The following is a 72089-nucleotide window of genomic DNA, read 5'->3' as shown; positions in this document are numbered from 1 at the left end:
TTAAGTCCACACTAGATCTGATGCAAATAAACCCTATTGGAAAGAATGATTCCTTAATTAGTTACCCAAATCTTTTGGTCAAAGACTCCAACTTAGAATCAAAGAGATGTATAACGGTGTCATACCTTATGATTCTCTAACTTATGGCCAACTAGGAAACTTCATAAATCAAGAAGCATTAAACCTTTGTTCATTGATCAAGGTTAATGCTACCATAAAAAAGGATCTTAAAACTTCAAAAAGAGAGTTAGGATCATTCTATGCCCAATATGGGTATGAAAATCCTCTTCCTCCCTCAGCCAAACAAGAAAGATACTATAGGTCTAAGAAGAAAAGGTTAAACAAAAAATATTCAAATTTCAAAGAAGAATCCTATTACAGAAGACCAAAACAGAAGAAACATTCAAACAAAAAATATCAAAATTCTTCTTCAAAGAAAATTGATAAGCAAGATATAAAATGTTTCAAATATGGTAAAAGGGGGCATATCACTCCAAATTGCAAAGTCAAAGAAATAATTGCAGATTTAGATGTAGGAAAATGTCTAAAACATCAAATGATTAACCTAATCAAAACAGAGTCACAGTCGGAGTCATCCAACCAAACCTTTGTAGAAACTTCAGATGAAGATCAATATTGTTATTTGAAAGTTTAAGTGTCTTATTCCCTACTTCTGCGGGTTTGAAAATTGAACGGTTTTTATCGAGATTTCTATTTAGAAATTGAGGTGTAACTATTTGACGAGTGATTTGATGGGTTTCTATCCTATCTTCAATCCTATCAAGCTGAGATGAGAGAGTTCATAGAATTTGATTTGTGAAATTATTTTGTTGTTAGAGGTTTTTATAGTCTTTTAAGGTTGTTGTGCGTCCTTCAATATCTTGGGGATTTATTGTTTTAAACGGAGAAGCTACTATTTCAATGTTTTGAACAGTTATAGTTATTTCTTCTAAAGAGGGATGATTTGAAACTATGGTTCTGTTTGATGTTGTTTTCCACGCTTAACCTTTTTGAAACATATTGACTTTTAGGAAAGGATAGTCAATATCATTATTTGAAGCATACATTTCCAAGTATGTGAACATACGAATGTCTATCCTATTTCTTTCCATACATTTGTACCATTCTTCTTTGAAGGCTGCTCTAGTTTGAGTGGTGAGTTTGGTAGAGAAAAACCATTATCTTTTTTTATCATGTTTTGAAAGATGTATTTATTTCCTAAGATAATCATTATCTATTTGGAAATGTTTAGTATTGTCTATAACCATTAGTTGTTTAGGTTCTTCCAGCATCATCTAAGAAAGTGTTGGAGAGGTTGGAAGTGACTCTTAGGTAACATACCTAAATTGAGGGATGTTAAAAGTAAAATCCACATTGTCAAGTTTGACAGAAGACCTCCGAGAGCTTACCTCAAAAGATGGTCTAGGAGGAGAAAAAGTTCTACTTCCTTAAGTAGAAATTCTACTACTCGAGCCTTCTCTTTTTGGAAATTGTAAGGTAACATTTCTTTTATCATCTTGCATGATAAAGAGAGGTTTTCTAATCTCAAATTTTGAGGTATTTTCTTCTATCATTTTCAGATCTGTTTCCATCTTACTCATATTACTTTTAGAAATATTTCCAAATAAATTTGACATTTTTATTTATGAATTCTCTATTCTTAATCCTCACAATTAGTGGGACCAGACGGCTAGCAGAGTCACTTGTATCGTCTTTTTCGATGACAACTTGCCACCAGAGGGTTCAGACCACACGCGCCCCCTTTTCATATCTGTGGGTTGTTCAGGTTGTCAAGTTCCATCTGTCCTCCTGGACAATGGTTCGGCCCTGAACGTATGTCCTTTGGCCACCGCCATCGCCCTTGGATACGCACCCTCTGATTTCGGTCCTTCCACTCAGACCGTTCGCACTTATGAGAGTACTCAGAGGGAGGCCACGGGCACATTGGAGATCGAGTTGCTGATTGGTCCGACCACTTTGGTCGCCGTGTTCCAGGTATTGAGGATTCATACATCCTTTAACCTGCTTTTGGGCCGACCGTGGATTCACCGAGTTGGAGCCATCCCTTCTTCACTTCATCAGAAAGTGAAGTTCATTCACGAGGGTCAGGTTGTCATCGTACAGTCGGCAGGGGACGTGTTCATTTCCGTTGAGCCAGTGCTCCAGATCAGCCATAGCGACGACGATTTACTGTTGACCGGGTTCACTTTTGATGAGGTGCAGACCCTTGAGATGGAGGACTTCTGCCGAGACTTTGTAGCTATGTCATTTGACCAGCATGGCAACACAGTGGTGCTCGACATGATGAGAGGCATGTCCTATCTGCCCGGCATGGGTTTGGGTCGGCGTCAGCACGGGCCTAGCGAGTTCACGACCATTCCCGATCATGATGTACCTTTTGGACTTGGGTTCATCCCCACCGAGGCTGACTATAGATATATAGCGTAACTGCGCAAGGATAGGGCGAGGACTCGACTGACTCATACGTTTTTCTATTATCCTATGCGCCCGTACACCAGGAGCCTAGCAGATTACTTTGTGAGGGCATCAAAGCCGCATGCACCATCTGATGGGATCATCGGAGGACTCAGCACCACCCAGGTGGCCGAGCTTCAGCGCCTCGTCCAGCAGTTATAGTTGAGTGACGGAGCCCTTGGCCCTTCGACTTCTACGTTGATCGCTCCTCCCTCCCCCGATCGTGCGAGCTTTATGACGCTTTGCTTCCCGGATGAGATCGATGCGCACAAGACTTTTGCCGAGATCAGAGACATAGTGGACGGAGCCGTGCCACGTGATGAGTACATCGATGAGATGCTCGCGTTGAGACTGAGCCAGGTTGAGGAGACTGTTCAGCCAGGGCTTGCTTCATCATTTGATCTTTTCGGAGTGTCTTTCATCGAGATCGCTGAGGAGATCCAGACCGCTCCTGCTCCAGAGATTGATTTTACAGTTATTGATGGTTTTTTTTATGGCCCTGTTGGCTTAGTCGGGGGAGCGTCCGACCTTGTGGACCCACCTCTTTCCTTTGATGTTTTATCGGGATTTGTCTCCCGTCCTGACTATGTTTCTGACTTCTCATCTATGGATTTGAGCATTTTCAAGTATTTGCCTATCTCTTATGATATTGATTTATCTACCCCATCTTCACCCACATCACAGATTTTTGATATCGATGATGAGATTGCACAACGTGACTCAGATGATGACTCTTCTTCTGTTTCCGATTCGGATCCCGTTGATCAGAGGGTTTCACCTGCTCTAGGGGACACAGGGATTGTTGATTTCGGCATCGCAGATCAGCCTAGGGAGTTGAGGATCAGATCGGATTTGTCTACAGATGAGAGAGGTAGCCTCATCCAGCTGCTCAGATCCTACTTGGACGTTTTCGCATGGTCCTATGAGGACATGCCCGGTCTTGATCCATCTATCGTCCAACACCATTTACCTACCCTACCACATGCCAGACCAGTTAAGCAAAAATTGAGACGGTTGCATCCACGTTGGAGTTTACAGGTGAAAGAGGAAATTCAGAAACAACTTAGTGTCGGATTCATATCAATGGTCGAGTACCCGGAGTGGTTGGCCAATGTCGTCCATATTCCCAAAAAGGACGGCAAGGTGAGAGTCTGTGTTGATTTCTAAGATCTCAACAAGGCCAGTCCTAAGGATGATTTTCCTCTTCCACACATCGACATGCTAGTTGACAGTACGACAGGTCATTCAATGTTGTCCTTTATGGACGGATTTTTCGGGTACAGCCAGATCTTGATGGCTCTAGAGGACATGGAGAAGACGTCTTTCATTACCGAGTGGGGCACTTATTGCTATAGAGTCATGTCATTCGGATTGAAGAACGTAGGAGCCACCTATCAAAGGGCAGTGACCACTCTCTTCCATGACATGATGCATCAGGATGTCAAGGTTTATGTAGACGACATGATAGTGAAATCCCGAGGTAGATCAGATCACTTAGCAGCTCTGGAGAGGTTCTTTGAGAGGATTCGACAGTTCAGGTTGAGACTAAACCCCAAGAATTGCACTTTCGGAGTGACTTCTGGGAAACTCTTGGGGTATATGGTCAGTGAGTGAGGCATAGAGGTAGATCCGGATAAGATCAGAGCCATTCTTGACATGCCTGCACTGAGGACAGAGAGAGAGGTCAGAGGCTTCCTGGGTAGACTTCAGTACATCAGCAGATTCATCGCCAGATTGACAGACATCTGTGAGCCCCTTTTCCGACTCTTAAGGAAGAGTTGACCTACTGTTTGGGATGATCAGTGTCAGCGCGCATTCAAGAGGATCAGGGAGTACTTATTGTCACCCCTAGTCTTGGCACCACCTACACCAGGCCGTCTTCTACTCCTATACTTATCAGTCTCAGACATGGCCTAATGATGTATGTTAGCTCAAATTGATGACTCAGGAAAAGATCGGGCCATTTACTATCTGAGTAAGAGGATGCTAGACTATGAGACGAGGTATGTCATGATTGAGCGCTATTGCTTGCCATTGGTTTGGGCCACTCGCCGATTGAGACATTATATGACCGAGTATTCAGTGCATTTGATATCCCGGCTAGATCATTTGAGATATTTGTTTGATAGACCCGCTCTAGTTGGTCGCCTTATGAGATGGCTGGTACTTCTGACTGAGTTTGACATCCATTATGTCACCCAGAAGTCCATCAGAGGGAGCATTGTCGCAGATCATCTAGCCTCATTACCAGCTTCTGATGCCAGAGCCATTGATGATGACTTCCCAGACGATGATGTCACTACTGTGACTAGTCTATCGGGTTAGCGCATATACTTTGATGGTGCAGCCAACCATTCTGCATATGGGATAGGCATCTTGTTGATATCCCCTCACGGTGATCACATTCCCAGATCTGTTCGTTTGGCATTCTCGGATCGACATCCTGCCACGAACAACATTGTTGAGTATGAGGCTTGTATCTTGGGATTAGAGACAACCCTCGAGCTCGGGATTAGACAGATGAAGGTGTTTGGCGACTCCAATATGGTATTGAGACAGATTCAGGGCGAGTGGAAGACTAGAGATGTGAAGCTTAGGTCTTATCACGCATATTTGGAGCTACTGGTCACGAGATTTGAGGATTTGATATACACACATCTACCTAGAGCGCAAAACCAATTTGCTGATGCCTTAGCTACTCTAGCTTCCATGATCGATATTCCTGCTGATGCCGCTGTTCGTCCTTTATTGATCGAGTCGAGATCTACTGCTGCATACTGTTGTCTGATTGAGGATACGGGGATAGACGATGGACTGCCCTGGTACCATGACATATATCACTTTTTAAGACTCGGCGTCTATCTTGAAGCCGCCACGGCCAAGGATAGGAGAGCATTGAGACAGTTGGCAGCTCGATTCGTGATCTGTGGCGAGACATTGTACAGGCGATCACTTGATGGGATGCTATTATTATGTTTGAACCGTGCCTCTGCCAATCGAGTGATGAGAGAGGTTCATGTGGGAGTCTGCGGACCACATATGGGAGGACATATGTTGGCCCGTAAGATCATGAGGACAGGATACTTCTGGTTGACTATGGAGACAGATTGTTGCCAGTTTGTTCAGAGATGTCCCGAGTGTCAGATACATGGAGATCTCATTCACGTGTCGCCTTCAGAGTTGCATGCATTGATGTCACCATGGTCGTTTTCAGTGTGGGGTATCGATATCATCGGGAAGATTTCGCCGAAATCTTCCAGTGGTCATGAGTTCATCCTGGTCGCCATCGATTACTTCACCAAGTGGGTGGAGGCTGCTTCGTATGCGAGATTGACATCATCTGGAGTTGCTAGCTTCATTAGATCACACATCATCTGTCGCTATGGAGTCCCTCACGAGCTTATTTCAGATAGAGGCGTACATTTCAGAGTAGAGGTCAATGCCTTAGTACAGAGACACGGTGTCCGACATCATAGGTCGTCTGCGTACAGGCCGCAGACAAACGGGGCAATAGAGGCCGCGAATAAGAACATTAAGAGGATTTTACAGAGAATGGTCGAGACTTCTCGGGATTGGTCCGAGAAGCTTCCTTTCGCACTATGGGCTTACCGGACTTCTTTTCGCACCTCTATAGGCGCCACATCCTACTCATTGGTGTACGGAATGGAAGCAGTGCTACCCATTGAGATTGAGATGGGATCATTGAGAGTAGCACTAGAGCAACAGATTCTCGAGGCGGATTGGGCTCAGGCTCGATTTGATCAGCTCAATCTCCTAGATGAGAGGAGATTGAGAGCAGCGGACCACATTCGTGCATATCAGAGGAAGATGGCCCGCGCTTTCAAAAAGCGGGTCAAGCCTAAACCACTGCATGTAGGTGACTTAGTTTTGAGAGTCATCAGGGGATTGATCAGAGATCCTAGAGGGAAGTTCAGACCCAATTGGAGCGGACCTTACTTCATCAGAGAGTTGTCCCCAGAGGGCGTTGCATGGCTGATGGATCTAGATGGAAACCAGTTCTCAAATATGGAAACCAGTTCTCAAAGCCGACCAATGTGGATCAGCTAAAGAGGTACTATGTTTGAGTCCATGGTCGCAGGATGGGTGGCCATCATTTCGGTTAGCTATATCCCTTTATCCCCCTTCTGATATATATAGACTATTGCTAGCCCATTGAGCCTCACACGCGCTTTATAGCCTTTCTTTCTTGATTGCCTTGCTCACACTTTTTCACCGGGTTGGGGGCCCTTTAGTGTATGCATGCATCATTGCTTAGGAGTCTCATGAGCCTTGGACCTAGGATTGCATTCTCCTCATTATATTCTCTATATGTTTGCATCACTGCATTTTCATCCCACCTCATTGGTTGTGTTATTCGTCTTATCCTGTTTATCCTGTCTGCTACTCATCTGCATCATTTTCTTCCACCCTGAGTGGTGATCCTCCTTAGTTCATTACATGGAGGGTAGTCATATCATTTCCACTATCCATCCTACGGACACTGATCCAAGGATCCTCAGTTTGAGAAGGTCACCTCATCAGAGAGAGTTTGTGATGTATTGATATTTGAGGGCATGTTTATTCATTTTTTATCCCGTCTTTGGGTCTTCTGTGTATGCGTCCAGAGCATATACAGTTCATTTATATGTTGTAAAAAAAAAAAATGGGAAAAGAAATAAAAGCATGTGTGTATTGTTATCTATCACTGAGTATGTATGGATATTCGAGGGTCACTTGATCGAGTATGTTTTTTTATGGGAGTTCGTATATGAGCTTCCCGGGATCCCTCAGGCTTTGTATTCATTTTTGCCATATGTTCTGAGAGTGAGATGAGTGACTTTCTCTTAGGAGCTTTGGGTCATCGTCCATTCCATCATTGCATTCGTTATTGACATGACTTCTCTGCATATCTTATTTGAAGGGATCATCACTCATTCTCGTTTTCAGTGCTTCATCATCATCATCCTCGTTTTCACTCCTGATTCATCATTTTCATTCCACATTTAAGCTTTTCTTACAGTGACCCATTTTCGGGTTTGATATTCTCTTCACATCACCATTATACATCTCATTATCAGTTTGATCTGTCTCATTTGTCTCCTCATCGACACTATGTTCACATTAGGCACCATTGGGTCCCTGGCTCATGGGATTTACTATACTTGCTGCATTTCATACAGGAGGGCATGAGTTTTGATCATTGGGTATTTGGGCCTGGTTTCCCTTCATTTCAATCACCTTATCACCCTAGCTTACGTTACGTCCCGTGTCTTAAGACCACCCTGAGGCCATGGGATCAAATATCGTCTTCAGTAGCCTCTGCTTGAACAGGTGTTTGAGATTCGGTTGCCATTTGGATATCGTCATGCTTCTTCTTCTGGGAGACACCTTTCTGATGGTTAGATTCGTTCCAGTTGTGTTGGGATTACCGGGATCATGCATTTGACGGGGGATGATTTGATGACACTTGACCTTTTCTGATTTATCACACATCCGATGCCATACAGGGGCATATTTCCGTTCGGATGAGATTTACAAATCATGAGAGAGTTGCGTGCTTATTCTTATTTGCGAGATGTATGTAGAGATGATGATATATTCACTATCCTCACGATGATTCCTTAGTGGAGGCTATCGAGAGCCATCTAGCCGGGCCCGCGCTTTTAGATGCTTAGATGTCATCATGCTTCCTTCCGAGGGACACCTCTTTGATATGTGGGTTTGATTCGGTTGCAGGCATAGATGATTTGAACTCGTCTGATTTTTTGACATGTTACATTCTCGACGCCACACTGGGGCATATTCCCCCATTTCGGTCGAGATGTGGAGGTCCCCCACTGATTTGCATGATCATCCCTAGTTATGAGATATACGTCAGGTTGATGATTCGACTTCATTTTGTGCTGATACTCCGAGGAGCCTCTCTTGAGTCGTTCAACCAGATTCTTACTCTATAATATAGTCATGGTTCTCGGACGAAGTTATGTCGAGTGCCTGGATTCCCATGTCATCATTTCAGTGGGGTACATATCAGGTCTTTTACGCATCCCCACGGTGTTATTCTCAGGTTACCAGGACAGATCGGGTACATCTGATGCCATACTAGGGCATATTTCCCTCATTTAGCCATGGAGGCGATTGTTCTCTCACATATCTGTTACAGTTTCCAGCACTCGGCCGAGATATATTGTATTCGCCTCGCTGACCATTATTCCTGAGTTCTTCATCGAGATGAGCTCTCAGTGGAGCATCGTTCGAACTCGTAGAGTCCCTTTCAGCCATTTCCAGCGGTTTGAGATTTGCAGCGGCATGCCACACTGGGGCATACCCCTGTCATTCAGTTTATCAGATCTTTTGCGGATTTTCTCACTACTCAGTCCATTTCTTGATCTTTGCGAGTCGTCATACTGGGGCATACCCTCTTTAGCGTTTTTCTACTGGGGCATACCCCCTCTCTTTGGGTTTACCGTGTCTCGTGTTAATTTCATGGTTGTCGGACCCATTTGTCGATCTTTATGAGTTTTTGTTTAGGGTATCCCCCTACTGTCATTCTGTTTAGAGCATCCCCCTACTGTCATTTCGTTTAAGGCATCCCCCTGCTGTCATTTCGTTTAGGGCATCCTCCTACTGTCTTTTCATTTAGGGCATCCCCCTGCTGTCTTTTTGTTTAGGGCATCCCCCTACTGTCATTTCGTTTAGGGCATCCCCCTACTGTCATTTCGTTTAGGGCATCCCCTTGCTGTCATTTCGTTTAGGGCATCCCCCTCCTGTCATTTTGTTTAGGGCATCCCCCTGCTGTCATTTCGTTTAAGGCATCCCCCTACTGTCATTTCGTTTAGGGCATCCCCCTACTGTCATTTTGTTTAGGGCATCCCCCTATTGTCATTTCGTTTAGGGTATCCCCCTACTGTCATTTTGTTTAGGGCATCCCCCTACTGTTATTTTGTTTAGGGCATCCCCCTATTGTCATCTTATTTAGGGCATCCCCCTTCTTTCAGTTATTTCACCACCATAGATCAGACATCTATGGGTTTTTTTATTGTATCGCCACCGTAGGTCTTCACCTATGGGCCTTTTCTTAGTTTAGTGTTTAGAGTTAGCTTTTTGGTTTAGCTTCCAGAGCTATTATTTTCTCAGTTTAGCATTTAGAGTTAGTTTTTTGGTTTGGCTTCCAGAGCTATTACTTTTCTTAGTTTAGTGTTTAGAGTCAGTCTTGTCATCCAGAGTCACAGCTCCTCGCATTCATGTTCGCTGGCATTGCATATCTCACCTTCATGGTTTTGCATTTGTCCTCGGTTTTCCTCGCTTCGTTACTCGGTGCTTATCGCATATTCGTCTCGTAGTCCACATAGGGCAGTCTCCTTTAGACGCGTTCTTGTTCGTACTCCAGGGTGGTTCGACTGTTACCCATCTTTGACATCGATTTTCGAGTCACTTTTGGAGATATCTTAGAGGGAGCCTGGATCCTTAATATGGCTTCAGAGGCATTTTGAGACACATTTTCTTTCTCTTTTAGGATTAGAGTCTTTGTGTTCATCTGCTAGCCTGAGTGAGTTGGTGTTTCATTGTCTCTATGGGGGTCTCCTTGGTTCTTCGGTAGAGTTCACTTCATTCCACTCACTACTCACACTTACTTTTCATTCCAATGTTCATATTCCTTACACTCGTGAGCTCTACCGAAGAGGGGCATATTTATAGACCCCCATTTAGGCATGGGTCACCTTTTCTCTATTTGTTTTTGCAGATTACATTTTTAGCCAGGCGTCACTATCCTAGCGGGCCACATGTCACATCCTTAGTGGTCATAAGGAATCAACCTCGCTTTTTGAAGCTACAGTAGGACTTTGACACATGGAGGAACTTTCTGGAGGGGGGTCCCGCAAGCCGTCAAGGGGCGCAGATGAGAGAGAAAAAGGTGGCTACAGCAGAGATCGTGGAGAGAACAAAGAAAAGGGAGAACAGATATTTTCCTAATGGAGATATTTTTCTGAAAAAGGAAAAAAAAAAAAAAGAGATTCTAAGGGGTGGAGGGTTGTTATAGTGATAGCTGGAAAGAAGGAGGAAAAGAAAAGGAGGGGTTTTCTTTGGGTTGTAAGAGAGCAGCTTTTCCATTGCCAAGGAGGAGCCAAAAAGAAAAAATGCGAGATATTCCTGAGGAGGTTGCGGGCGAGAAAAAAAAAATAGCTGGAGAAATATTTTGGGGAAGGAGTTTTTTTACAGAGGAGGGAGAAACTCATTGAGGGGGCTGAGACTTGATTTCTTTTTGCTGGAGAAACCAGGTATGTACGCAGTTTTCTCCTCGTCCCTCATTATTCATTGATTTTCCATAACATAATGTTGTTTTGGGTGGATGTTGAAGGCCACTGATCTGTTTGTTGATATGTATGCCTGCATGTGTGTAGATTTGTCCATCTTTTAATTTGATATGCTCCTGTTGTGGTTATGAAATGCTTGAGAATCATGAGGGTGGTTGCATCTGATATGGTTTACCCACCTTCTCAGTGGATTCATGGATGATTCATGAAGTGGATTTCCTGAGATTTTCCTTTATTTATTCATCTTCTTTCGCGCTCTATTTCTCTACTTCCCCTGTTTCTTGATATCCATCCATGGTACGCATCCATTTTTTCATCCCTGCCCGAAAGAGATCCTAGAAAATCTGGAGTAGTTTGCATGGTAGCAAAGCTCACCTCATCAGCATCCATATACCCATTGTTCATCTATCCACCTCTCTCTCTAGGTCATAATACCATTTCCTCACTCAAGCTTGCACGAATCAAGCATCTTCCACCACACCCATCTTCCTCTCATTCATTCTCCATCTGACTCCCTCGCTTACACGGAGTCTCACGGGTGCATGCCATTCTTCACTCCTTCACATACCTATTGAAACCACTCACCCAAGCCCCCATATCCATACAGCCCTTACCTATCCTTCATGCTACTCATAACCACGTTCATTCCATCCGGACATATCGCATCCGGGATTCCTGCGTCGCCATTCCATCAGGACATATCGCATCCGGAATTCCTCCTGCGCCGCCATTTCCAATCGGGTGTCTCACACCCGGAATCCTCCTGCGCCGCCATTTCCATCCAGGTGTCTCACACCCGGGATTCCTCCTGCGCCGCCTTTTCCAACCGGATGTCTCACACCCGGAATCCTCCTGCGCCACCATTTCCATCCAGACATATCGCATCTGGAATTCTCTCGCTTCCATTCCATCCGGACATATCGCATCCGGAATTCCTCTTGCCGCCATTCCATCCGGACGTCCCCTGCATCCGGAATTCTTCTCCGCCAACGTTCCACCTTCCCCGGATATCTCACATCCGAAATCCCATTTTGTAAATTCTTTTAAATCTTGATATTCAAATAGTCTCAATTGCCTCATACTTCATCCTTAGAGTTTCTTTAAGTTCCAAAATCACATTTTTAATAAAGCTTTGCTGCCACTTTCATTTCTGGCAAGCAATTTTCATACTTCTTCTGTTTTTAAAATGTTTTGAAATAAGCAAGGAATCAAGTTCCGTAATTCCGAACAATGGAGTTATCGGAATTGATTCAGGCAAGATAAAATGGGCTCTGGTAGGGGCCCTACATATGTGAATTCATGACCAATTGATTGATTGATTTATTTGCCGTGCGTGATTGTTTTGCCATGTTCCATGATATGTATATAATCAACTTGTGTTTGTTCACTAACCCCATTCCATGATAGCGCTTTGTCGTTTGCTGCTAAGGTACGCATTCTCTCTTACTTTGTCCATTCCTTATGCATGCTTTGATTCTCATATGTGCATGATATTTCCGGGTATTCATTGATCTCCTAATTAATTGCCATGATTGCTTCATTTTATTAGTAGAGACTCATTTTAGGGACTTAGAGGGCTGCTACGGTCTTTATCGTACCTTCCCGATAAGTAACCTGACCCTCGAACCCGATCTGATTTTTCGTAGACCGACCTTTTCCAAAATAAGGAGTCACACTTAGGGTTTTTCTTTCTTATTTTGTTTACCCTTTAAAAATAAAACAAAAATAAGTGACGACTCCAAGTCATTTTTCTTAATCAATAAGAAAAATCATAATTTTTCGAAATTAAAATCGAGCTCGCCATTCGAGTGGGAAACGCATCGAGTGAGTCAAAATGCGGGGTCCACAATAATATATTACAAATTATTATCTATTAACATAATAATATGTTATAGATAATATAAATGAATATATAATTTTTAACTAAATTATTCATATATTATGTTATTTTATATATTATTTTAATTATTTTAAAATTGTTTATAAATTATTTAAATGAAATAACGTATCAGTAAATTACTCTTTTTGGAGTAAACTCCTAGTTTAATTTAAATTATCCCATGTGAAAAAGAATTCATAAAAAATTTTAAAATTAAAAATAGCAAAAATCTTCATAATTATTAATTAATTTTTAGAAGTGTTATCTCGTCCCATGACCTTAAAAATTCATATTTTCATATTAAAAACATCATTCGTTGGGAATGATAGGAATACGAAAAGATATAATATGATACACATTATTTATTAAAAATCAATTTTACAATATGAAGGGACTATTTATTAAAAGTTAATAATTAAAATGAATTTTTAAAAGTTAAATTATTGATATTTTACCTCTCTAGAATTATCATAATAATTAACCTATAATATAGGTATAAAAGCTAAGGTGGTGTCTTTTTTTTTTACTTAATTCTAAATAAAACTTTAAAGCTTAATAACATTAAGTATTAATTTGTTTTTTTTTTAAATATTTTATTTCTATTAAACATTAAAAAGTAAAGAAAAATCAACATATTAGTTTTTTCATTTAAAAATATTCAAATATTTTGACTTTTTTTATTCAACAAAAAATTTATAATAAATCATTAAAAAAATAGAAAAATAAATAATGTAATGTCTGAATGCAAATTGCTTTCACCAAAAAGTTAAAAAAACAAACACCTTATAAGTTAATTGCTTAATTATAAAAAAATATAAATACTTTAAAGAGACATAAAAGATAATCTTATATTATTATAATATATCTAATATATAGTCTATTAATATAATATATTTGATTTATCTATTTATAAATATTATTTATTAATTAATATCAATATTTTAAATTTAAAGCAGATAATTTATCACTATTTTTCAATTAATAAATTTAATTCAAATTATTTCATTGGTAAAAAACAAATCACTTGTTAATCGTCTTTGAAAACCTTATGTCTTTCCAATATGACATTTAAATTTAATTTCTTAAATAATTATTGGTAATAAATAAAATGAAAATTCAAAATTCTTATTAAAAAAAAGTTATTTCATTCAGATGATTAAAAGATATGATATCAATCATTATTAATTATTAGAAATTATTTTTAAAAAATTCAATTATTAATATTTAAAAATTTGATTCTTAGAATTATCTTATAAATTTGCAAGCATAAAAATAGAAATAATTACTATCTAATTTATTGTAGAAATTTAAACATAAAAACACAAATATTTGAGTATGAAAATAACTTTTATTGAAAATATACTTTGATTACAGAGAGTTGTTGAATACAGGCTTGTTGACAGCAGATGAATGACTAAAAGAGATTGATACAAAGGACTAGAATTTTTGAAAGAAGAGATTACAAAAGCAAAATAGAGAATTTTTTAGAACACTATATGCTTGCACTCTTGAGCTCTACTTGATGAAGAGGGTTGTAGCTCTAATTATAGATGAAAAATTAGACTTGAGTCGAATTTGAGTATTCATTCTTGAGAAAATTTTTAAATTCGCCACCACGTGTTGAGCCAGCTGGAGTTTCTGTAAATGAGGTCTGCTGAAGAAAGTAAGATTTCATTTCTAATGTTAGAAGAGAATTTATTCTCTTCCTTTCCTTTTTCTTCCCATAGCTTTTGAAAGTCATAGTAGTAAACAAAAAACACTATTCATTACTTTTTTTTATATATATATACATTCTTCACAATTCCTTCTTTACATACTTTTCACATTTTTTTTATTGGATAAATACAAGGAGACAAATGTACAAAGATACAGATGTACAAAAGATTCTTGATATCTTTTAATTGAGCATTTCTAAGAAATATTTTTCAAAACTTTGTTAAGCTTCTTTTTCAATGACATACTCCATTTTGTACTTATCAACAAGATAAGTAAATTGAGTTTGGAACAAAAGAGGGACTTTTGGAAAATCAGTTGCAGAGATGATCTTTTCGATATTGTCTTCAGCAATGAGATTATAGTTAGAAGAACTATAAATCTCACAATCAAGGTTTCTTGCAATCATTCTTGACCTCCAATGTCTGATTTGTTTTTTAAGACTGAATTTAGTACAAGGTCAAGGGATCTCTGTACCAAACAGTTGATGTTTTCTATGATTGGCTTTGAGAAAGATCAAGTGTTGAGCAGGATAAACTCCTCCATCATTCGACCATTCAGGAGGCTTACTTTTAATAATGAGTTCAACTTATTTGAAATCTCTGATGAAGACATTTAAAACACAAACTTCTAATTTTCTTCCAAATTCATTAGTTTGATTAGGAAGAGAGAAAATTAGTTTATAAAACACTCCATAATCCATGAGGAGAGTAGGAGTTAGCTTTATTGACTCATTTTTGAATTTTTATGACTATCAGTCTGTAACTATCTAAGTCAATGTTGGCTTTGCAAATACTAAAAGTAAGAGCACACTTACAGTCATGCCATTCTAGTGGAATTACCCTACACAAGGGATCAATCTTTGGACAATCATTATAGATATAGTCATAATGAGTAATCCAAGTGAAACCCATCCCTTGAATAGTAATTTCAAAAGTGCTACAGTGAGCAAGAAATTGCATTATATGCTTTTGTTTGGCTTCTCTTGTAGCTTTAGCCTTTTGACTCATTATCTGTCTAAGGTCTTGAGGAAGATTCAAAATCTTTTGCTTGAAAAATGAAAATCTTGAATTTTGAAATTCTAGGCTTTCATCAGAAAGTGTTGGAAATTAGTTTTGAAATTCATTTTGAAAAGATTTTGAAACAGTAGCTTTAGATTCTTCTGCACTTTTCCTGCAATTGAAACTTTCAAGATTTGTATCCATTAGGATGCAATGCATATCACAACTTGAAGGGTTAGGAAAACTATCTAAATAATCATTTATCTGTTTAAAATGAAAAGATAAAGCATTTAAAGCTTCCAACTTTTGAATATCCCTTTTTGCATTCCAGAGGTTGTCTGAAATGCATTTTTGTGATCTGTCTAAACCTTTTATATCTTTATGAATCCAAAACGATAGATTACTTTTAGGAAACACTAGAAGAGTGAATTTCCCAAACTTAATCCGTTCTTGCTCCATCTGTATAGAAAATTCAAAATTTAGTACATCTTTTGAAACATCAATAAGACATCTAATGAGTTTATCTTTAATATACCAAAATTGAAAATATATTGAATTGATAAGGGGCACATAATTATTAATAAGAATATTTAAAGGAGTTTTTGGATTTTTTGAAATCAAATTTATTGATTTATATGAACATGCACAAATATCATCACAATCTCTTTTATCATCTGATTCTTCTTCATCTTGACTAGACTCTTCACTTGATATTTCTTGTGTTATTAATATTTGATTATCTTCTTCTGATTCATAATTTTCACTAGAATCTTCATTTTCTTTATCAATCATTAATCCTATCATTAAATTTTTGAGTTTATCATTTATTTCTAATGAATTAATCTTATTTTCTAATTGACAATCTTTTGAGTAATGACCTACTTTTCCACATTTGTAACATGTGGGTGTTTTCTTTTTTTAAAGTTGATTTATTTGAAGATTTTGATTTACTAGGATTAAATTTTACAAATTTCTTTTGGAATTTTGACTTTGCTGAGTGTTTTTTGCCTTTATATTACTTTGTTTATTTTTTCTTTTTGAAGGGGCTATTATTGTATCATAACTATAATATGAACAAAATTTTCCTAATTCATTCTTACTATCTTGTTTTTCTTTTTTCATTTGACTCTTTAATTTGAGATCTGTACAAAGAACTAAACCTTCATTGTTGATGAAAGTAATTAATTCTTCATATGTTAATGACTCATAAGGAATTTTTCCATTATGAATATTTCTTATTCTTTGTCTAACTTTTTCTGCAAATAAAGTTGGTAAACCATATATAAATTTTTCTTTCCAATAATGACTTCCGCAATCATGTTTTGACATAACTTTAACTAAAAACATATCCTTATACCACTTAAAATCTTGAAGTTTTGGACATCTAAGACTATTAAAGATTTCAGAAGTTTTTTCTTGAAAATAGATAAGATCTCTTATAAAATGTTTTGTTATTGCAAATATTAACGTATTGACAGCGTCTTTTTCATAAGATTGGACTGATGTTCCTTCTTCTTTGATTATTATCTTTTTTGCATTTAATATGTATTCTTTATCATTTTGACTCAAATAATGATCCCACCAACCTTTAAGTAAACCAATGAATCCTATGACTAAGGCACTAGCAGCATGAAAGTCAGAATTACTAGTCTTGATCTATAAGCATTAGTAGTCATCATCATTTCATGAAGTAAATTAATTATTTGATGTTCACTTATTCCATCTATATTTCATTCATAAAAACTACTACCATCATAACTAACATCTAATTGATAATTTCTTTCTTCTAATTGAACATCAGGAAAAGATGTTTTGAATAATAATTTTTTCTACTTACAAAATTATTAGAAATTACATTGACTATTATAGGGGGTTTAACTATTGAATCCGGAGACATTTTGAATTGGTATTCTATTTTATTGATTTTTTATTTTCCTTTTGTTATAGTTTGAATTTGATTCTTATTTTGATTAATACCATTAATACTGAGTTTATCTAATCTAAGTTGTATTTCTTTTAATATTATTTTTGTTGGCGTAGCTAGTTGTATATTTGATTTTGTAGAATTTATAGGAATAATAAAAGGTTGATCTAGAGGCTTAGCAGAATATGATGATGATGATGATGATAAAGTTGGAGAAAAATTTGAAGAAAAATTTGATTTTGATGTTTCTCCTATCTTTCCTCCCGAAGTAGAAGAAAACAAAAATTGAGAAATTTTTGTTGTTTGTTGAAGAGAATGATTTGTATAATTTAATTGTTGTTGAACTCGTCTAATATCTTTGTAAATTATGAGACTTTGTTCATATGTGGTTCTTGGAATTTTGAAGGGTGAGGCAAAAATTGAATTATTATCAAAATTAAATTGATGATTATTTAAGGGTGGTTGGGAACCTAATTCTGAGGTTATTGTTAAAAAAAAAAAATTGAACATTTTCTGAGTGTTTTATTGCTAATTGATGTCCTTATTCATTTCTTAAAGATATAATTTGTTTTCTTTGTTTTCTAAGTAAGAAAAACCAATAGAAAACAGGAATTGTCATTTTCTTTTGATTCATATATTTTTCATATTGTTTTCTTAATGCATTTCCAGCTTGAGGAGGAAGTGTATGAAAATAAGCTCTTTTAGTATTATTTTGAGGGGCAAAATAATATGATTTTATCCATTCTACATTATGAGTAAAATGAGTCTTTTTATAATTTTTCTTATGAATAATGTTAACTTGATTAGGATACATATCAAAATGAGTAGGTGACACAGGAGGAGATTCTTGTTGCTGATATACAGGAATAGGAATTTTTGGAGTAAAATCAACACCATTTAAATTTGCATTTGAAGTGGAAGATTTTGCAGACATAAAATCTTGAGTAAATGAATATCTAGAAGTTGGGCTAAATTCTATTTGAATAATACCATCTGTATGTTGTATAATTTTTGAAGGAGTTGTTAAAGGTCTAATTGGTTTTGGATGGGTTAAATATTTTAATTCCCATTGACCTCCTTGAGTAATTTCATTCCATTTTAGTTTTTTAGGAACAAAAACTTGAGTATTGTTAGGGTTATATTGTAATAATAATATTTCATCTTTGACAGATTGACACACAACTCTAGGATTTAATTGAGTTGTCATGAATTTATAATATATCCTATTAATTATTGTTATGATTTGGGCTTCTTCTACAAAATTCATATTTTTGGTTTTAATGTTTAAAGTTAAACTTGAAAGAATACTTGGGTCATTTATGTTCATGGAAAAGTTTGGAAAACAATTAAAATAAACGGGACCATTTGCAAGGTTTGAATCAATCATGCTAAGGACGAAATTAGTAAATTTTGTTGACATAGTGTCTCTTAAATAAACAAACACAGGAATATCTAAACCTAAACGAAACAAAGGTTTTATTGCAACTTGAACTAATCCTATATGAATATAATTAAATTTCTTTCTATGATGATTAATAGTGTGTTGATTTAATAATTGAAGACTTTCTAAATTTTGATTAAGAGAAATAGTTTTTTCTTCAGTTTTAATTGAATAATTTTGATTAAATTTGAAATTTCCTTGTTGATATATTGTATTAATTTTCATGTGTGGAATTGACCAATTATGTAATTGATTTTCTATTTGTGCTATATTTATTTCTTAACTATTAACAATATTTTGAGTAAGTGATGTGTGTGCAGAATTGTTTGATGAAACTGTAGAACTATCATGAGACCTAAGAGATCTGGAAGAACTAGCTCTACTTAATTTCCTTATAATATTACTCATTGTCACAGAAAATAATCACAATTTTGTCCTTAATCAATTCAAATAATTTCCTAAACATGAACCACCACAAGCGGATCAACACGGGACTTACGCTCCTTTTGCCCCAAACACCGCTATCTAGGCTGACCAAGTCGTTCACAGGAAATTCAATCTGAACTAAGTTAGGACTAAATTAGTGATTAAATACTGTTCCAACTCGTAACACTACTTGGTTCTCAAGCAGAACGTGGCTCTGATACCATTCACACCCAGGACATATAACAGTTCATGCATACAACAAATTAATTATGTCTAATGAACTCCAAACATAAAAACAGAAATAATTACTGTCTAATTCTGTCTAATTTATTACAGAAATTTAAACATAAAAACACAAATATTTGAATCTAAAAATAACTTTTATTGAAAATATACATTGATTATAGAGAATTGTTGAATACAGGCTTGTTGACAACAAAGAGATGACTAAAAGAGATGAATACAAAGGACTATAATTTTTTAAAGAGGAGATTACAAAAACAAGAGAGAGAATTTTTTAGAACACTCTATGCTTGCACTCTTGAGCTCTGCCTGATGAAAAGGACTTGAGTCGAATTTGAGTCTTCATTCTTGAGAAAATTTTGAAATCTGTCATCACGTGTTGAGCCAGTTGGAGTTTTGGTAAATGAGGTCTGCTGAAGAAGATAAGATTTTATTTCTAATGTCAGAAGAGAATTTATTCTCTTCTTCTCCTTTTTCTTCCCATAACTTTTGAAAGTCATAGTAGTAGACAAAAAAATACTATTCATTACTTTTTTATTTTTTTTAATAATTAAAATTGTTTATAAATTATTTAAATGAAATAACGTATCATTAAATTACTCTTTTTGTAGTAAACTCATAGTTTAATTAAAATTATCCCATGTAAAATAGAATTCATAAAAGTATTTAAAATTAAAAATAACAAAAATCTTCATAATTATTAATTATTTTTTTAAAGTGTTATCTCGTCCCACGACCTTAAAAATTCATATTATTCATATTAAAAACATCATTCATTGGGAATGATAAGAATACGAAAAGATATAATGTGATACACATTATTTATTAAAAATTAATTTTATAATATGAAGGGACTATTTATTAAAAATTAATAATTAAAATTAATTTTTAAAAGTTAAATTATTAATATTTTACCTCTCTAGAATTATCATAATAATTAACCTATAATATAGGTATAAAAACTAAGGTGGTGTCCTTTTTATTTACTTAATTCTAAATAAAACTTTAAAGCTTAATAATATTAAGTATTAATTTGTTTATTTTTTTAAATATTTTATTTCCATTAAACATTAAAAAGTAAAGAAAAATCAATATGTTATTTTTTTCATTTAAAAATATTCAAATATTTTGACTTTTTTATTCAATAAAAATTTATAATAAGTCATAAAAAAAGTAAACAATGTAAACAATGTAAAGTTTGAATGCAAATTGCTTTCACCAAAAAGTTAAAAAAACAAACACCTTATAAATTAGTTACTTAATTATAAAAAATATAAATACTTTAAAGAGATATAAAAGATAATCTTATATTATTATAATATATCTAATATATAGTCTATTAATATAATATATTTGATTTATCTATTTATAAATATTATTTATTAATTAATATCAATATTTTAAATTTAATCAAATAATTTATCACTATTTTTCAATTCATAAATTTAATTTAAATTATTTCATTGGCAAAAAACAAATCACTCGTTAATCATCTTTCAAAACCCTATGTCTTTCCAATATGACTTTTAAATTTAATTTCTTAAATAATTATTAGTAATAAATAAAATGAAAATTCAAAATTCTTATTAAAAAAGTCATTTTATTCAAGTGGTTAAAAGATATGATATCAATCATTATTAATTATGAGTACTACACATGTTGAATTACTAGTTATAAAAAATATAAGATGATAAATCATTGATAATCGTTAATTGAATATGAATTTATTATTACTTTATTTATTATAAAAATATATGAACATTAATTTATTAATTTTCAAAAACACATAAATATTAATTTATTAATCTTCATTGTATCAAACCAAGTATTACTAATAGGTAAAATAAATTTAATATGATAACATTACTCGGTGAAAAATAAAATAAAAAATGCTATAAAAAATTGTCATAAAATTATAGGAAATTTCAAAACTGTCACTATATATGCATTATTTTGGAATTTTCAACCCGGCATGTCGAAGGGTCATCTCAGAAGGGCATTTTGGTCAAATCTTACGTTCCACGCCTACCACAGAAATCAATAGAAAATATAAATGCCCGATGTTCTTAGGTTTTCGATCTTTGGGAGATCTTGCTACAGTGACTGCACATAGCAAACGACGTCGTTTCATCATCGCCTGAATTCATCGATCTCCATATCCTTCCCATTAATTTATCGTTGTCTCTCCTTGGATCCAAAAATTTTTACACAAATTTAATTTCGCCATCAAATTCTGCACAGAATGCCGGAGAACTTTGGGGCATGAGATTTTCTCGAGAAAATTATGAGGAGTTCTTTCTGGGTGGACGATGGGAGTGTGAATGTGACGTCGACCTCGAGTTCGCAGACTCGTATTCCTCAGGCTGTTCCAAGCCACCACCCCAATTCCAGACACAGGTGCAAATCAGCAGCGGTTTTGCATTTTCCGATTTGGGGTTTTTTGAATTTTCGCTGGATTTTGGGTTTCCTTTCTTTTTCCCATTTTTGGGTTTTGGAATTTGATTGTTTTAGGTGAAGATCTGAGGTTTTTATTTTTTATTTTTGAGGCAGGTTTTGGAGATTTTGTTGGATTTGTGATGTCTTCATGTGCAATTCAACCTAGAATTATTGTTTGATCCTTGGTTGCAGATAGGGTTGTTGCGTGTGAACTTATGTTATGCTTATAATTATAGTTTGATTTTGTAATTATCGCAATATCCTAGGTATTGCAGTTTTATGTAGTGTTTTCTCCCTTTGTTTGGGTTATTTACTTATTTATTTTAATTTTAGAAACATTTGTTTGATTTTCAATAAGCTAGGGTATTGTGCCTATGCGACTCTTTTAGATGTTATTTCTACATTTTCATTTTCAACATGGTGTTCATTTCAAATGATCAGAGGTGCAGCTAAAAAGCAAAATTGAGTTTATATATATAAATATATACATATTAGGTAGTTTTCTTACTTGAACCGTGCACTTATGGTTTCATCTTGATTTATCTGGGGCCGAATATGGAAACTGATATTTGGGAATTTTGAGGTAATTATGGGTTTCTAGTTTGACGGTGGTGCTAATTATATGTGTAGAAACCAAGTAGTAACTTTTGATAATTTTTGGTAGAGAAAGTGCACCAAGTTGTAGCATGAAGGCATTTTGCAAAACAGTTTAGTTGAAGAAAGACCAGAGGGAGTGAAATAGTAGAAAAAATAAAGTTTGAAATGTTTCTCATAGTTTTTGTTTGAAAGGTTGCTGCTTTGAAATGGAAAATGCAACTTGCCCAGAAAATATTAAAAGGAAAAGGATACTGTTGATGTAGGAGATTTCATTGAGCTATTTGCCTGAGGTAAATTTTCCTTTTTGCACATGCTTCTTTTCCTGCCGATTTAGTTTGGTTTTGTGATTTTGGCAGTGGAAGCAATGTCTATCGACTGCTAGCACGGAGAGAGGTTGCTCCGCGAACAAAGCATTCATTAAAAAGGTTATGGGGAGACGCTTCTAAATGGCATCACAATTCCATTGGTCCAAGGTGTGAAGCAGCGAGAAATGCAAGATGTGGTCTTATCTCATGGTAATGCCTGTGTGGCAAGTTGCTTTTTTGTGATCTTCGTGCTTTTTTGGTTGCACCTTCATTTGGAGTCTTTATTGGATAGTTCTTTATCCTTAGAAAAATTCGTTTGAATGCCACACAGTGATGGACACACTCTGTCTGTTATGAAACCTATGAACTGGAATTCTGGCTGGTTCTCTTGAATTTTTGTCTTTGTTTCAGGGTGGAGGCAGAATCATTGCGGCATTTATCTGCAAAATACTGCCCACTGTTACCTCCTCCAAGGTCCACTATCGCAGCTGCCTTTAGTCCTGATGGAAAAACACTTGCTTCTACACAGTAAGCTGCTGTTGTTTGACTTTCTTGTTGACGTAGTGGGTTGGGGTTCAGGGATAATTAAGTTGAGTTAAATTACTAGTATACCAGAATGGCTTTCATTTTCCTAAACTGCATTTTGGTTCTGTGCCTGCAGTGGAGATCATACAGTGAAGATTATTGATTGCCAAAATGGCAGCTGCTTGAAGGTGTTGAGTGGTCACCGGAGGACACCTTGGGTGGTAAGCATGTGTTATGAATTTTGCACATTTCTGTTATTAGATCTTTGGCCCATTATTTCAGCCTTATTCAATTTTTCTAAATTATTCCTGTTTTAAGTGAAACCTGCTAGAGATCGAGTGTTTGTACCTTAGGGCTTTATTTCATTTTTATTTTTGAATGGATAAGGGCCAATATTTTAAAAACAAAATTGGATATAACTCGAGTATGTAGGGAGTATGCAAACATTTATTTGACTTTGCAAACAAGAAAGGAACCTGTGAGATAATAAAGAAACAAGTAAAAGAAGAAATCCACTTTTTTTCACAAACCCCAATTAGCATCATTCTAACAATGAAATCAAGAAAAGAAACTCTCTTACTCAAGGTAGCTTCTTCTTTCCATCTGACGTGCTGGTGGAACTTTTATAGGTTAGATTTCATCCACTCTATCCTGAAATACTTGCAAGTGGAAGTTTGGATCATGAAGTTCGATTGTGGGATGCAAGTACTGCAGAGTGCATAGGGTCACGTGACTTTTGTAATGATTTCTATGGACCTCTTTTTCTAACATTTCAAAGACAATATTACGCTCAGATGTATACTTTTGTGTATTTGATTGATTGATAATTTCCTTTTCCTCCATGCAGACCGTCCCATTGCTTCAATTGCTTTCCATGCCCAAGGGGAGCTTCTTGCTGTAGCTTCAGGACACAAGGTGAGAATTTATTGTCTGGAACTTTGTATGGAGTTCTATTTTGGATTGTTTTGTAAATGGTTTTGACCTTTTAAATTTTGTACTAGCTATACATATGGCACTATAATAGGAGAGGAGAGACATCCTCACCAACCATTGTATTGAAGACACGACGTTCCCTTCGGGCTGTGCATTTTCATCCACATGCTGCTCCATTTCTTTTAACTGCTGAGGTGACATACTTGTGGTTTCCACTTAGTTAGCCATTACATTTTGGCTCTTTTGTTGATCCTATTAATATGCTGATTTGCAGGTCAATGACCTTGACTCTTCAGATTCCTCAATGACCCTTGCAACTTCTCCTGGTTACTTGCGCTATCCTCCTCCTACTGTATATTTGGCTGATGCTCATTCTAGTGATCGTTCTAGTTTGGCCGACGAACTACCACTTATGTCTTTACCATTTTTTATCTGGCCTTCATTTGCTAGAGATGATGGGAGAATCTCTCTGCAGCATACTGATGGAGTTGCTGGTCCAAGTATTGCACAACAGAGAGTGGATCATTCTACTTCAGTGCGCCTTTTGACATATTCAACACCATCAGGGCAGTATGAACTGCTGTTGTCTCCTATGGAACCTAGTAGCTCCTCCCCTATGCCAGAGGAGACAGGAACCAATTCCTTCTTGAGGGAAATGGAAAATTCGGTTCCTCAACCTGCAATGGATGCTATGGATACAACAGAAGTGCAGCCTGAAGAGAGAAGTAATCAGTTTTTCCCTTTTGGTGACCCTTCATATTGGGAGCTCCCTTTCTTGCAAGGGTGGTTAATTGGCCAGAGCCAAGCTGGCCAACGTACGATCCGTCCACTTAGTGGCTCTGGTCATGAAAATCCATCTTCATTTGGTGAAACTGAAACTCCTGCTCCCATGGTTTCCTCAGTAATGTCAACTAGTATTAGCCAATCTAGGGTTACAGGAAGATCAAGTTCGCGACATAGATCTTCTCGTTCCCGGGCAGCAACTGGGTCTGCAGAAGGTGCTTTTTTAAACATTGGACAGGATGAAAGTGGTTTGCAGCCTGTTGTTAGCAGAATCCAATCTGAACTTGCCACCTCCCTGGCTGCAGCAGCAGCTGCAGAATTACCTTGTACTGTGAAGCTGAGAATATGGCCACATGATATCAAAGATCCATGTGCCTCTCTTGATGCAGAGCGATGTCGCTTAACTATACCTCATGCCGTTCTTTGTAGGTATATCCTTTATATTGTGTCAAATTCATGACATTCTCTCCCTATGCTAACCTTTTAAATTAATGTTTGCTTATTCATTAGTTTTGTAATTTTGTAAACAATCAAAATCATATAAGGGATGCATCATTGGTTGGCACTTACACTACTTTGACCATAGCTCTTCATGCCATCATTATTACATCTTGATCCTATTGATGTTGAAGTCAATAAGCTTCCCCATCTGGTATTTCATTTTTATATTATGGTCCAGACTGTGTAGTATTATAGGCTACATGTTTTTGAATATTTGCAGTGAAATGGGAGCCCATTTTTCGCCCTGTGGGAGATTTTTGGCAGCCTGTGTTGCATGCATGCTCCCTCATTTGGAAGCTGATCCTGGATCACAGGGCCAGATGCACCATGGTGTCACAGGGGCTGCAACATCCCCAACACGCCATCCTATTTCAGCCCACCAAGTTATGTACGAGCTTCGGATCTATTCTTTGGAGGAGGCAACGTAAAGCTTAAACCTTTTATACATCTCTGATTGTAGTCATATTTTTTCCAGATTTCAGATCCCTTTCCATTTTTCATTATAAACCTGATTCACTTTTTGTTCATCTAGATTCGGTTTAGTGCTTGCGTCACGAGCAATACGAGCTGCTCATTGTTTAACTTCAATCCAGGTCAGCTGCTTTCTGGAGATTTGTGAGCCATAGTGCTTTATGTTTTATGCTGTTATGAAAAATGTTCAAGCAGTATAGTTGTATTATGATTCTCAAGAAAAGGAGATGATAATGTGTGCAAATTATATTTGCTAGTGTTTTGTTGCCTATTTTCCTTTTCTTGTTTCAATGTGAAATTTGAACTATTACTATATTTTATTGACTGAATAGGATAAGATAGGATAGGATAAGAAACGCGTATCCTAAGATATTATTTTCAAGTGAGATATTCATATCCTAGGATTTCATTTGTAGTGGGATATGATATCCTTGGATGTTATTCAATAGATATGTTATACCATGCTCATGTTTGGTTTGTATACTAAATAAAAAATGGAATGGAAAACATATTGTATTTCAATGTTCTATATTTATTTAAAATAAAAATTATATCGCATCCCAATATTTGTTATTTAAAAAAGTATGAAATCTCTCATATTTAGTTTTATTTGGAAATGGTTCTACAATTTGTTATTTAGTAAGTAATTTTTTACAGTTTTGTTAAAAATATTCATCATTCAAAATTTTAAAATTAATAAATAAAAAATATTATAGTATTTAGATGACATCATTTGAGATCAAACCTTAGTGGTAAGAAAAGAAATCTACACCATTGGGCGCAAAAAGCGGTAAATGACTAGGAAGTTGCCATTCTTACTAATCTCCAACCTAATCTGTTGGAACAATCTTCTCTCTTAGCCATTGGTTTGATGCACTAAATAAAAGCTTGCACCATCTGGTCCATCCCAAAGTCCCTTTGAAGTTTCTCTAACATGGTTTTATAGAATTAAATGGAAAAACATATCACAATACATTTTTGAAGGAGTATCTGTACTAGGGTTAAGAGAATCTAAAGATCCTAGCAATTGATACTTCTAAAACTCTTAAACTTATGATCTTATCTCTTTGCTACTTGAACTCATGAAAATTCAGAAATATTAGTAACTTATTAATAGTTGATAAATATGAAATAAAAAATGAAATTCAATAAAAACTAAAGGAAAGGAAATTCTGGCAAAGATCAAAGAAAAGCATAAGTTTCAAGCTGGGATGGTGGTCCAAAACTCCAAGCTAAGTTAAATTAGCTAGTAGACTACTTAGCTTGTGCACTATTGATGTGCTCTTCCATTAGACTAATAGACGGGCTTGATTGTTTGAGAGAAAGTTGGTCTCGTGAAAAATGGGTCATGTGATAGTTGGACTATGATAAGAAGCATCTTCTCACTTTTGTATTCTATTTGTTATTAGTTATAACTTTCTGTCCTGGTTGAAGTAACAATAAGGATGAATAAATTATGCAGATGTATATTTGCTTGTTAAGGAGAGGATTTAAAAAAGAAGTGAAGCATTAAGTTCCATATGTGATTGCAATAAAGTAAGATCAAACGGGGTATGTTTAAAAGGTTGAAGGTTTGTTTTGGTTCCCTATTTTTGAGGAGAGCGCTAGTAATTTAAAGTGATCCTTTCTTTAATCAGAAACAAAATATATATTTAAATATGAATAAAAGTACATGAGAAGGATGAGGGATCCTCCCCAAAAATACAAAAACTGATCAAAATGTACGTCATTGAACTCCTCCACTATATTAAGGAGATCCATACATTAGTATTGTACCACATAAGAGTATACAAATAAAGTATCTCATCACTCCCTAAGGGTCAACATCCTGAAGAAACCTAATGCTCCTCTCCTTGTTAACCAAACCCTTTTGTTCTACACACCTAGTGTCAATCAAGCTGAATAACATTGAAAGGAATGCCTTTGAAAACAGTGGTGTAGGAGGTCCCAAAAGAGGAATAGAAATGAATTAGATCCCAAAGAGTTTATGAACTCATCAATTTGTCCTAAGAAATCCTACAATTTCACCCCCTAACACAATCCAATCAAAGTGAGGTAAGCTTTTTGCTAAAGGACCTTGCCTCATGATACTCCCAAACCCCTATATGAGATGGTTAACATGTCACATATACTCCTTGGGGGAACCCAATCCAAATTGACTTGTTTGAATAATTTGTACCATAGTCTCAAAGCCAACAAACAATGTAAAAAAAAAAAAATGATCAACCGTCTTTGCCTTGCCCATGTGCAAAATGCAACATTTAGGACTAAGGGTTTGTAAGGTCTTCTCAACTATAGTGTTTCATTGGTGTTTACTTTCTTGTGTGCCACTAGCCAAGCGAAGACCTTGACCTTAGATGAGACTCAGATTTTCATCAAAATTTAGCTAGAGGAAAAGGAATTGGATCTAATAGATTGGACAAAGTTAAAAGGAAAGATTTTATTGTAAGCCTAAAGATGATAATGATGAAGGTCTCATTCATGGGGCAAATGGAGACAAGCATGTACAAGAGAGAGATGGTATGTGTCTTTCAAGGTTCTCAGTCTCAAGTGAATAAGGTTAGGATGGAAATTAAGGTTCCAAGAAAAAGAAAGATACTAAGGCTAGTTGAGATAGGGAGATTTTTAACTATGATGATTTCAAAAATACTTGGATGTTATGAACACAAAGGTTGGTACCCCCACCACAAATCTTCCTAAAAACAAATTCTTGCCTCATCATCCACCACAAAGTGAGTGTTTAGAGAAATCCTAGAAAACTTGTGCAATGATTTTCCAAGGGCTTTGATGTGATCATTTGACTATAATGTTGACAGCTACCTATTAGGATGAGCCCCATAAATACTTAATATGACTTGATGCCAAAGAGTAGAGTTTTCCTTAGGAACCCTCCAAAGCCATTTCTGTAAGAGGCGTTTTGGAGCCTTGTAATTAGTCTCAAGTATGGCGAAGAGGAGGGGGGATGGCGTACTCGGGAAGTAAATGGGAGAAACGGTGTTGGGCTTTGGAAAGCAATCAAGAAGAAGTGGTTGCTTTTAGATGGTAGGTTAGCTTACCATGTGGGTAGTGGGCAAAGAGTGAGATTTTGGATGGACAAGTGGTGTGGAGATGAGCCACTTTGTGAGTCCTTCTCCTCTCTTTTCTCCATCTCCTTGTCTAAGAATGCTTGGGTTTCGGAGGTTTGGAACCCCGCTGGTAATGGGGATGGATGGACTCATTTTTTTGCAAGGGCGTTTAATGATTGAGAGATCGAATTGGTGGAGCTTTTGTTGCAGAAGATCCATGCCTTCCGGGTACAAAGGGAGGAGGAAGATAGAGTGATCTGGACAACTTTAAATGATGGCGCTTTCTCAGTTAAGTCTCTTTATTCTATTTTGGAGCGTGGGGGTTCTTCTATGTTCCCTAGCGAAAGTATTTGGAGGGTAAGAGTGCCTCCAAAGGTAGCTTTCTTTGCTTGAGAGGGTTCTTGGGGTAAAGTCTTAACTTTGGAGCAACTTTAAAGGAGGGGGTTCTCTTTGGCAAACAGGTGCTTTCTTTGTCTATCTGAAGCAAAAACGGTGGATCACCTCTTACTTCATTGTGTTAAGACGTGGGTCTTGTGGAATCTTCTTTTCTCCCTTTTTGGTGTGTCTTGGACTCTTTCGTGTACAGTGAAGGAAACCCTTCTTGGATGGAATGGAGTGTTTGTGGGGAAAAGGCGCAAGAGGGCTTAGCAAATGACTCCTTTATGTATATTTTGGTCAGTGTGGAAGGAGAGGAATAGACTAGCTTTTAGGAATGAGGAGCTCTCAATTCAAAGATTGAAATATTTTTTTGTATGTAATCTTTAGTCTTGGGTCAGAGTTTCCTTAGTAGCGAGCCCTTCTTCTCTTGTAAGTTTTTAAGACTGGATAGACTCCTAGTAAGGGAAAACAGTGTGTATACTCCCTGTATACTTCGAGGGCACTAGTTTTTTGTGTTTCCTCTTTTTGATTAATATACTTCCTTTTTACTTATCAAAAAGAAATCTTCCCAAACCCTAATCCCTCATCCTCTTTAGGCTTGCATACTAGGTCTTCACTACTAAGGTGATCTCTCTTACCTTCCTTGACCCTTGACTAAAGAAAATCCTTTTGTAAATTCTTAATCTTGGATGCTACTAAATTAGGAATCTTGAAAAGAGAGGAAATTGCTAGAATGTGGGACAAACATGATTGAATTAGAAGTTATTCTTCCCCTTGGTGATAAAAAAACTTTTTTCAGTCATCCAATCTCTACGAAATTTTGTCTATCACTGGATCCCAAAATGCGTTTCCCTTTAGGTTCCCTCCTTATGGGAGATCCAGGTAGATTAAATGCTAGTTGGAGACAATGCGTTAAAAGCATTAGAGACAACCTTGTGATTTGACTCTTAACTTATGTTGATACTAGCAAGACTTCTTTTTTCTACATTGATTAAGTCCTGATGTGTTCAAAAGCCAACAAGATTAGTTTAAGGTTTTGAAAATCTTCCACATGAGCTTTAGAAAAAAGATGGTGTCATTTGCAAATTGCAAATGAGACACTCTAGTCCTACTCCTTTCCATTAGAAAGTGTTCCAGTAAACCATTCTCTTCTCTCAGCAACATCGTGCTTAAGACATCAATTATACTGGTGAAAAGAAGCGGGGATAGAGGATCTCTTTGTCCTAAATATCTAGTTGCTTTAACGATCATTTGGCACTTCTATTCTAATTTATCTCAACATTAGTATTTTAATTTTTTACCTCATTAGTGTGAAACTCCAATAACACCCTTAGTAAATCCTCTATAACATGCTCTTGAGGCCTAACTCAAGTGGTAAAGGGATGGGGACAATTTGTGGAAGGTGAGGATCTAGTTTTGACTTTTACAAGTTCTATCTCATTTAGTTCATTCTTCAAAGTTCCTTCTAATTTGACTAACTTTGCCCTTTTTACTTTGGCTAACTTTATTTGGATATTTGAACCTTTCATTTGAATTGGTCTATTGATAATATTGAGAATTCAAAACTCTACTATTTCAAGCTGAATTATTTTTTTTACTAAAAAACATATAATTACATTGTTAATAACACATTGAATGATGCATAGGTTCAAGGTTGTTGTTGTTAGTATTGTGATGAATTTCATTTTTTTCCCCCTTCTTGTTCCTACTGGGACTTGAAGCTGGAACGTCCTGCAACCTAACCCCAACACCTTACCAATTGAGCCAAGCCTCAAGGGCATTCCACCATTGTCATTTTTATGCTAAGGAGGAAAAATGCCCATGAAAGTTTAATGGATGGCTTTGTAAATTTTTTTTATATTGCTAGCTGGAAAGTTAAGAGTATCCTTTTGACCAGGTTCCTTGATTAGCCAATCAAGCAGCTAATGCTTTGGTTTTTTCATCCTTTAGGTGTCTCTTGTTGGGAATATTTTTCATCCTTAAGCTGTAGTTAGTAATGCGTTGGTTTGTTTTTGGATTGTTTTTTGTAATTTTATTCAGCTGTGTAGCTTGTATTGCTTCTCTTTTTGAAGCTTTTTTTCCTCGCATTTATTAGATTTAGCATTCTGTGGGAGAATGTCTTGTTCTTCTTCATTTTTATATTTAATATAAATGGATTGGTTTGTCTCCAATCAGAGAAAAAGGGTAAGATCAATGAAGAGAAACTATATACTTATTCTTCGATCTTCTTTATTTTTATATTTAATAGAAATGAAATGATTTGTTCTGATCAGAAAAAAAAAAGTGGTAAGATCAATGCAGCAAAACCTTATATACTTGAGAGAAGCTGAAAGGTTAGCTTTATTAGGAAGGCTATGCTGCTTAACAATAATGTATATTACTCATAGAAAAAAACGGTAATTATAAATTATTGTTGAAAATAAATATTTGTAATATTTATTCAACAAAAATTTCACATGGTGTCTCACTGAAATTCTTTAATCTGGATGGATGATGAGACCATGTAATAATCCTTTTGTGTATGTCACTGATGCATGCTATCTTATCCATAAAATGTGAAGCAAGGCTTCATGCTCATTAAATGTTTGTTGATCTTGTACATTAATGTTGTATCTGCAGTTCTCACCCACATCAGAGCATTTATTACTTGCCTATGGGCGTCGCCATAATTCACTTCTCAAAAGTATTGTCATTGATGGGGAGACAACAGTGCCTATTTACACAATTCTGGAGGTAAGTTTTTCATGCATTTCTCATTGTTGTACTTAACTTTTGCCATGTTGATTCTTTGTATTTTTGAGTTTGATAATTTGATTTCTATATTTTAGAAAGATGTTGATCAGTTTTGAGCTGATAATTTAAGACGTTTTGTCCTTTCAATTTTGTCTTACTAATTTTGGGTTCTAATCGAAGTGCTGCATGATCCCTTCAATAACACACAAATATGTACGAGATATATATATATCTATGTTGATAGGCAAAGACACAAAAAGAAGTATATTAATAGAAACAGGGCGCCCAACGGCTAACCCAAAGCATACGGGAGGTATACAACAGGCGCATAGGCAAAAGACAAAATAAAGAGGGGTACAAAAAACTCACCCCCCCCCTCATTAATAGCCCAACCACTCAAAAAAGTTAATTAAAGAATTAGGTCCTTCATCTATACACAACTTAGACCAAGACCACAAATTACAAACAAAAGAATATTTCATCTTTTGAATTGAAAGATCCTCATTTTCAAAAGTAACCCTATTTCTTTCCCTTCCAAACCGTCCAAAAAAGACACAAGGGGGCTGTTCTCCAAACCTTTACTCGTTTTTTGCCCACAAACGAACCATGCCACCCAAGAAGGATCTCTTTCACTGACGATGGGAGAACCCACGACGCACCAAAAAGGTTAAATAACAACTCCCACACAACCCTAGCCTTGGTGCCATGAATTAGAAGATGATCAATAGATTCTTCAGCAACACAAAAAAGGTAACATTCGTTTAGAAAATACCAGCCCCTCTTCTTTAGTTGGTCTAATGTTAGAGCTTTATTGCAAGAGGCTTCCCAAGCAAAAAAACCAATCTTAGTAGGAATAAAAGTGCTACAAATGATGCTTTTCGGGAACGGGATTGTGCTGCTACCCTCCATAGCACTATAAAAGGAATTAACGGAAATATTACCATCCTTAGCCTCCTTCCACTGTATCCTATCCCCCAAATTAGTAACCGCCCTCTTCCCTTGTAAGGAGAATAGGAATCTCTCCACCATCTCCATCTGCCACTCATTAAATGGCCTAGAAAAGCGTGGATTCCAGCCCCCCTCCTCCCCTGAAGCATCCCAAACTTCTACCACCCACGCCTCTTTAGAAGTCACCAAAGCATACAAAGAAGGGAAAGAAAGGCTTAGAGCCTCGTCTCCACACCACCTATCCTCCCAAAATCTCACTCTTCTTCCATCCCCTATAGAAAAGACGAATTTGCTTTTCATAAAAGGCCATTTCTTCCTAATTTCCTTTCAAAGCCCCACACCATACCCCTCCCTTACTTCTCAGGTACATCACCCCCCTTCTTCTACCCGATACTTCCTACTAATAACTTGATTCCAAAAAGCCCCCATTTCTTCCACAAAGCGCCAACTCCATTTGCCCAAGAGGGCTCTATTGAGTTTAGAAAGACATCTAACACCCAAGCTACCCTTTCTTTTATCTGAACAGTGGCATATACAACATAGACATGAATTATATGGGTATACTTGACAAAGTGTTCCGGATGAGGGTGATCCTCCCTCCTTTAGAAAGAAATTGCCTCTTCCACAGGGTAAGGCTCTTCCACATGGCAAGCCTCTTCCGGAACCTCTCCTCCACCCCATCCCAAATTGCCACCGAATTATGTGCAACCCCCATACCAGATATTAGATTTATGCAACTTAAATAGCAGGAAATTGCCAATCCACTCTAATTCTTTGGGCTCTAATTGAAATGCAGCATGATCACCTCCGCAACACACACCAGATATTTAGATATAAGCAACTTAAATAGTAGAAGACTATTAATCCATTATAATCCTGCTTCTATGTAGTCACTATGTTGCCTCAGTTAGCCAGAGTGCCTACTGCCATTGGGGGCAGTGTCTTTAGCTGTTGGAAACAAAGCAACCAGCTGGTCTAAGGAGTTCTTTAGTTGGTAAAAATGTGGAGCAACTTGGTCCTGGTACCAAGGAAATTATGTGCAATTATTATTGTATTTTGGAACTTATTTTTAGAAGTCTGCAAACACTCTTTAATTGTTTCCTTGAAATAGTTACCAAAAAGGGAAAATAAATTTAAGCTAGATTTAAAAGGCAAATCTATTTGCACATGTACTACAAATCATGGAAGTAAAAAGATCTAGAAAAGAAACCAAATGTCTTGTTGCTAATGCATCTGCTGCATGATAACATGGGTAAGGAACTTGACACCAGGAACATCCCAAATCTGAAGAAATAAATAATTTGGTACAAACACTTGTCAAACTTTCACGGTCTTCCCTTTTTCTTGATCAACATGTTGATTTCTTAGATCTTTTTAACTTCTCACCTTTTGGGATCAAGATTGTATGTTAGAGGAAGCACGGAATTAAGTCAGATTGAAGACATTTGGGGCTTGACCTACTTCAGTAGATTCATGAACCATAGATTATAATTTCTTAGATAGATGCATATTTTCTATGCTTGGAGGTTTTGACATGTTAAGCATTCCATATGCTATTCAGCAGAGTATAATTAATTGGTCCTCATATTGGTTGGCTTGGAAGTTTCTTAACCCCCAAACAACTTAAACCAAGTTTACTTGTAGTCTTTCGTAAATTTTCAAATAATCTAAACACAAAAAGAAAATCCCATAAACCTGACCAAGTTTTGAACTTGACAAAACTCCTAAAATAGGCCCAACAGATTAAAGAAATTAAAACTAACTCCTAAAACTTAAAATAATTCTAAGCTAAAGCTAAAGCTCAAAGAAACTAGCACCAAAGTTTTCCTTTCTGAATCTCAATCAACTGCCTTTTCATCTAAAAATCTCATATTTGATCTTCACTGTAGCACTCTGGTTATTAAATGATTGATAGTGAGAATCTTGTAAAAAAGTGTCCCTAAAATTGAAGTAATTGAGCTTTGGAGGAACGTGCACTGATAATACTTTGATGAATTCCCCCATTTTGGAATTGCACCAAAGCTTGGATGCCTGATATATTGGAGGCTGAATTCCCTACTGGTGATTCATACTTTGGAAGGGTTTCTTTTTTTTTCTCCTTTATGAGTTCCCAATTCCTTCTATTAACTATGAAATTACGTTCACGGACATGCAAAATGTGCTTGTATGGGGTATGGGCCTCCCCTATCGTCCTCACAAGGGAATGAAACATAGAGGAAACTTAGATCTATAGTTTATATGCATAGACACTGTAAGAGAGTAGAATAATTGTTCTTTTTAATTGATCACAGTAAGATAGTTAAGTAAATTTTTATTTTAGTTGATTGTTATTATTATTATTATTATTATTATTAGTATTAGTATTAGTATTAGTTTTAGTTTTAGTATTATTTCTATTATTTATAATTTTTGTTTGTATACTTGACCAAAGAAAATAAAACATGGAAAAGTAACACTCAAGTTTTGTTTATTTCTTAAGATTATCTAAAAAATACTAAAATTAAAAATCTATTTTTTTTCCAGTGACTCTTTTATTTAAAAAAGAGTCGATACTGAGAAATAAATAATTTTTTTTTCTCTATAATATCTTGTTAAATTAGCCAAATATGAACATGTCTTTGTTCTTTATCCTAAAATTTGATTTTCTTTCAATTGGAAATCATAGATTTGCAAAACCTGCACGTGTCATTACATTGTGAGGAGGATATTAGATATCCTACCCTCCTATGCATTAGAGAGGAGCTGGATCCAATTAATGTCTTTGTTGTGTCTAGGTTGAACAGCTTGATGTGCTACTTATGTTGTGATTATAGGAATAAAACTCTTGGATTTTTTATTTATTTTTTTATTTCTATTTTATTTCAACTTTCAAAATATTTTTATCATGCAGGTCTACAGAGTTTCTGATATGGAACTTGTGAGAGTTCTTCCTAGTGCAGAGGATGAGGTTAATGTAGCTTGCTTTCATCCTTCTGTTGGAGGTGGCCTTGTCTATGGAACGAAGGTGAACAAATAGGATTTAAAATGGATATTGCTTCTTGGTTTCTGCAGCTGTTTACCTGACCTTATAATATTCACTTGCTCAAATACAGGAAGGGAAACTCAGAATCCTCCAATATGATAGTTCTCATGGCATGAATTATACATCATCCTGTTTTCTTGATGAGAACATGCTTGAGGTAAGAATAATGCCAAGTCTGCAGTTTATTTCTCCCTCTTTTTACTGAAGGAAGCTAGCCTTATTTATTTATTTCTACCTTTGAAATTGTCTGACAGGAGAAATTGGTGTAGGTTCTATTGGCATGATAAACTTAATGTAAAGATTCTACTGTGATATAACAAGGATAATATGCTGGTAGTTTACTTATGGAAATTGATCAGGAATATACATTGTCTCACATTGCATGCTATTAGTTTCTTATAGAATTTTCATATTTATGGACTAAGGGTTGAAATCAGTCTATAAATGCTCATTAACTATAATTAAATCAGCTTATAATTTTATCCGTTTCCTGACCATAAAATGCTTCTTGTTTTCCATTTGAAACTTTCATGTCTTGCCCTTCCTAGAACAATATTCAAATATTTGTAAAAACTTTCAAATATTACTTGGAAGAACAGTGTCAAGATAAGGAGGAAGAGTGAACGCCAGTTCTTTTAATGGGTGGCTCAAAATTTTTTTATTTTGCAATGGTGTTTCTTAAGGCAATTTTCTTTTTACCAGAAACAAACAAGTTAATTTTATAGAAAATGAATATAATAGTATAAGAAGGATAAACCACCCCCAAGGAAAAGATCAAAAGGAAATGAAGATAAGGAGAGGCCAGCATGTTAAAACAAAGGATAATTTTTATCTATCAATAAATCTATGTGTCGTTTCCAATAAAAAAAAAATGTTGAAACAAAGGATATATACTCAAGGTGGCAAAAAAAAACCCCCCACAAAAGACTGTAAATGATTTCTTTGAGGCATAGAATTCTCTTACCAAAGTGGCTTAGGAGGTTTCCTAGGGAAAGTACTATTTTGGCATAAGGTCGTATCGAGTATCAATAGGAAACACCCTAATGGTTGGGATGCTAACATTTTAGTCAAGTGGTCACATTGTTGCCCTTAGAAGGCCATTTGATGAGGATGAATATTCAAGATATATATCAAGAAAGGGAATTAGTATTAGTTGTAATTAAAGTAGCATTAATATTACTTGGAATTAAATTAGGATTAATATTTATTGGAGTCTAATTAGGATTACCTAGTTGAGTTATAATATAATTAGAATTTGAGTCATGATAGGTTATTAGAGTCTTAGTAGACTTTGGATGTTATAATTAGAATTAGAATCATAATAGGTTATTAGAGTCCTAGTAGACTTTGGATTTCTTAAAGAAGCCTATAAATAGGCTAATCAATGTAAATCAAAGAAATGGAATTTGATGAATAATATTATACTTTCTTTGATTGCAAGGTTGCAACCCTCAATGGTGAGACTCCATTGATTTTCTTCTAGGTGAGACTCCTAGAAGGCCTTAATGAGACTCTAAGGTTTTCCATCTTTTCTTCATTGTTCCTTCTTTCTCTCTATTTCTTATCTTATAATTTTCTCTACCATCAAATTTATTCTTTGTTCCTCTCCTTACACCCTAAAAATAAAACCCTAGCCCACCTACCCTTAAGTGTAGGCAACCATCCTAGGGTTGTCCTACATCACCATTGCACATGTTTTATCTATTTCTCAAGTCATACTTGATTTTTAGTGGGTGATGGGATTACCATTTGTTTTTAGGAAGACTTGTGGTGAGGGGATCAAACACTTTGCTCTCAATTTCCAAACCTTTTCAGAGTAGTGACAGTTTGAAATTCTCCTATTTTATCTTCTTCTGTTTGTGCTGGAACTTTGAACTTCTGCTGTAACCTTGCTGACTTGGAGATTGCTGATCTCAAAATCCTCATGCCCTCTTTTCACTCATGTACTTGTCGCCATTTTTCCAAATGTGTAATTTTGGTTATTATCATATTTAGACTATTTACTGTGAAATCTTTATTTTTAGCTTCATCTAATCTAATTACTTGAATCTTTTTTTTTTATTTTTTTTATTTTTTATCAAATATAGAATTCTAAAGTCTCACCTAAGGTTAAGGCCTTTGCATGGCTGATGGCTAATAAGGTTAATGCTAATGACTTGCTACAAGTGAGAAGACTTTACAAAGCCCTTAGTCCCAGCTGTTTCATTATGACACAAACCTCCCTCCACCACCAAGGCTCAAACAGGAGAAAAATGCCAAGAGAATTAGAGCCCTCAACAAGTGCCCAACCAATTGAAGAAACTCACTAAAGTCAAAGGACAATCATTTATAAACAGCTTAGTCTTTGACCAAAGAAAGCAAACAAAATCCCTTTTCAACCTTTGGAATGAAAACACCTCGACACAATTCTATTCCTTGTCTTCCAAACCGTCCATAACAAACATAGAGGGCTTGCATTCCAAACCTTCTTGTGCCTTTTTCCCCAAAAGAACTATGTCACCCCAATAGTGTCTCTCTAACCAGTGAGAGAAGCACCCGAGACACCCCAAAAAGCGCAAAAAACAACTGCTGTAAAACCCTCGTCTTTTCAGTGTGGAGAAGCAAGTGATCTATGGATTTTTCATACAAATGGAAAAAGTAACACCTATTTGCTAAAGACCATCCTTGTTTCTAAACTTAATACAAGGTTAGAACTTTACCTTGTGCTACCTCCCACGCAAAAAAAACTAACTCTAGGTTGTCCCTATGAAAGCCAAATTCCTCTCATTGGAAAAGACCCAAACTAGTTTGGCTCTAAAGTGTTGTAAAGGGAATTAACTATAAACTTGCCACTCTTTGTCGGTGTCCAAAGCATTGTATCTTTCACATGCCTACACACTCTCCTCTCATGCAAACATGCCAAAAATATTTCCATGCAATCTACCTCCCAATCATTAAAAGGTTTAGAGAAACAAGGATTCCCACCCTCTCTTTAGTTGAATAATTCAAAACATCCTCCACCCACACATCCTTAGAATTGGCTAAACCAAATAAAAAAGGGAAAGACGCACTCAACAAATTGTCCCCATACCACTTATCCTTCCAAAATTTCATCCTCTGCCCATAACCTACCAAGAATGAACACCTAGTTCTCACAAGATCCCAATCCTTCCTTATCGCTTTCCACAACCTAACCTCATACCCCTCTCTCACCCCCTGAGAAGACCACCCCCCTCTTTCTTCTCCACCTCTCCATACTTCTCATAGATAACCTAATTCCAAAAGGCCCCTCTCTCATTCACAAAATGCCAACTCCACTTGCAAAAGAGAACCTTATTAAGAATTAAGAGACTCTTTAACACCTAAACCCCTTTTCCTTTTGTCTAAGCAAACAATCACCAATTTAATAAGATGTGGTTTAACCTCTAATGCCCCGCCTTCCCACATAAAGTCTTTTTGAATCTGTTCTAGTCTCATTCTAACAACCCTTGCAATACAGAACAAAGACATAAAATAAATGGGCAAGCTCGATAAAGTACTTCAAATTAAAGTAATTCATTGTCCTTTGGAAATGTATTATCTCTTTCATATGGATAACCTCTTGTCGAAACCTCCCTTTTTTTCCATCCTAAGTTGTCATAGACTTAAACGGTGCACCTGAAGGGAGACCCAAATAAGTGGATGGGAGACTACCCACCTTGCACCTAAATTCAGTAGTTAGGTTATCTATATTTTCCATGATTCTAACAAGAATTAACTCACTTTCTTTAGATTTATTCTCAACCTCAAAATCACCTTAAACCACATGAGCAACCAACATAAATAAGTGATCTTATCCTGAGAGACCTGACAGAAAACAAGAGTGTCATCAACAAACAACAAATGGGAAATTTGAACACCTTCCCCAATCCTACCTTGCACCTGACAACTAGATAAGAAACCTCCAACCACTACCCTCTTTAAGAGGCAACTAAGCACCTCCATTGTGAACACAAATAAATAGGGGGAAAGTTGATCCCCCTATTGCAATCCCTTAGAGCTTTGAAAAAATCCTATGGGGGGTTGAAAATTTATCCTTCATTTGTACTTATAAATTCATACCAATGAATTAGTTTGTTTCTGATAAATAAAAAATAAATAAAAAAAGTTATAAATGATATGCTCCTTGCTTAGCCAAAATTCCACAAAGTGGTTTCCTGACCTAAGCATCAAAAGGAAGCAACATCTGTAAGTTCTAGCAAAGTCAATAGAGTTGCACAACCATGATGCATGAATCTAACTTCCGTGAGCCATGCTTTCCATGAGATACTTGTGCTATAATGCCAACTACCGCTTTACCATAAGGTTGTCAAAATCTGATTAGATAGTAATGCATAAACCTTCCAACAAAGCAACGATTTCAGCCTCAATTGTCAATCCCATCCTTGTATGTTTGGAGAAGGTTCTAACTACATGTCCTCTATGATTGCTGAGTACACCAACTATAACCAGTTGCTTGGATTGCCTAGTCCCTGCATGTTGCAATGGGGCTTTGAGGGGATATTTTATTAAAAGAGAGAATTCTTTTTTGGAGCAAAAGCATGGCCATGATAAACTGGAATATGTTTAAAAATGAGAAACATATACCTCCTAGGTGGTTGGGCATTGTTAATGTTAATGGTTGAATGAAGAATGGAAGTGAGTGATAAGGAATTAAGGATACACTATGAATCTATTGATCTTTGTTTGAAAATTTGAGAACTTTGGCATATTGATCTTTGTTTGAAAATTTGAGAACTTTGGCATATAAAGATACCTTTTTACAATACGAAATATTTTGATAGAAGTTTTTTACCAAATTGAGTACAATAGAACAAGGGAGGACAAGGTAACAATGTTAAGCTAGCAGGAAGAAAGAGAATCTAGCAAAAGCCTACAAGCTTGTTTGGGAACTATTCTTGAAAACCGTTTTCTAATTAAAAAAGTACATTTTGTAAATTTTTTACTAAAAATAGTCTTTTGAGAATTTGTTCCAAAAACATGTTTTTTATGACAAATGTTGGGTTTTTTCATGTGTTTTCTGTAGAGTATTTTGAGAAACAATGGAAAAATATGGTGAATATTTTGGGGACTTTTGCATTATAAACAAGTGCATGGTATGAAAATAACCTGAGAAAACTGTTTTTTTTTTTAATATTGGAGGTTTCAAACAAAATTTTGTTCTTGAAAACATTGAAAACTACTTTTAGGAACTGCTATCAAAAATTGTTTTTTGAGATTTGTTTGGGAAAACAGTTCCAAACAAGCCCTACATATTTAGGTTTGACCATCTTTGCTGAAACAAGCTAAACATTTTAGATGTCACTCTATGAAGCCAAACAAACCCAATTAACCTGAATCAGTTCATGTTAAAGAACAAGAGCTACATCAGCCACAGCACAAAATAACAACATGAGGGAGGCGCACATGAATCTCACATTAAAATCTGTTGTATATGAGTGTGAGATGGTAGTATATTGAACATAATCTTCACTGTATAATTTACAGACTATGTCATTACCCATATCAAACAAAGCTAGGTAATTTGCTGAATAGAAAACAATGTATGTGAATACTAAGATGTGTAGATAATGTTGCCATTACACGCAAATGAACTACTTTGAAAATAACCTAGTTGCCTAGGCATGTGACTTTTGAGTGACTTCTGTGACGTTGTTGGATTAACTGGTATTTTACTTGTCATAGTATGATGAAGCAAGTGTTTTGTAATTTCAGAATTTGTTATTGTATTTTGTTTACTTACGTTACCTTTTCTTTTTTTGGTTGTAGGTCCCAACATATGCTTTAGAATGCTAGTAACTCCGGATTACTACACACATATGAGATGTACAACCTGACTTGCATGGTTTGTTTTTCTTTCTGATATTGTCTCTGACTTTGAATGGGGCTACATTGGGTTTTTTACTATTATCCCATCATTTAGATTTTGTTGACCATGAAAGCGCTAGTTGGTTATTGCTATTAAGTAGCACATATCAGATGTTGCTGTACTCTATCAGCCAAATATCTATATGGTGTGAAATAAAAATATTTCAGCCACCTTGTCCCATAAAGAAGCAGTCCAATGGGATAAGTATATGAAGGAAATGACCATTGGTGTTGTTGCAGTACAAAATCTTTCTGCTAGGCATAAGCTAAAAAATTAGATGTGTTTTAACTCTGTTATTTAGAAGATTGGATGGTGCATAGTTCCTAGAAAGTAGGCTTTTATTAGAGTCACTTAGATTAAGTTCACTTACCTTCTTTTACATTTTACATTTTCTGTTCCAGTTGGGTAGGTTCAGAGACTGTTGAAGATGGTTAGATAACTGTACTAAGTGGTTGGAAGATGGCTTCAGTATCCTCATGAAGAAAAGGTCCTGGGATCCATCTTATTATTCCCTTCAAAAAGGCCTTGCTAGGAGAGTGGATTTAGACATCTTGTCCAAAATTAGGTGCCTTGTGGCATCATAATTAGTGTGTGATGCAGTTTTTTTTGTTCTTCCCAAAACGAGAGTCCTAATCATTGGTGTGCTATTTCCTTGTGGTCTTAGCTTTCCACTGTTCATTTTGGTTGCAGAGGAATTTGAAAGCCTAATGCAGGTCTGGTTGTATCTTGGGGATAAAGTTTTGTCATGGTCAATTTGATGTTTGAAATGGATACCCTCAAGGCTAGATATGTTACCTGCTAACTATAGTGGATAATCTATAGGTCTTGGTGTCTCAGTATGAGCTTTAGGGCAACAGGGTGTGGCTTCTTTCTTGGTTTTTCAGGTTTAGGAGGAATTTTAATGATTAGGACTTGATTGGTATCTTCGACCTTCCAGCATTGTTGTATTGATCACCTGCATTGTGGTGCCTAAAAGGAGAGGAAGTAGAAGAGAAATGATTGTATAGTCTCATTTGGAAATATTGATCACCTGCATTTTGGTGCCTAAAAGGAGAGGATGTAGAAGAGATGATTGTATAAAGTCTCATTTGGAAATTAGGAGTTTTAATTTTGCTCAAATTAATGTCAGAATTTCCACTAAGAGTGCTATCCTAATGCAAGAAGGTACTTTTCTTTTTAAGTGTACTTTTTTCCTTAAATTTTTATTTTTATTTTTATTTCTAATTCAAGACTTTATGCTGTAAGTCTGCTTCGGAATTCTGCCTTAAATTTACTGTTTCAGGCATTAAAACACAACCTCTGGATGTACCATTCATCTTAGAATCATAAAAAGCCCAAACCTTGTAATATCTGTCGTCGTAGAGGTGTCAAAAGAATCTGGTTTTATGGCTGCCTGTTCGGTTAGTGAGTCTCTAGACAGGCTGTAGACCTTTAACAATTTGGAGGGTCGGAAGATGTTTTTTTTTGCTGAGGGACTTTTTCCTTGTATTTGACATTACTATCATATACCCTATGAAGTTATACTAGTCCAATTGAACTCACCAACTAGTTTAAATTTGTGCTTGGATATATTCTGTTATATATATATATATCCTCTATGTGAGTAAAATTTTTATTGATTTTGTGTTGTTGTGCTTCAGGATGAGATCAAGGCATATCCATCTTATGTTTGTTGTGCTTAGTTGTCGAATTGCATCAATCTTCATCTCCCAGCAACATCAGACCCTAATTCATACTAATGTTCCTTCTTCAAATGCCTGTGAAATGCTCTAGAAATTGTATCTCCCTTTGTTGTCTAGAAGGAAGTATGTTGTCCACATCATTAGGAAATCCAGCTAACTTTGGAGACAGACAGGTAATTGCCAAGCAAAATATGTGAAACATCTCTGTAGCAGCTTGTTCAGATTCCACCCAAGCTTGTAAGGTCTCTGCTTAAACAGCAATGCTGACGACAAAAAGGAGCAAAAAAAAAAAAAAAAAAAACAGAAAGAGAGAAAAGAGAGTTTCCTATGTTGAGAAACATCTAGCGTTTAGTTTATTTACTCTTGATAGATTGTCATTGTGTCTTTTAAAGCCCCTAAATGGGGTCTTGATTGTAACTTGGAAAAAAAGAAAAAAGAAAAAAAGAAAAAAAAAAAAAACAGCCATTGAGGTATTTGATTGTACATGATTGAAAAGATATATTTGTACGCTTTTATTTTTTTAGCATTTTTTTTTTCTCATTTGCTGGTTACTTACCATGTTTAATGTTCAAAACAATTTCCATCAATTTTCCTACAGGTGACATACGACTGAAGCCAGTTCTTTGTATATGGTGAATTTGGTGAGTTGAGGAGTTGAAGTTCATGGATATATGTAAAAACAAGCTCTATATGGTTTGTGGTTTATAATTAGGAATCTCATCAGTTAATTTTTAGGAGTGCCTCCTAGGGGTTTACTTATGTATGTCGGCTTATCAGGCACAAGTATTGTCATGGCCTTGGCTTTGATATAGCTGATAACTTTTTGGGGGATTCTGAAAAATCAAAATTGGTTCAAGCTATTTTCAAATCTGTAATATTTTTTAAAATGATTTCAATAAAAAATAATTTTCTATTAAATTTCGAAAGTCAGTTAAAAGTTATCTTCTTTAAATATAATTTCTTACTTATTTGAAAATATTTCATTCGAAAAAAAATAAGCAGTGCTCCATATTTTATTTGTTTAAATCTCCATTTTTCTGGTATCTATCCATCTATCTAAATCTAGTAAACTACTGGCCACATGCTACTTACACTAATTTTGTATAGTTGCTTGTATTTATTAAATTCAAAGGTTTATTAACACTTGGTTACTTAAAAGGAGGTAAAAATGATGATGCAAGGTACCTATTAAAGGGGTCATATTTGATATTTGTGTGCATCTCAACATGTATCAACATAACAACCTTTTTTTAATTTGTTATTAATTATAATTGAACATGATATTTAACAATTATTTAAAATGAGAAATTACAATTATCACACTATTTAAGAGATGCAAAGAGTTAGAAGTTTGAATCTAATCATTCAAATTGTTTGTATATGTGTGGAAGATGAGGTTTCTTCTCTTGGAGAATATATCGAAGGAAGAATATGTATTTTTGTTATTAAAAATATTGGGTTAAACAATATTAGAATATTCATTAGATTTTTCATTGTTATTTTAATTAATAATAAATAAATTATTTGTTACCTTTAGCAAAATTGTTCTTAACTAATTTCAATTGGATTGTAAAACATTATATATAACATTTCTAGATCAAGATTTGAGATATATTCTTTGTAACCACTCTTGAAGATGCAACTAATCTCAATTTGAATGATAGCAAAGCAAAAATTAAAAATATATTAAGAAGTTCCTTTTTTGGTTTTTTTTCCTAGGCAAAGCACTTGAACTGCTTGTTGGCCGAGATGTTGCACAGAACAAAGGGTATTCGGAATTCCATGCATCTACTTGGCCAAGCAAACAGACACAGGCGAGTCTGTTCGACCAACATGAAGAGCAGAGGGCAATCTTTATCCATCACCCACAAGTTTTATTTCTGACCTGCAGTCCATCTTGAATTATTCTCAACCCTGGCACTCACACGCTGCAATCCATCGCCCCCGACGTGGTCTCTAACTACAATATCACTAGTTAGAGACCACATTGTGATCCAATTGGACATTAGGATCTGCAATACGGCATTACCCATATTATCCTTTTTCCTAAGCCATTTCAGTCTCCTTCCTGCTCCTCAATGCAATTCATACAAATTTATCCACACAGCATTCAATCCATATAAAAAGGAACCCACAAACATGTACAATTAGGTCTTTCAATCTTATAAGCAGCATTCATGCAAACAACTTCACAGCACAGCAATTCCTTCATCTGTAGGTATAATCAATCACCACCCGATTGGATACTGGAATGGAATAAAATATGCATAAAATGGAAATGAATATTAAACCCCAGAATATGGCATCAGCATCTCCTCTTCCTCCTTATGAACATCACCATAAAAAATGCATCCTGAAAAAAAATGAACTAACTATTGATCCGATGCTACTGGAAGTGTTTTCCTCCAATGCAACCATGGAGATGGCATCTCCAATAATTATAGATGTCCTCTGAAGATCAAGATCCTAAAATAATGTCAGTAACACCCATGAATCAAATCACTGAGCCACTTCTATGGAAGAAGCCCTCGAATATTCAAAACTTCTATAACTTTTCCAGCAAGATGACTTCCCATAAACCAGTTCAGGGTTTCTATTGCAGACACCAACAAGAAAAGAAAAACTCTGTTCATGCCATGGGAGGTTGCCCTAACTCAAAACAAGTCCAGGATTGCCTGACATTCAAAACCTCCCTTCCCTCTACTTTCTTGTCCTCTAAAACCCACAAAAAAGATGAAAGTCAACTTGAACCCATCTGGACTTTCTGGAATTCAAGAAACCAAGAATCCTTGTAGAATATAAATGCACCAGCATCAATAACAACATCCCCTTAGTTATACTATTAATCAAACAATCCTAATATCCCTGAGACAAGCGAATGAGTTGCAAGTAGAATAAGCCTCTTGGAAGATGGCTGCTACATGCTCTAAAGAATGCATGTGAATTTAACTTTCTTCTTATCAGCTTCTACTGATGCAGATAGGCAATTCCAGCCCTCTTCATCCTGGAAAGTATAGACTGTGAATTACATAACCTATTTTCTAGCAATATAATCAAAAGATCATTCCGTTGGATTCAATTTCTAATTTTCTCACTCAACACAAAAACACAGTAACTTCAACATAAAACCCTAATACCCAAAAAAAAAATTAAATAAAATGCGCGCTGCAAAAATATATATTGTTTGGTGTCTAAGAAAATAAAAGACGCCAAAATCATCGCTATCAGATCAATAAACCCCTAAATAGAAGTATTTCGCTAATTAATTCCAATCCCTTCTACGAACTAAAAGGAACACTACAATAAACATTAGAACCTAATTTTCGGTTTTGTTTCTTTTTATAGGTAAAAGAACAGGGGCTTCATGTCGGAAACCTTAATTGAAACAAGCATCCTTCACTTCCATCAGAAACATAAGGCAAATTCAAACGAAATTCCGATTGATATTCACGTAGAGATACAAAAGAGATTACCCAAGAGAGAAATATGAAGAAAATTAGAAAGAGGAAACCCTAGAAGTGAAAAGAGGAAGCAGTGATGGCGAATAGGAGATCAGTTGATGTCGGAATCATCGAAATCGTCCTCGAAGCTGTTGAAGAAGTCGGCGTCGGCGAGCTTGTTATCGACGGAGATGACGCCCTCACCGAAGATCTCAAGAGGATCAACATCGTCGACGTCCATGGCCACCGTGGCTCCCTGGTCGTCTAGTTCTGCGTAGTACTCCATCGGTGTGGGCCTCATCTCTCTCTTCTCTCTCTCTCTCCTTCCCTTCTCTAGTGCCCGCCAGTTGAGGTCGGCATACATGGGCGTCAATGCTCTTGAAACGACGGCGTTTCCCTTTTTATGATTAATAAATAACAATTATTATATATAAGAGTTATTTGATTAAAAGGGTTTTTTGAAAACCCTATTTTTTTAATTTGACATTCCATCCTTTTGTGGCCTCATTTAGATAAAAATGTTCTTATTATTTTCTTATAAAAATAACATTATCTTTTAAAATCTACACGTAAATACTTGAAATGATAAAGGGTATTTCTAACAAAAATGGATTACTTTTCAATAAAAAAATATGGGAGGAATTAGATTCACAATTTATAGATTATTTTATCTATTTTAACCAAATATTTCAATAAATAATAATAATAACAATTTTTATTTGTCAAAGGTTTTGCGAAAAGTTATAAATTTTTTAGAAAATTTTTTATGTTCAAAATTGATATTTTATATTCAATATCAGCAGTCTTATTTCTTTCTCTATTCCAAAGTTTTTAAATGTGAAAGGGTAAGATGAGACGCTTTTGTATCTGGGATGTGAGGTGTAAACCTCCAAACGTTGAGACATAAGCATTTTGAGACCATTATTTTACAATTAATAAATGTTTTAAAATATATAAAAATTAATAGCATAAATGAAAAAACATGAAAACAATCCATTAGAATTATAAAAAGTCATAACTAAGTCACGAAATCACAAATAGAGTTAACCATACTAATAGTTTCATACTTTCACAAATAAAAACCATAACTAAGTCACAAAAAAAAAAAAAAACACCCTCATCTTTGATGTCATTATCATCCTCATCTAATGTATCAATAGCAGGAAAGTTTCCACCATCAAATCCTCTCATTTCATCTAACTCCTCATCTTCATGAATTAATGTCAAATCAACTCCTCTTTGCCTTTGCCTCCACTTTTACCTAGCATAAAGTATAAATTAAGTGTAAATATTACAAATTTACAAGTTCATTAATAAATTTAATCCAATTTATAACTTCCATTTTTTAATACGTACTTGCAAATTCATCATGTTTTCGTTTATGGGAATGAAAAGAAATTATGTTGGCTAATGGTGCTTGACTCTCTTGGTCTTTAGATGACACAAGTCTAATGACATCAACATTAAAGAGTTCATTATCTTCAGGCCAACAAAGATCAAGCGAGAGGACAAGAGCTTCTGTTTTTTGCAATCCATTCATCATCTTAATCAATCTTCTCTACCAAAATTAGATCAACATTTTGGTTTCTTCGTAGATTTCACTCTCTCAATCTAGTGTTGTATCTCACATATACTAGAGCATTTAACCTCTGATGCTTAAGTTTATTTCTTGTTTTTGTATGAATATACAAATAATAAAAGAAATTTATATGTATGTGTGTATATGTGTGTACTAAAAGATAGAAGTATTACTAACTTAAAAGTACTCCAATTTCTTTCACATCATCAAGCACTACAAGTAAGGCTAAATGTTGGGGTGATGATGGAACAAACCTGTAGTAATTCAAAAGAGAAAACAAAAAAAAATCCAATGGAAGTAAAAAGACATTCATTTGTTTAGAGACTTACAAATTGCAATGTCCTAAAGACAAAATTTTGACACCCTATTCTTGATTGCAACAGTAAATGGTGTCTATCTTTCAAGATACAACTCTTAAACTGATATAAAGAGGACAATCTCCTATTTATATCCTTGCAAACCAAGTGTTGTGTCCCCTCCAAAGGTTGTGTCTCCTCATTAGACATGTTCTTTTCATTCACCAATTTTCCAACAATCCCCCACATGAATGAAAGGACTTAGAACATTATTGGAGAGACAAATGAGAATGCATTGGGTAAGGTGTCTTTTGGACTTGAACCTACCTTAGTGAATATCCATTGGATTTGCTCGGTGACAAAGTGAACTTAAGTTTTGAACTTGTCTGCCTTAGTAGCAGTCAAGATAATGGATATCACACATGACTCATCTAAATACATTTTGGTTTATACGGTTGTGTTCATTTTGGTCTTGAACAGATCCTGACTTCATGAGAGCTTTAGAGAATGAAGCCTTCACATTCTCATTGAAGCGACCCCACTTCTGCCCTCATATAGGTGACATAAGTTAAAAGTATTATGTTATACTTCTCTTAGTACAGGATACCGTTGTCATTAAATGTATAACATACCCTAACCTTCCGTAGACAACACACTTATTTACATATATAGGAATGAGAATAGTGTGTTTTTCTAGCATGATCAACTCTTGCTAGTTGGCCTATTGAACCTAGATCTTGGGATCTCCAGTCAACTAGGTTATGTTTTTTCCCGAATCAATCATTTTATAGGCTTTAAACTCATTCCTCTTGTAGTAACTACAACTTGCTCTCTAGACAGTCCCTTTGTAAGTGGATCTGCTATATTATCTTTTGACTTCACAAAGTCGGTAGTGGTCACTCCATTCGAGAGCAACTGTTTGATTGTATTATGTCTGTGTCTTATATGCCTTGATTTACCATTATAAATGGCATTTTTAGCCCTTGCTAATGCTGCTTGGCTATCACAATGAATACATATGGCCTTTACAAGCTTTGGCCACATTGGAATGTCTTCCAAAAAATTTCGAAGCCATTCAGCTTCCTCTCACTCTTTATCTAAGGCTATGAACTATGATTCCATGGTTGATTGTGCTATACAAGTTTGTTTGGAAGACTTCCATGATATTGTTGCTCCACCTAAAGTGAATATATATCCACTTGTTGATTTAGATTCCAAACTGTCATAAATCCAATTGGCATCACTAAATCCTTCAATAGCAGATGGATACCTTGTGTAAAGCAATCCATACTTAATAGTATGTTTAAGGTATCTTAATACCCTAACAAGAGCAAAGCAATGCTCGTTGGATGGGTTATTAGTGTATCTTGCCAGTTTATTTACAGAATAGGCAATATCAAGTCTAGTACAATTTTTAATGTACATCAGACTTCCAATCACCCTAGAATACTCTAGTTGTGATACACTATCACCCATATTCTTTTTCAATTTACAGTTTGGATCAAAAGGTGTAGCACATGGTTTGCTATCATAATGACCAAACCTTTTGAGCACACTTTCTACATAATGGGTTTGGGTAAGAACATATCCTTCATGATTTTTCTTAACTTTAATACCAAGAATCACATCACCAAGACCTAAGTCTTTCATGTCAAATTTTGATCTTAACATTTTCTTGGTAGAATTTATAATGTTCTTGTTTGTTCCCATTATGAGCATGTCATCTACATATAGACATACTATGACATGTGAGTCATTAGTGCTCTTGACATACACACATTTGTCACACTCATTTATCTTGAAACCATTAGATAACATGGTGTGATCAAATTTTTCATGCCATTGTTTGGGTGCTTGCTTTAACCCATAAAGGGACTTGATAAGTCTACAAACTTTATTTTCTTGTCCCTTTACTACAAACCCTTCAGGTTGTTCCATATAAATTTCTTCATCTAAATCTCCATTTAGAAAGGCTGTCTTGACATCCATTTGATGAATTTCAAAATTATGGATGACAACTATAGCAATTAACATCCTAATGGATGTAATTCTTATTATAGGAGAGTAAGTGTCAAAGAAATCTAAACCCTTCTTTTGTCAATATCCTTTAGCTACTAAACATGCTTTGTACTTGTCAATAGTACCATCAGTTCATAGCTTTCTTTTAAATATCCATTTGCAACCAATTGGTTTATTTCCCAAAGAAAGATTAACCAATTCCCAAGTATGATTTTGCATAATGGAATTTATTTCATCATTTACTACTTCTTGCCAATAAGGAGCTTCTGGTGTTGACATAGCTTCTTTATATGTTTAAGGTTCCGCTTCTATCAAAAGGGTGATAAAATTAGGTCCAAAAGATGTGCTAGTTCTAGCTCTTTTGTTTCTCCTAGGTTCAACATCATCCCTTTGTTCATGTTGAGTTGTAGGCAAGCTATCATCAATTTTTCTTTTGATGATTTCATTGTGTCTTTCTTTGAAAGAAAATATCTTTTCTAAGAATTCAGCATCTATGGATTCCATAATGATACTATTATTAATATTAGGAACTTCAAATTTGATCACTAGGAATTGATATGTTGAACTATTTGAAGCATATCCAATGAAGACACAATAAATTGTCTTTGGTCCGAGTTTTGTCCGTTTAGGTAATGGAACTTGCACCTTTGCAAGACACCCCCACATTTTTAGCTTTTTATAGGAAGGTAGTTTTCCTTTCCACAACTCATAAGGAGACTTTGATGTTTTCTTATGAGGTATTCTATTTAAAATGGTATTAGTTGTAAGCAATGCTTCCCCTCACATGTAATGCGGTAACCCCGAACTATTTAACATAGAATTAACCATGTCCTTAAGTGTTCGGTTCTTTCTTTCAACAATATCGTTTTGTTGTGGTGTATATGGTGATGTAGTTTGATGCACTATACCATGTAATGCACAAAATTCAGAGAGAGTTGTAGACTCATACTCTCCCTCCTCTATCGGACCTTAGCATTTTCAAAGTCTTATTCTTCTGATTTTCAACCTCATTCTTGTGTGTCTTAAAGACATCAATGGTTTCATCTTTGCTATGTAACAAATAAACATAGCAAAATCTGCTATAATCATCAATAAAAGTTATAAAATATTTTCTGCCACCTCTAGTTAGAGTCATTTTCAAATCACAAAGATCTCTATGAACTAATTCAAGTAGTTCACTAAATCTTTCAATTGATTTAAATGGATTTCTTGCAAACTTTGATTCAACACATATTTCACACTTATGTGTTTTATTAATACCAAATTTAGGTAATAAACCTAAGTTTGCCATCTTATACATGGAACGATAATTAACATGTCCCAACCGAGAATGCCATAATTCACAAGACTCAACAATGTAAGCAGAAGACATAAAGATTTTATTGATAGTTGAAGTAATTACATTGTCATTGAATACATTGAGTTTGAACAAGCCCTCACTCATGTATCCCTTTCCCACAAAGGTTCCACCCTTAGTCAACACAAGTTTGTCACTCTCAAATACAAGTTTAAATCCTTTCTTACTAAGAAGAGAAGCAGATACAAGGTTCTTCCTAATTTTAGGTATAAAGAGGACATCCATCAAGGTGAGTTTCTTCCCTGAAGTGAGATTTAGAACCGCATCACCCTTGTCTTCCACCATAGATAAAGAAGCATTTCTCATGTAGAGTTTTTCTCCACTTTCAACCTTCTAGAAATTCACAAAAGAATTTCTATCACCACAAATGTGTCTAGTGGCTCCAAAATCAATCCACCAATCCTTAGAGTCCATCACAACATTTGACTCTAGGATTACAACAACAAAATTTTCAGATTCTGCCAAGTTTGCTTGACTGGCTTTTCCCTTTCTTTCAGGTTTATTCTCATTTTTGTGCCTACAATTCTTGGCACGATGGCCGGATTTTCCGCAAACCCAACAAGCCCCTTTGATATTCTTATTATCAGGCTTATTATTGGCAAGTTTCTTCCTCTTTTCATTGTTGAAGGGAAGTTTCTTCTTCTTGGAGCACTCTTTTTCCACAATATGGGCCTTGGCTTCCATGAATGACTTGCCAACAAATTTGTCATTCTTTTTGTTGTCTTCTTCAATCCTAAGCCTTACTATCAAATCCTCCATCGACAATTCCTTTCGTTTATGTTTCAGATAGTTCTTAAAATCTTTCCATGAAAGAGACAAATTTTCAATGATGAAAGCAACTTGAAATGTTTCATTGATCATCATTCCCTCAGCATGGATTTTATTGATGAGGTTGAAGTTCTTTAACTTGATTAATAACAGTAATAGAATCAATCATTTTGAAATCTAAAAACTTACCAACAATGAATTTCTTTGTTCCAGCATCTTCGGTTTTGTACTTCTTCTCAAGTGTCTCCCACAACCCTCTTGTTGTAGTGAATAAAGAGTAGACATTGTAGAGGGAGTCAGCCAGACCATTGAGAATGTAGTTTCTGCATAAGAAGTCTGAATGCTTCCAGGCCTCTATAACATTGAATGTCTCATTTGTTGGTTGTTCTGGTGCTTTGGGGCATTCCTCCTTCAGGACATGAACAAAGTTGAGGGTGGTGAGGTAAAAAAGCATCTTTTGTTGCCACCATTTAAAGTCATCTCCATTGAATTTCTCTGTTTTTTCATGGTGTGTTCCTACCTTAATAGGAACATGAACTTCAGTGTTTGGTAAGGTAGAGTCTTACTTGAATGTTTGTTCCATGACCACTAAACAAAATTCTGTCTTTAGATTGTTGGAGTGATGATGGAAAAAACCTGCAGTCAAAATAGGAAACAAGTAAAAAGTGAATGAAAGTAAAAAGAGATTTGTTTGTTTAAAGGCTTGCAAATTGTAATGTCCTAAAGACAGAATTTTGGCACCATGTTCTTGATTGCATCAGTAAATGGTGTCTATCTTTCAGGATACAACTCTTAAACTGATATAAAGAGGGCAATCTCCTATTTATATCCTTGCAAACCAAATGTTGTGTCCCCTCCAAAGGTTGTGTCTCCTTCATTAGAAATGTTCTTTTCATTCACCAATTTTCCAACATTAAAGACCCAAACAGTAAACTTTTGTAACTCTAATGTCGAACCCTTGAAAGCATCCACCAACTCGTAGGACTTTTTAATTTGTGAGAATCAATTGCAACATGGCTTCCAAATTCACCATCTACATGATCATATGCGTCCAATTGAATGTTAGTTTTTAAACAATCATGGTAATTCAACATCCTATCTATGCATTCAAATAATCCACTCCTCACCTCATCCACATTAAAGAACTTATCTTCATAGCGCAATTCAGGGTCAAGATAATACCTTATTGCATGTAAAGGTCAATGAAGTTGTAGAGTCCATCTTACATCTATTTTTCTCTAAATTAGGTCATATTTTCTCTTTATATCCTCACAATTAAATGCAATCTTCTTTTTTGTTAAGTCCATCAACTCATAGATATAATCCATGGTTGGTCTCTCCTTAGAATGAACCTCTCTTAAGACACTAACTAATGGAACAATAATTTTTATACAAAAAGCAACATGAGACCAAAATTTTGGATCAAACAACACAACTATGAGAGCTTGTTTTTGTTTATAAAGACTTTGGAGAGTAAGAAATGCAATAGCAAATTGTGTAATTGTTGGGTGAATAAGTTCATGATTTTTGTAAATGTTCTCATCAAGTTAAGAACCCAAGTATGTCCATATATGAACTTCACTGCTTGTCTAACTTGTATAAGGGTATTAGCATGAACTTGTAGTTTCCCAAGATCCTCTAACATCAAATCTATGCAATGAGTAGCACAAGGAGTCCACCATAATTTTGTTCTCTTTTCCTTAAGTCTCATTCTAGTATTCACATAGTTAGAGGCATTATCAGTGATAACTTACACAACATTCTTCTCTCGAATTTCCTCAACCACCTCATTAAGGTATTTGAACATTAATTCTCTATTTTTTATTGTATCATATGCATAAATTGAATTTAAAAACAATGTGCCAACATGACTATTCACTAAAAAATTAATAAGACACCCACTTTTTTTTGTCTATCCAACTATCTGATATAATCGAGAATCCATATTGCTTCCAAGCTTTTTTATGTTCTTCCATCATGATGTTTATGTCATTCACCTCTTCTTTAAGAATTCATGTCCTCAATTCTTGCATACATGGAGGCTTAAACTCGGCCCAAAATTGGCAACATCTATCATAGGAACCCAATAAGGATCATTTACTGTATTAAATGGGAGACTTTTTTATGAACATAAAACAACCAATTTTCCCACACACTTCATTTGTTTCTTCTTACTTCCACTTGGAATTCAAAATACTTTGTCTAGGTTCTAAAGTGGTGAACTTATTCATGGGTCTCCTAGGTATAGGTTGCTCACCCCCACTTACACTCCCACTCTCATTTTCCAATGTTTTAGAAAAGACACTCTCATGCATTGGATTTGGACTTATACCAATTTCTTGGAGCAATTTATTTCTTTTTTATTTTTTGTTCCTTAAAATTGGCCAATGTCTCTTTGCATTCTAATTTAATATCTTCACCGACTTTACTACATGGTTTCATACCATGATGAGTTCTAGACAATTGATGCTTAAGTTTATTTACATATCCCCAACATCTTTGATTACAAAACTTGCATCGTACATCTCCTCGAAAACTTCAATAGCATATTTCCACACAAAATCTTTTCATGAAATTTTGGAATCATAAGAACTCGTGCTAAAATAAATAAATAAATAAATAATAATCAAATTAATTTTTCTTATATAGTAATCCAAAATTCAATAAATCAAAATAATTGACTTTGATTTAATTTCATTATTTATTATTCAAAAGAATAATGAAACCAACGTTTATATATAATATAATATAATATAATATATGTTGTGTGTTATGGGTTGTGAGTTAGCAGATAAGTGAGATCATTTATGGGAAAAAATAATAAAAATTGGAGAGTGTGGTGATGTGACTGGTGGGTTGTATTGTTGTGTGTTATTGTTTATGGGTTATAGGGTAGTAGACAAATAAGAGAATTAAGTGGGAAAAAATAATAAAAGATTGAAGTAGGTGGCGAGGTGACTAGTGAGAACGTTTATAACTCCATATATGTAGTGTGTTGTGGTTTATGGGTTGTGGGGTAGTAGACAAGTGAGAGGCTTTGATGGGAAAAAAAATGGAAAGTGTGGTAAGGTGACTATAAAGAGAAAAAAAAAAAGTAAAAAGAGATTAAAGAAGTTTAAATAAATTGAGGTAATGTCTTAAAATGAGAAGAAGAGGACTGAGATGATGCTATGTAAAGTTGAAGTAAGAGAGGATTAAGAGGAGATGCCAGAGACTATGAGAGGAGAAAAAAAAAAAGAAAAAAAAAAGATGAACCTACTTATCGTGACAAAAATGAAACTCTATAGTCGAGATGATGTTGCTAAATGAGAACAGATCAATCACTTTAGTCATAGTGAGGTTGTTGTCGGAGAAGAATTAGATTTTCAAGTAACCGGAGGTATGGAGAGATAGGGGTAGGTTTCTCTCTCAACTTATTTCTATTTTGTTTTATCTCCTAGTTTATGGGTTCAAACGATAGGTTTTCCTCTATTTTTTTATTTTTTATTTTTTTTGTTTTTTAGATTGGACACTAAGCAACCAAAATGCTAATGCCTCAAAAGGAAGGGTGTATAAGGCATACACAACACGCGACTCAAATGAGCTTTAAGCCAAAACACACACACCTTTTATGTTAGTGTTTTTTTTTTTCAACACTTGAAGGCATTTTTGGTGTGTGTTGCCTCAAAGTGCGCTTCACTTATGCGTTTAAAAACATTGCTCTGTTTATATATCTAATTTTTATAAAAATTATTTAAAATACTAAACAAATCATAAAAACAATTTGATATTTTATTTAAAAAATCCAAAGGAATTTTTTAAAAAAAAATCAATTTGAAAAAATAGCAAGACATGTGACTAAATTTTCTTTAATAATTTTAGTAACTTTTTGCTATAACTTTTTTTTTAAAATAATAATAATTTCACTAATAATTTTTTTAAATATGTCCAAATAATTAAATATATATCATCTACGAATAAAAAATTTATTTAAGAGTTATCTATAACATGGTAATTTAAGTGTTGCACCATCATTAAAATATTAGTGGTTTGATGTGTAGTTATAATTCTCATGAAACAAAACATAAATGACAATTTAAAAAAAACAATTATGATCTATAATTCAAAGTATAGTATTAAATTATATAATTTGTTATAATAAAAATTAAACTTCCATATGAATCATTAAATATAATTAAATTTTGTCAACAATTAAAATAGTATATAATTTAAATAATTATATGGTTAGTTGTAAATTAATAATTACTTTATTAAATTTAAAAATCTAAATATTTAGAAAATTTTCAAAATCAAATTGAATATAATTTACTATTAAAAGAATATTTAATACAATATTTTAAAAAAATTAAAAACATTAAAATAAAAAAGCAAACATAATGTAATCTATTACTAAAATAATATTTAACAAAATCTATTTACTATCAATAATTATCCATTTTTCTACCAGTTTTTTTCTTTTTAATTTCATCTAATTTTTATTTTAAAAATTCTTAATTAATGAAAGGAAAATAAAATTATTAAGTATGATCTCCATAGGGATGCAAATATTTTAGTTGTCAAAGATAGGGATTTAGAATGATGCATACTCTAAAGGGTATAAAAGGTTAAGAAATACCCTAATAGGGATTTGCTCTTAAGTGTATTGAGCAAATCATATGTAACTTAAAAGGCTTCACTTTTGCATGACCAAAATTGATCCCTTGTAGAACCCTATGAAAATGATCATGCAACAAATAAGTCACTTGGTAACCCCTTGATTCTACCAAAAAAGCATGTGTAAAAAAATGATTAATTATTGAAGGGTTATTTGATTAAAGGGGATATCCAAAACTCAATTTTGAAAATTTAAGCCTTCATCATTTTTTAGTCTTATTTTGACAAAAATATCATCACTATTTTCTTGTAAAATAAAAATTATATATAATTTTTTAGCCTTATTTTGACAAAAATATCCTCACTATTTTCTTATAAAATAAAACTTATATATAAATACTTAAAATAGTAAAAAACATTTATTTAAAAAAAATTTTACTTATCAAGGAAAAACATGGATAACATGTCACTCAACATGTTCATCCCCTCCCACTTCCCCTCAACCAATAAAAAACAATGATCATTTTTTTTTCTAGAATCAAACATCCTAGAGACCTAACAAATCCAATATTAGTAGAAATGTACCAAGTCCGGTACTATGACACTTAACTCGATACATATTAAACTTCAAGGAGATTTTATAAAAATGATTATTAAATTGTATCTACTATTTGTATTTATAATTGAAAAATTTTATCCATGAAATTGTATAAATATTCTTTATTAGACTTTGAGCTTATTCCTTTTATTAACTATTTTTTAGTTATTCTCAATTCGAGTGGTGAGTAATGGTTAGGATGAGAAATTGTTTTTTAGTAGGATTTTTGGTTTAAACATTTTTTTTGGCTTATTATTTGAATGTTAGAAAATAATAGACTATTTGGATGATTTAAGTTTGAAGTTTTTTTAGAAAATAGCAAAATGTTTGATGTTTTAATTATTTTTAAAGTTGAGTTTTTGGGAAAGTAACATGTTCTCACTCACTTTGAACAAGAATTTGATAACTAGTAACTTTACATTTATAATATGCTTGTTTAAGTCATTTGTACTTTAAGTCTTCGGACTTCAATTGCAAACCTTAGAGTGGGTCTTAGGATTTGACACCAATACTATCTTCGCTTGAGCGAACAACATTGATAGAATCACTCCTCCATCAAACTCCTATTGCACCTTGTCACATCATCACCACAACCATTGGAAGCTATATTTGGTGATGAGTAGCTAGTTCCTACAACACATGATGATTAACAACGATAGACAATTATCTTGATTGAGAACGTAGTAGGAGACATAATTGAGGATGTGGGTGAGCACATGTACTCCCCATAGAGCCAATGGTGGAACATGCATATCAATGACACCCACAATGGAATAAGAAGTCTCTTTTGTGTGGTACACATTGAGGACTTTACCATATATCAATTGTATTTAGGACATTATTAGTATTTTGCATAATATTATTTTGGAAAATAGTCATGACATAGTTATTATATTTTGGATTTGGTGATTGTTGGTTAACATAGGTTCTATATATAATTGTACTACCACTATTTTAGAAGGTGTCAACTCTATTTAAGTTGACAAATTGTTGACTCATTTTGATTCATGTTGGATTGCAAAACCAAAATGTTGATTATGATAGATACGAGTAATAAAATTTAAACATTTTGTTGTATATATTTAGGATAAAACTAATTTATGAAAGATTTTAAACTTTTTTTCTTTTAAAGTTATCTCTTGAAAAGATAACTCCATTGTAACATGAAGTGATATAATTTATAGTTTAAAATTAAACTTTTCATTTAATAGTTAAATTGTTTTTACTCAAGTTATTACTTTAACATACAAGTTTAGTATATATATATTTACTAAAGTTTGCCTTTTCAAGTAATAAGTTATATGAGTTTTTAAATTTTTTTTGTTACAAATTTTATAACTTGAAAAAATAAATTAAAATTAAAATTAAAACTATTATCTATTAAATTTGAATAATTCAAAAAACAATTTATTTATTAATTTAAATAATTCAATATATTCATATAGATTTTTTTTTTTTTAAGTGACAACTTCAATGAAAATTGGAGGGCAACTTAGACTTTCAAACATAAAATTTTATTTTCAAAGAAGTTGTTTTCTCAACAAACAAATTTCATATGCACTAAAGTTTTCTCGGACAAACAACTTCCATGTACAAGGAAGTTGTTTCTTGAAATAACATTTTTAACTAAACAAGTTGTTTATCTTTAATAAAAATTATGGCTCTATAAAAAATAAATAAAAATTACTTCAAAATTGTAAGCTTTAAAAATGATTAAATAAATAAAGATGCCTTTCTAAGGAACACTTTTAATAAAATTTAATATTTATAAAAAAAAATTAAGTTATCAAAGAAGTTATATTTAAAAAAATAATAATAATATAAATATTTTTAATTCAGCATTTACTATTTAAATTTTCTCAAAAGTCAATTTATACTTTAATTGTATGTGAGAAAGACAAATTTTCAAAAAAAAAAAAATTGTTTTTTTAAACAACTTTGATGTAAATTATTTATTTTTAAATTTTGTTATTTCATTTTTTAAAACAAAAAATTGGTTTACACTTAAATTATCTATTGGAAAGCCAACTTTCATAAAGAAAACTATTTTCCTAAATAAAAATGATTTCTATTAAAGTGGTCTTTTACGAAAACAACTTTCTATGTAAAAAGTTGCACGGAAGGCTTCCTACATGGAACAAGGTTCAAAATATCGATCGAGTCCAGTATGACTTAGACAAGTCGTATTCGCCTCAATGTTAGCCACGACGAGTCCAATACCAAATATGGTACAATACACTATGGTTTAAAGTCGCGGTATCCGTCATTGACTCGAAGGGTCCCGAGACATATCGATATCAATGTATCAGTTTAATATTAGACGATATGCAAAATAAAATAATAAGGAAGTTAAAAAAAAGTATACAAATATTATGTAAATTATCAAAAACATAGGTACAATTAAATGAGCTCAAAAAATTTAATAAAACAAAATTATCTCACATTTAACATTATTTAAATAATTATAAAAGCATCCGTTCAAAGTTATTTATGATAATGCTAAAAATTAAAAAAAAATCATTTTATTTCAAATATAATAACATTTTCAATGAAAGACATAAAATATAAATAATTCCATGTTGAATGATGAAAGCACTCAAAACATCATCATCAGTCCTATAACAAGTATATATATATAAATTAGGACAGTAATTCCTACAATGAGGATATGGTTGAAAGAATTGTTCATAACTCGAATATGTTGGCTGAGATGATTGGTTTGATGATCCATAATCAAGAAAATATTGAATTATTCAATATGATTGGTTGAGATGATTTACTAAATCAATTATTCAATTCCTAAACATATTATTAAACTGTAAATTTAATTATATAATAATAAATTAAAATTGATTCAATATAAATATAATCTCTATATCATACAAAACTAATTATTGATTTCTTAATATAAACATGTCATTAAATGATTACTTTTATAATTATGATTCTTTGAAAAAAGTTTGTTTTGAATGATGGTTTGATTTTCTAATGTAATTTTATTCTACAATATTATAAGATAAAAAACATAAATTAAAACTAGAATCTTTATACCATATAAAAACATACTACATGAAGTTTACTATATAAATGTATTTTATATTAAGATATATTATTTCTATGCCATATAAAAACATACCATGATATATGAATTAAAAATGATTCAAATATAAATATAATTTCTCTACCATACAAAAATAATTCGGATAAAAAAATTACATATTATCTCTATATAATATAAAGACATACCATATAAATATATTTAATACCATTCATAATATTATCATTAAATCTCATCTCATTTCATCCATATAAATGCATTTTTCTTTACCAAATTAGGACTCAATTCCTACCTTACCAATAAATGCATTTTATACCATAAACAATTTTACCAATAAATAATATTTTATACGGTCATACCATCCATATAAATTAATAGTTTACTAGTTTCAGCTTCCACCATGCACATACCATCTATATAAAATTATAAATCCATATAAATTAATTGTTAACCAATTTTAGCTTCCACCATAATGTACCATATAAATATATGTAAATAAATCTTCAACTTTACCAATTTAAACTTCAAGTCTTCCACCCACACATAGTCGCAACACGTACCCATGACCAAAGGGGGACAACTGTGAGGGTTGCCTTGTTTGCATCAAATCACCACCATTGGTGCACCAAAGTTCCTACACTTTGACAATGCCTGATTTGTGGTTAGGTAAGTAAATCTTAAATCATGTGCCCTCATTCTTTGCTGATTTTTCCTTTTAAAGACTTATGAAAGGGTCACAAGTTGGTTTCAATTTGTTTTTTTTTTTCCTTCTTTTGATGCAAGTAGCCCAACATGAGTGATGCAAGTAAGCAACCCAACATGGACCCACTTAAAGGTGCAAATGAGCCCAATGTGAATTCTCTTACAAAAGAAACAACCCAATTCAATTTAATGATCCAAGAAGTAATTAAAGCCCAAAAGTTCACAATTGACCAACCCACTATTTGGTTTAATTATTCAACCAACTAGTTGGTTAATTAGACAATAAATTTGGTCATTAATAGTTTTTTCTTTTCCTATGCTTGGAGGGTTATTCCAAGATTAAATAAAGTCTTTTCCCATGCTGGTCTAAATATAGTCTTTTCCAATTGTTGGAGGATTGTTCCAAGATTAAATATGTTAAGTTTCATAAATGAAAGGACTTTTAAGATTGTTAAGAAAAAAACTTGTGTTTGATTTTTTTTTTTTAATCAAAGTTCTTATCTCTAAGGTGGATTCATTTGAGTAATGAGCTTAATTGTGAGTTTTTATCTTTAAGGTGGTGAATTTCTTATCTTTAGAGTGTCGAACTTGTGTTGTTAACTTACCATTTTGTTTCCCTATAACGGTATCATCTTCTTTGATATTTTCATTGATGGGTTGAAAGACTCAATTTCAAAATCATGGTTATTTTCTTTTGAAGAGGAATCTCTTATGTCTCAAAAAGTATTTTGATTTTTGTTGTGATGAGAAATAAAAGAGAATATCTATTTTATTTGGGATTTTTTTTTTTTTGTACCTAACCAAATTGGCCAAGTTAACTCAAAATCTCAATCAAGTTATCTAAGTCTTATCGATTCAAACTTGACATTGAATAGGTAAGACTTGGAGAACTCAACTGAAATTCCAATTTAACTCAACCTATTAAGTTAGCTTATAGAAAAAATTCCCAAATAATACGTAGATGCTATTTTCTTTCCCATTACGACAAAAATCAAAATATTTTCATACAAATTAGAAATTCATCTTCAAAAGAAAACATTTGTGATTCTGAAACTAAATCTTTCAACCCATCAATGAGAACATAAAAAAAAAACAAAAACAAAAACAAAAACAAAAACAAAAACAAAACAAAAACAAAAACGAAAACAAACAAAAAAAACAAAATTGAAACCAACCTGTGACTTTTTCGGGTGTCTTTAAAAATAAAAAATCAACAAAGGATAAGGGTATATGATTTAAGATTTACTTACCTAACCACAAATCGAGCATTGTTGAAGTGTAGGATCTTTAGTACTCCAATGGTAGTGACTCAATGCCCTCACAATCATATCCCTACGATCATTGGTGTGCAATGTCATTTTCGATAATCATGGTGTGAGACTGTGTGTGGGTGGATAGTTGTGGTGTGTGTGGGTGAAAGGCTTGAAGCTCAAATTGGTAAAGTTGAAGATTTATTTACATATATGTATTCATATGGTACATTATATTGGAAGTTGAAATTGGTAAACAATTAATTTATATGTATTTATAATTTTATATGAATTATATGACTATATAAGATATTATTTATTGGTAAAATTATTCATGGTATAAAATATATTTATTGATAAGGTAGGAATTGAGCCCCAATTAGGTAAAGAAAAATGCATTTATATGGATGAAATGGGATGGAATTTAATGATAATATTATGGTTGGTATAAATATATTTATATGGTATGTTTTTATATTATATAGAGATTATATTTTTAATTTATTAAATTATGTAATTTTTTTTATCTTACAATATTAAATTGATTCACCAAAAATTATATTTATATTTGTATCATTTTTAATTTATTATATCATGGTATGATTTTATATAGTATAAAAATTATATTTCTTAATATAAAATACATTTATATGATAAACTTTACATAGTATGTTTTTATACGGTATAGAGATTGTATTTTTAATTTATGTTTTTTTATCTTATAATATTGTGGAATAAAATTACATTAAAAAATCAAATGATCATTTAAAACAAACTTTTTTCAAAGAATCATAATTATAAGAGTAATGATTTAATAACATTTTTATATTAAGAAATCAATAATTAGTTTTATATGATATAAAAATTATATTTATACTGAATCGTTTTTAATTTATTATGTCATGATATGTTTTTTATCTTATAATATTGTAGAATTAAATTTACAATTTAATAATATGTTTAGGAATTGAATAATTGATTTAGTAAATCATCTCAACCAACCATATTGAATAATTGAATATTTTCTTGATTATGAATCACCAAGCCAATCATCTCAACCAACATATTCATTACAACAATTCTTTCAACCATATCCTCACTATGGAAATTAACATCCTAGTTTGTATATTTGTCATAGGAATGATGATGATGATTTTGAGCCCCTCATCATTCAACATGGAATTGATTATTGTTTTGTATGTTTTTTAGTAAAAATGTTATTATATTTTAAACAAAATAAACTTCTATTCTTAGCATTATTATAAATAACTTTCAGCGGGTGCTTTTATAACTATTTAAATAATGCTAAACATGAGATAATTTTGTTTTATTAATTTTTTTTAGCTTATTTAATTGTACCAATGTTTATGATAATTTACATAATATTTTTACAAATTTTTTAACTTTCTAATTATCTTATTCTACGTATCGTCTAATACCGAGCTAATACATGGAGACTAATATGCCATAGGACCCTCTAATTTAGTGATTGATATTGCGACTTTGAATTATGACATGGAATGTATATACATTTTATATAAAAAATAATTGCATTCAATTATAAAAGTGTCTCCCATTTTAATTTTTGTTTTTTCAATTTCTTATAGATGTTAAAAAAAACCTCCTAATTTCCCTTAATGCTTTGGCATCTAATAGCGGACTCGTTGTGGGCAGGGTTGAACCCTCCAATGCACAAACTCGACATTGAATTAGCAGGACTTGGATAACTCGATTGAGATTCCAAGTTAACTCAATCGACTTGGTTAGGTTACAGAAAGAATTCCCAAACAATATAGAGATTATCTTTTCTTTCCCCTCACAAAAAAATCAAAATGTTTTCAAAGAAATCAAAGATTCTTCTTCAAAAGAAAACACCCGTGATTCTAAAACTGAATTTTTCAACCCATCTATCAGAACATCAAAGAAGAATATATAAAAAAAAAAAACAAAAACAAATTGAAACCAACTCATGACCTTTTTAAAAGTCTTTAAAATAAGAAATCAACAAAGGATGATGACACACGGTTTAAGATTTACTTGACCATCAATTAAGCATGGCCAGAGTGTAGGAGCTTTGGTATGCCAACGATGGTGACTCGACGTTGGCAAGGCAACCCTCACAGTCATCTTTCTTCAGTTGTGGGTGCGTAGTGTCATTGCTAATAGTCGTAGTGTGCAATTGTGTGAGTGGAAAGCTTGAAGCTCAAATCAGTGAAGTTAAAGATTTATTTACATGTATTTATATGACACATTATGGTGGAAGCCAAAATTGTTTAATTTATATGGATTTATAATTTTATATGGATGGTATGACCATATAAGATATTATTTATCAGTAAAATTATTTATGGTATAAAATGTATTTATTGGTAAGGTACGAAATAAGCTTCAATTTGGTAAAAAAAAATGCATTTATATGGATAAAATGAGATGGAATTTAATAATAATATTATAGATGGTATTAAATATATTTATATGGTATGCTTTTATATTATATAGAGATTGCATTTTTAATTTATTAAATTATGTAATTTTTTATCTTATAATATTAAATTGATTCACCAAATTATTTTTGCATCGTATAGAAATTATATTCATATTTGAATCATTTTTAATTTATTATATCATGGTATGTTTTTATATGGTTTAAAAATTATATTTCTTAATATAAAATACATTTATATGGTAAACTTCACATAGTATGTTTTTATATGGTATAGAGATTGCATTTTTAATTTATGTTTTTTGTCTTATAATATTGTAGAATAAAGTTACATTAGAAAATTAAACCATCATTTAAAACAAACCTTTTTCAAAGAATCATAATTATAAAAGTAATGATTTAATGACATGTTTGTATTAATAAATCAATAGTTAGTTTTTTATGATATAGAGATTATATTTATATTGAATCATTTTTAATTTATTATATCATGATATTTTTTATCTTATAATATTATAGAATTAAATTTATAATTTAATAATATGTTTAGGAATTGAATAATTGATTTAGTAAATCATCTTAGGCAATCATATTGCATAATTGAATATTTTCCTTATTATAAATCATTAAGTCAACCATCTTAACCAACATATTGAAGTTATGAACAATTCTTTCAACCATATTCTCGTCATGGAAATTGTTGTCTCAATTTGTATATTTGTCATAGGCCTTATGATGATTTTGAGTCCCTTATCATTCAACATGGAATTGATTATTGTATTGCATGTCTTTTAATAAAAATGTTATTGTTTTGAAATAAAATAATTTTCTATTCTTAGCATTATCATAAATAATTTTCAAAAAATAATTTTATAACTATTTAAATAATATTAAATATGAGACAATTTTGTTTTATTAACTTTTTTAGCTTATTTAAATGTGCCTATATCTTTTTATAATTTACATAATATTTTTATAATTTTTTAAACTTTTTAATTATCTTATTTTGCATACTGTCTGATACCAAGTGATACGCCAAATTGATATGTCTTGGGACCCTTCAAGTCAATGACCGATATTACGACTTTGAACCATGACATGAGATGTAAGTATATTTTATATATATATAAAAATAATTATATTTCATTATAAAAGAGTCCCATTTTAACTTTTTTTTTTCCTTCAATTTCTTATAGATGTTAATAAAAATAAAAATAAAAACCCTTAATTTCCCTTCATGCTTTGTTACTTTCTTTGTGTGGTTGCAAGGGAGATTAGTATTACTATTTACCATTTACAAAAATATGCTTGAATTCAAATTTTAATTTTATACGATATTATAGAGTGTTTCCTTCAACTCCCAATAAATATAATAAATAAATGGTGTTTAATTTTATTTTAAAATTAATATTTTAATTTTATGCAAATTGATATAATATGGGTGGAAGAGAAGGTGCAGAGGCAGAGGAGATGGAGAGAGGCGTCATCCTCTCATATCCACAATGTTCCATCGTCATCCTACTTCAGCCTCACTCATACCCACTCACGAACCCTAATTTACATTTACATCTCTCTCAAAAACCTAATTTCTCCTCTCACCTTCGCTTCTCCCACCGCCGATGGGATTCCAATGCCGAGACCTTCCGCACTCAAAGATCACGATTCAACTTCCGGGACACTGCCGACGACGACGACGACGACGAGTCCCAGGAGATGGACCCAGGGTCTGCGCTTTTGGAGGAATTCATTGATAGTTTTTGGATTTTCAAGGTAAAAGAATTTCATTGCAGCCTCTGTATTTGTGAATTGGAATTAGGATTTACATTAAAATATGCCCATTTTAGATATATGGAAAATGAACGGGGTTCCATATCTTGTGAGGAGTTGATGTGGTCGGTGATTGTGTTGTTTTTCTTATCGGTATTTTCAGGCATTGTTTGGGTTAGTTTGGGAGTGTGTTTGTTGCTTTTGGAAGTAGAGTTGCAATGAGTTTTGGATTTAAAAGCACCAGTAATTTCAAAATACTGACTGAATAACTTTTTATGCTGTGTCTATTAATTATGCTGAGGAATCACTATTAGCCTTTCTACTTGATGAATCGAATTTGGAGAAACTAGACCGTGTTTGGAATTTTTTTCAAAAACAGTTCTCAAAAAACAATTTTTAGAATAGGTTGTTAAAAATAGTTCTTAGAGTCCGCTTTAAAGTGCTTTTAGCAAGCACTTTAAGAGTGTGTTTGGTTATGATTCTAGAAAGTGTTTCTAGCCTTTCTAATTCTTGAAAGATAAAAATTTTTAAGTATTAGAAAGACTAAAAATACTTTTTAGAATAACCGTTAAACTCACTCTAAGTATTTTATTTAGTGTTTTTGCAGAAAAAATTAGTACAAAATTCAAAAGGAAAAAGAAAAGAAAAAAAAAAGAATGAAAAAACTTTCAAAAAGTTGAAAATCACTTATAGGTTAATTTGTCCATTCATCAAATAAATAGCACTTCTATATATCAATATGTATGGTCTTGGACCATCACTAAAGATTTTTCTCTAAAGTTCGGCTATTCGATTGATCCACTTACTTATATTATGTCAATATTAATCACTATGATTGGAATTATGGTTCTTATTTATAGTGACAATTTATATGTCTGATGATCAAGGATATTTGAGATTTTTTGCTTATATGAGTTTTTTAATACTTCCATGTTGAGATTAGTTAGTCGTTCTAATTTGATACAAATTTATATTTTTTGGGGATTAGTTGGAATGCGTTTGTATTTAGTAGGTTTTTGGTTCAGATGGCCTATAAATGCTTGACAATATAGCTAAAAAAATGAAAAGCAAATTTTTGGGCTAATTCTTAATGAAAGTATTACGGATTTTGGTACAATGTAAAAGTTTTTAAAATATTCTTCATATTTTCAATTGTTTATAGAACATTATACAAAAAGACAATGGAGAATACTTAAAATCTATTCTAAAAAACAACCTATTTTCAAAACAAATTCTTAAAAAATTGTTTTTTGTAAGAAGTTTGTTTTCTTTTCTTTAGAACATAAACCATTTTCTTGAACATTTCCATATGGTAATGTTTTGAAAAATAGTTCTTAAAAAATAGCTTTTAGAACCATTCTTTAAAATAATTCTCAATTATTTTTGGTAACAAAATCCTGTTGTGGAACTTAAATATAAAAAGCGGTTTTCTTAACTTATTTTATGTGAATAGAATAAGTTAAGAAAACTGTTAACTTATTCTATGAAGAAAACTGTTTTTTATATTCTATTCTTGTTGTCTATAAAAGAAAAAAAAACTTATTCTATGTGAAGTTGTTGCACACTTATGTATATTGCAAAAGTTTTAGAGTATTTATTTTTTCAGTTATTGCTCAAAACACTATTAAAAAAATCAACTAAAAACACCTAAAATTTGTTTTAAAAAACAATTTGTTTAGAAAAGAAATTCTAAAAAAGTTGTTTTGTATTAAAAATCCGCTAAAGATGTGTTTTTTGTTTTCAAGTTAATCCTTTTTTTTTTGGGTAAATTTTTGTCCCCATTTGGGACTTGAACCTAGAATCTCTCACAACCCTCCTCATCCCTTAACCACTTAATAAACTCATAACTTCTTCATCATCATCCTATTATCCATACACAATGGCATGGGTGTCTTGTGTTGTCATGGATAAGGGGTGTTGGACATAGAAGACCGATAAATTTAGACGCAGGCATGGCACTATATGTGAACATATATGTATCTATGAGGAAGATATAAGACAATAATAGGAATGTTAAACCATGTGATAAGTTTCTTAGCAAAAGAAAAAAATCAAAGGTATTACCTATTGTGCCTTGATATCAAGGTCAAAAATCTCAATATCACCAAAGATAATAAAGGGTAGAAGTATCAGATACTTTTATATTGAGGAAACAAATAATGAAAATTAGTACTAACCATGAAAAATTTTTAAATGGAGACTGTGAAATAGGTGATTATACAATAATTCATTCTTCACAACATTGTAAATAAAATGCATAATAAGCGTGTGATATATGAAATGACTTCTTGGCAAGGAGTACACATAAAGCACCAATAAATATTTTAAAAATGTGTCATTGAGTGCCAAGATGGCTTATGATGCTCGTTTATTCAGATACAATTGATTTGCATAATAAGCATAATCCAATACAAGCAACTGAATATTGCATGTAAAGGAAATTTCAGAGGGGGAAAAAAAATAAGCTAATGATTGGCTTGGTCAAGGCAAGCACTTCATTAACAAATTAAGAAAATAGAAATCAATGTCCGAAACTTGAACAATTAAATTTCACTTATGATATCCAGATACTTCAATTTCATTCAATGTTATCCGCGTTGAGATGACATGGGTGTGGGCATGGGATCCTTGTGTGATGCTCCTATTTAACTATTGGTTTGGTTGTTTGAATTTTTCATTAATATCTTTTTTTTTTCTTTCAACTCTCTTAGTAATAATTATATTAGAGAAAAAAGATTAGTTAGTTGAGAAGTGAATTTTTGTAAGAACATTTAGGGACAAGAAGAAAAAAAAAAATGGATTAGAGGGAAAAGATAAGAGCTTCTGGAAAGGATATATTGGCTACTAATTTATTTTTAATTAATTTTTATTTTATTATGTCGTGTCCCAATACCCGTGCCTATTTTTTGAATCCTTTTTAGGCAAGTTCCCTTATTCTAAAATTTGAGTTGTGAAGGACATCTAGATACATACCCATATCTGATACTCATACCCGAACCCATGCCACATACAGTTTCACAGTATATATATATGTATGTATTTTACTTTCAGTTGAAAATATTCAATCTAATTTCATTGCAAGACGCATGTAATGCCACCGCTTATCCATAGATGGACCCTTTTAACAAATTGCCTGGTATTTTTCTTTTTTGTCAGTGCAGGTATTCAGATCCTATGGTTGGATGCTTCCACTTATCATCATATCAGTCCTGCTAACAACTGGCCCAAAAGCTTTCCTTATGGCATTAGCACTTCCCCTTGGGCAGTCTGTCCTTTCTCTGGCATTCAAGAAGTTTTGGGGTATGACACAAAACAGCCCAAAACGTAGAGTCAGGACCAAGAAGAAACCATTTGCCAGCACTCCAGGTAATGTTGTTATGGATGATGAAGAACAAGAGAAAAGTAAAGGTAGCAGAAAAAGAAAGATGGGGTATCAATCTTGGGTAGCTGGAAATGGTGTTTCTGTTGATAAGGATGTCCAAGCAGCACCCAAGTTTGGCGGATGGGATGAGCTGGATGGAAGAGAAGAGTTAGGAGCAGGATCAATGCAGAGGAGGTCAGCCCGAACAGCAGGCAGCTCACAAAGGACACCAGTGAAGGGCAAATTGAGTTGGGGAGGAAGGAAAGGGGACACCCCCTTATTGTTAAGATTGCTGATAGCCGTTTTTCCATTTTTGGGTTCATGGACTAAGATGCTCTAGGGATTCTCTGCAAGCTTCATGGCTTGGCTTCATTCATTTTGTTTGCAGGTGCCTGCCTTGAGTCACCCTGCTCAACAAATCCTCAGAAAATATATGTATTTATACGATGATATCGAGTCCAAGGAACGAACATTCTTTGCATAGCAAGAAGTCCTAAATGATCACTGAGAACACCTACTTGTGTCACTTTCATTGTTCAACTGACTTGGACAGTGGGGGAAGCCACTTCTGCAGAAAAAGGTGTGACTCCGAGTCTGAATACTTCATACTCATTCTATCAATTGATGTTGTATGACATTCTTTTATGATTGATATGTGGATATGATATTTTTTTCCCCTCTACAAGTGGTGCAAAGTAACCTTAAAAATAAATAAGAAGGGAAAAAGAATTTGGTTAAAAAGCTCCACATACTTCTGAAATTGGAAGAATGATGTTTCTTCTTTTTTTTTATTTTTATTTTAATGATCCATTTTGGACAATATTGCCCTTCTAAATTTCCTCAAAATAACATTTCCCCCTCATTCCGAATCATTTTCCTTCAAATCTTCCAATGAATTTTTCCAGTTATCTCCATGCTCCCTCCTAATGAATTTTCGGATGAAGTTCAAACCAAAGAATGGATAAAGATTGGCCAGAACTCTCATTTTTCTTTTTCTTTCTTCCAAGATCTTTCATTTTTATTTTTGGTTAGAGTTGTTTGTGATTATTTTTGTAGTGATTTTTTTGTTGGGATTTTTGGAGTTGTTTTTCGTTGAAATTTTTTATAGTTTTTTGTTGCAGTTTTTTGCAGCCTTCTTCTAGATCCTTCATCATTTTTTTTATATGTTTGGTTAG

The 72089-nt window shown here is 33.6% G+C and overlaps 3 protein-coding genes across 5 annotated transcripts; 2 read left to right on the top strand and 1 right to left on the bottom strand.

Annotated features, from left to right (window-relative positions):
- Positions 1-21394: 21394 nt before the first annotated feature.
- Positions 21395-44223, top strand: LOC100263178 (uncharacterized). 3 transcript variants are annotated; one of them, XM_010646906.3, is made up of 15 exons: positions 21395-21814; positions 22807-22965; positions 23167-23283; positions 23417-23501; positions 23910-24018; positions 24128-24195; positions 24282-24407; positions 24488-25425; positions 25718-25921; positions 26030-26090; positions 32031-32144; positions 35983-36096; positions 36185-36271; positions 41902-41977; positions 43642-43990. In XM_010646906.3, exons 1-14 carry the CDS (start codon positions 21702-21704, stop codon positions 41926-41928), a joined length of 2322 nt encoding a protein of 773 aa, XP_010645208.1. In that variant the 5' UTR covers positions 21395-21701; the 3' UTR covers positions 41929-41977; positions 43642-43990. The 3 variants fall into 3 exon arrangements, 2 of the variants coding, with proteins under 2 accessions (XP_010645208.1, XP_019073069.1); XM_019217524.2 differs by lacking the exon at positions 41902-41977 and having other exon boundaries at positions 43642-44223; XR_784780.3 differs by lacking the exons at positions 35983-36096; positions 36185-36271; positions 41902-41977; positions 43642-43990 and having other exon boundaries at positions 24488-25421; positions 32031-32087.
- A 2769-nt stretch (positions 44224-46992) lies between these two features.
- LOC100247768 (small acidic protein 1) lies at positions 46993-47615 on the bottom strand. Its single transcript, XM_002285530.4, has one exon. The coding sequence runs from the start codon at positions 47485-47487 to the stop codon at positions 47236-47238; it is 252 nt and encodes an 83-aa protein (XP_002285566.1). The 5' UTR covers positions 47488-47615; the 3' UTR covers positions 46993-47235.
- Positions 47616-67229: 19614 nt separating this feature from the next.
- On the top strand, positions 67230-71596 carry LOC100251153 (uncharacterized). The gene is made up of 2 exons (XM_002282482.4): positions 67230-67556; positions 70715-71596. The coding sequence occupies exons 1-2, from the start codon at positions 67257-67259 to the stop codon at positions 71252-71254; spliced, it is 840 nt and encodes a 279-aa protein (XP_002282518.2). The 5' UTR covers positions 67230-67256; the 3' UTR covers positions 71255-71596.
- Positions 71597-72089: the final 493 nt, after the last annotated feature.

The sequence above is a fragment of the Vitis vinifera genome, chromosome 5 (genome assembly GCF_030704535.1).
Source record: "Vitis vinifera cultivar Pinot Noir 40024 chromosome 5, ASM3070453v1".
In the NCBI taxonomy this organism is placed as follows: domain Eukaryota; kingdom Viridiplantae; phylum Streptophyta; class Magnoliopsida; order Vitales; family Vitaceae; genus Vitis; species Vitis vinifera.
The sequence above is the reverse complement of the archived record's forward strand: the minus strand, read 5'-3'. Positions and strand labels throughout refer to the sequence as shown.

Bases quoted from the DNA above. Each gene is read 5' to 3' on its own strand.
- LOC100263178 (XM_019217524.2), top strand. From the start codon at position 21,702: ATGAGGAGTTCTTTCTGGGTGGACGATGGGAGTGTGAATGTGACGTCG. The intron at 24,408-24,487 runs GTGACATACTTG...GCTGATTTGCAG, and splicing joins CATTTCTTTTAACTGCTGAG to GTCAATGACCTTGACTCTTC. The intron at 36,272-43,641 runs GTAAGAATAATG...GTTGTGCTTCAG, and splicing joins TTGATGAGAACATGCTTGAG to GATGAGATCAAGGCATATCC.
- LOC100247768 (XM_002285530.4), bottom strand. From the start codon at position 47,487: ATGTATGCCGACCTCAACTGGCGGGCACTAGAGAAGGGAAGGAGAGAG.
- LOC100251153 (XM_002282482.4), top strand. From the start codon at position 67,257: ATGGAGAGAGGCGTCATCCTCTCATATCCACAATGTTCCATCGTCATC. The intron at 67,557-70,714 runs GTAAAAGAATTT...TTGTCAGTGCAG, and splicing joins ATAGTTTTTGGATTTTCAAG to GTATTCAGATCCTATGGTTG.